Below are 72,089 nucleotides of genomic sequence, written 5' to 3'. Positions count from 1 at the left end.
GTGAGTGCAGGACACCTTCATCCCCTGGAAGAGCGAGAGCCGGGAGTCAGCAGGAGTGTGTGTGAGTGTGTGTGTGTCTGTGGACAGTCTTTCTTTCAGCGTTACCTCCTCAGACACCCTGTTGTCCATGGCTCCCAGCATGGAGTGCAGCGCTCCTGCAGGAAATCCGCAGGAGAGAGTTGGTTAGGAGCGCCGCGTACGGATGGGATTCTTCTCACCGTCTCTTTATCTGTGGCTTCAAATCATTTCTCTGTCTGTTTTTTTTTCTTCTTCTAAAATCTGAGCTGCATTTTATGTATGCTCCTTTTTTTCTTCTCCAAATTGCCTCACAGGAAGCGAGTGTTCAGTTTTCATCACGTAAAATCTCTGAACTTCCTTTAATTGTTTTATGGAGCACATTAAGGAGACGAGGAAAACTCCTACAGAAAGCTGTAACACAGACGCGTCTGACGAAAAACAACACAGGATGTGCGCTAAATCTTGGGTTTCTTAACAAAAAAAACAAAAAGTCAATAAATAATATAAACAAGTGACAAAAAAGAAATAATTTCCTCGTAAACATTTCAGGGGCTTCAAAAAGGGACGGAAGAGTTTCCTCCGTCAGTGATCTGAAATCTAATAACATTTGTTAAAACTTGTTTTCTTAAAAAAAAAAAAAAACTTAGTAGTTCTACCCTCCATTAGTTCCTTTTCACCTTGATTTTTTTTCTAAGGAAATGAAGAAAATAACGCCCACAGCACACTTTAAAAGGCTCTGATTTAGTTCTTAATTTACTGAGAACAGCTGGGATTGATCCATACTAAAAAGATTCATACAGTATTTATTTGTTCACAGTACAAATTCTATCAATTTCTACTAATTTAAAATAAACTCTCAAATAAATCTACTCACCCAGATTGTAGAGGATGCAGGCCTGCTCGTAGCTGATATCGTCATGTGTGACGGTTTTCCCCGAGAAGATTTCCGTCCTGAACGACAGTTTTAAACAGTAACAGTGAATCAGTGAGAACATCTTGAAGTTTATGGAGTAAAAGGAATCAGTTCTCATTCACAGAGACAGCGGGTGTTTTCAGAAAGTGGTGTTTTCAGTCGCTCTGAGCAGAGTCGTCATGCAGGCATCCAAAACACAACAAAGGTTTTACATGTTCACTTGTTGCTGTTATCTAATACCAAAGGAGTGAAAACATTTCATTTCAACTTCTGATTTTCTTGCACTAGTAGATTTACAGCATAACAAACGTTCTGTATTTTATTTTTAACATTGACTGTAATCCTGTCACAGATATAACTTGAACTAAACACGACCGTGACTCTGCTCAGAGGCGGCTCGTCTTCCTGCCTGCTTACCATGAGATGGGCACGGCGGCCTCCTGGCCGGCTCCCATGGGCACGCGGCTCTGGAGGTAGTGCAGCTGGCCGAAGTACTTCCTCAGAGTGCTGCAGCCCTCGAAGTCCCTGGTCACGTTCACGGCGCTCTGCCAAGCAAAAGAGTTGAATCACCCGTTAGTCCCTGACATCAGTTCAATCCCCACTGATCGTCCTGAAACAAGCCATTTCCACACCGATCGATTAGCAGTTAATCTGCATTTTCTTTGCTCTTTCCTGAAATACTGGTGATATCCATGACTGAAAGAAATACTACAAAACCATCATAAAATATTAACAAAAACATGTTCTGTTACAGACTGACTGCAGCAGATTGAACGATATAGCTGATGCCATTCAGAAAGATTCATGACAGAAAATTCAACATTTAAACATGAAAACACACACACACACATATATGACATATATCGACTTTAAATTCCATCTTCTTGTGCGTTCAGTCAGTTTAGATTTTGTAACTCTTCTCTGAAGCTGCTCAGTGTTGTAGATCGCAGTGCAAACGTCTGGAGTTCTTCCAAATTATCTTTCACCACCACACCATTTTATGTGCCCCTAATTCCTTGTATAGCTCTAAAGATCTATCAGGAGAATCAGAGTTTCTATGCAGCGGTGAATGCACCCGTGGAGCCGTCAAAATAAAGATGAACCACAGATCAGCAGGACAGTCTGAGCTGAAACTCGCTGCTCTTCAGCCCCACATCGTCTCCGGGTTCAAAGAACGGCCCGGATTCTATCATCATTCACACTTCAAGAGTGAGAAAACCGATTTAAAGTGAAATCACCTGTGAGTAACGAGCAGAATTCTGCTTCAACAAGCACACTGCCACTTTCTTACAGTTTGGCCTTCTATGACCACATCAGTGGCGACACACGGGAATTAACTAAGACCCTGTGTACGTGACAATGTTTCAAGTGAAAACGCATCGATCTTGTATTTTCGATTGAGAAACGAGTGTCTGAAATGCTGAAAATAACGTGGTTTTCCTGTTAGTTTGTGTTGTTGGTTGTTTTTGTAATGAAACCAAAAAAACTTGCACATAGAGAACGGTACGGTATCAACATTAACAATGGGAGAACGAGGACATCTGGATGGACACATGACCAAGCTGGACAGTTATTACAGTGACTGTCAACTCAAACGGCGCTCTTCCATCACTCTGATCCGGCTCGACTCAGTTTTGGTCAATGTCCATTACAGTGGAGTCCCGCCTCGGTGTGGGAGGACTCGTCATATCGAGGCGACACGAAACTCAAGTGATGTTATTTGTTCCGTCTGGCTCGAGCTGAATCGGCTCGTCAGCCACCAGGACAAACGTCTGCACATCGATGTTTCTGTGGACCTGATTGGGTTTTAAAAATGGCGGAGCTGACGCTGATGGGCGGGCCGCTCTCCTCGGCCAATCAGTGGCCGGCTGTCTGCCGACGCCACATTTCATGTCATGACACTCTGGAGGTAGACATTGTTGTTGCTGTCTGTCTACTTGCACATGAGCAGAAGAACTAATTACTACAGTTTCAAAAAGTTGCGTTTTAAGTAGCTCCGCCTGCCACAAAAATTTTGCGTTTTCACTTGAAAGCTTTGTTGCGTACACAATGCCAAAGCAACTAATCGTTCTTGAATGATTTGTCACTAATAAGACAATAACTTGGCCGCACGGTGGTGCAGTGGTTAGCGCTCTTGCCTCACAGCAAGAAGGTCCTGGGTTCAAATACCGGCCGGGGCTCGGGGCCTTTCTGTGTGGAGTTTGCATGTTCTCCCCGTGTGTGCGTGGGTACTCTCCGGGGACTCCGGCTTCCGCCCACGGTCCAAAAACATGCATGTCAGGTTAATTGATCACTCTAAATTGCCCCTAGGTATGAATGGTTGTTTGTCTATATATATGCCAGCCCTGTGACAGACTGGCGAACTGTCCAGGGTGGACCCCGCCTTCGCCCACAGCACCTGGGATCGGCTCCAGCCACCCGCGACCCCGAAAGGGATAAAGCGGCAGAAAATGAATGAAGGCAATAACTTTTAAATAACCAAACTCACTGAGATTAAAACAATCATAGCAGCATAAAAAAAGACAAGCCACCAACACAACATAAAGGTTTTCCCTGAGCATACAAAGGGGTCGTTACTGAGGTTTTCACAAACAAACAAACAAACACAGATTACATATCTAAAGCTATCAACATGCTCCTGTCAGCTATGGCTCAGTTGAAAGGATGGGCCATCTTCCAGTAGAGATAGTCATGGTTCAATCCCTCAGTGGCCTTGGACAAGACAGTAAACCCTGAATTCCCTGTGCTGTGTGATCACTTCCATTTAGCTTTTGACATCCTATTAGGTCAACGGTCATGGTGGTCAGTAAAAACGCCTCACAGTCAAAGAGGTAAATCACAGCCTCAGAGGAAAATAGTGGAAGGTGCTCACCTGCCGCAGAGTCTCCAGTTTCTTCATCTGTTCATTGTAGTTGTCTGGATTCTCCCCATAATTCTTCAAGATGAACTAGAAGAGAAGAAGATCAGAGCAGCAACAAGTAGGTGAAAAGGAAAATACATTCACAATAAAGCTTTTTCTTTGACAACAGCATCATGTTTAACATCATCTTCCACCTCCTGATGGCACCAGGATTTTTTACCATCCCTTAGTTCAACTGTATATGATTAATCTGTCCAAATCTTGAGCCACGGAAAATCTTCTATTGTATTTGGTCACAACCTTTCCTGTACAGCGATGGCTGTACTAAGCATCAATCGGCTGAACGCCAGGTCAGGAGGGAAACCAGCCTGGACACACGTGTTCACTCTTCTTTCTACATGCACTGCTGGTTCACTTTATCTTTTAATCATGGAAGCAGGACAGACACACACCTGCAGGGAAGATGCAAAGTGACACAGTAACAGGAGAGGCTCCGTCATGTTTTTTACTCTCCACAAACCACAGAGCTGCTTCACTTCCAGAAGTTACATGAGCGATCATCAACAGACTGCCTGATTCCACAATGTGGCCCGGACTGAAGTGACTCAGCAGGGCAAAGAGCTGCACAACTATCTGATTCAGGAAGAAGTCAGGAAATGGGTCATTAGATAAAGGTGACGAGGTGAAATCCAGCGGGCAGTGAAATTGATCTGATGGTCTGCTGTGTGAACACCAGCTTGTGAGCGTGCTTCCGCAGTACATGTCACCGTGTTGGGCGGAACGGGAGAGCAACTCCACAGTGGGGATTCATTTATCATAAGTGTGTCGAAAAGGTTCACAACTCTGTCTTCTGAATTTAATTCAGAACGTGTGGAAGCATAAACATATCTGTAATTATTAAACATACGTACATGAGCCGTAGGTTTTTCAGTAAGTTATCAGTGTTGATAAATAGCACTTGTTCTTAAACAGCATAATGAGCTTTCCTGCTCTGTCAATCCAAATGTTCCTTTTTCTTAATGATGAAACAGGAAACAAAAATACAGGGATATTTTCAACCCACTTACCAAAACATTAATCACCACTGACATTAAAATAATCTGTAGTTGCAGCCCTACTCAATAGTAGTAATGACATTTGGTTCATTATTATATCAAAACATAGAACAAACAAATGTCTGATGTAGCATAAGAGAATCAAAATCCATGTAACAAAGTGGTTTGTTGATCAGTTCTGTCTGGATCAGGTGGTATATATGCTTCATTTGACAAAAGGGTTACAGAGGATGTCTTTCCTGTCAATTCATCTTTGCTGTATTTTCATCTTTACTGTTTTTATGCTTGTCAATACTGTGCCCGGGATATTTTAATTACTTGATTTTTTCTCTGTTTTATTTATATTTCAACTTCTGTTCTTTTCTGTGTTAAGTAACGCTACAAAAGATTTCCCTGTGTTATTAACAACGTCTTTCTAACTACTAGAACTTTCTACTAACAAGAGATTAATCACATGGTTGTTACTCTACTTTTTCATAAAATCTATTAGAACGCTCAGGTTTGTCCTAACTCCTCATTAGAAAGCTATGGGATGATGATAATAATAATAATAAAATATACTTCAGTGGAGGATTATTGTTTCTTTTCTGCAAAATCCAGATGCCGCCTCCTACCCAGGGTTTAAAAAGCTCAGATATCATGACTTTCTAATTAGGTAAATCAAGCATCTTGCGTGTTAATCTCCATGTAGAGCTGTGCCAGCATTACTTCGTATTTTGCAGTTTCCCTGGGTCTGTGACCTGCTTCAGCTTCAAACCAGGTCATTTAACGAATAGATATTTATTACACCTTTTTATTTTCTGTTGTGGATGCCTCTATAAAAGGATAATCACCACAGTAAATCTGATCTGGATGTTTGCGCTGCCCTCACTCAGGTGCATGTGACAATGAGATCACTGTTGTTGTCATGTAGCCTGACTGGGCCAGGAGGAGCCACACTCAACATTTTTCATCTGACATCCTCACCGGTTTTCTCTTTCGAACATAATATTTTCATTTCAACAGAGTTAGCCACTTAGCTAACAGCTAATTACGAAATTAAAGTTAATCATTATCGGCTACGAGGCAGCAAGCTAACGTTAGCAAACAAAAGGCGGTGGTCTTAGCTAGCTTCCCAGCTACACCTTCTGGAAAATTCCCTTCACCCGGACATAGAGGGGCAGCTATCTTGCTCCGTGAGCGGCGGCTAACACCGACGCCTCGGATAAAGTTATCCCTCCGTCCATAATCCGTGTTGGGCTGACTTTCGACCTCAGCCCTGTTGCTCCACTCCCCGCCCCGCTCACCTGCCTCACGGACGGGTTGAACTGGAACTCCCCAGCCTCCTTCAGATCCAGCCAGATCATCGGCATGCGGGGGACCGCCTCCATCGCGGCCGTGTCCGCCAGTGAAGTGTTTTAATCCCGCTGTTAGTTTTGTAAACGACTCTCCTGAAGATATTCCTCTCCCAAACAACTGTGTCATGTATCCATACACACTGCAACCGGAAGCTGGAAGCGTGCGTGACGTAGCGCCAAATACGTGTCGTGAGGCATTCTGGGAAATGGAGTTTATGATGAACAGGCTTCGTTAAAGAGACAGAGTGGAAAAATAAGACCAAACAAAGGAAGACATGGTGGAATAGGCGTTATTTCTGAACATACAATAAATTTTCATTAACTTCATCACAGTCCATAAAAGGAGCGTTCAACCTGCGGCTCTGGACCTCAATGCGGCTCTTCAGCTGCTCTGGAGCGGATCCCTTAAGCTTCCGTAAAATTATATTTTCAGTCAATAGACACTTTTTTTCTATTTTATTTGTATTCCGTGATTGAAAAAGATAATGATTCCATATCCTGGAGGAAAAATTCAGCTAAATAAGATACAACCACTAAAAGCAGGCTATTATAAAATATAATAATTGTAATAATACATGAAAATGGTGAAAATAAATTGAAAGGAAAAGGTTTGAAAAAGAAGGTAAAATTTATTTAAAAATCTATCTATCTATCTATCTATCTATCTATCTATCTATCTATCTATCTATCTATCTATCAAGAGGGGGTCTTTTATTTATGTTCAATAACTTTTTTGGGATGCATTTCCTCTATAGAGACCGTGAATATCAGGATATCAATCTGCTATTGATTCAAGTCAAATTCTTGGTGATCTTCGACAAGCTTTACTTTTTCTTCTCCGTCACAGTGTTTCTTTTTGCCTCCTGCAGGTGTCACTGCTGTATTTGAACAGCTGCTGCTTGAGGGCATAATTCATTCTCCATCCATGACAGACTGAGAGAGAAAGAGAGAGAAAGATGGTCATGGGTTAATTATGGAATAATCTTCTGACTAATCCGTATTCAGATGAGTGCGAACACTCATCTGCTGCCACAAAACATTGATTGTCATCTCTTTGTATCATGTTGAGTTTTGTCAACACGCGGTGGCAGCGTGCCAGCAGGGCTGGATTATCATATTGACATGGAGAGATGATAATGAGAGAGAAAGAGACAGAAAGATGCAGTGACAATTCTCTTTTCAACTCGCACACTGCATGATGACACTGAATACAAACACAATCCAACACGACTGGAACTTTATTTTATGCATAAATGCCTCATCCCAGCATATTTTAAATGTATTTTCACTGTTATTTAAAACAGAATTTTAGAAATTAAGCACGGATTGTTATTCAAAACCACATTTAGTCAATGATTTGACACAAGGGAGAGGGAAAAAACAGGGGTGAAATATTCAAACTGAAACATGTCTGGACTAAAACCAGTTGTGCATCCAGAAATTTGTAGTTTAGCATTATTAACAACATTACTTTTTCAAAATCAGTACACATTTTAGGAAAGAAATCTTTTGTTACAACATATTGCACTGAGAGCTACAGGGAGAGGCGATGACGATGGAAACAACATGCATTGATCCTGTTTGACTGCGACGAGCTGGTTTCATCTATGACGGGTGTTTGTTTTAAATAAAGGCCTTTGCTAGCATGCCAGTGATTATTATATCATTATACTGTGTTTTGTCAAGTGTAGAACCTGAGGTTTGCCTGTCGAGGCCCGTCAGCAGCACTGGATCTGCTGCTTGAATATATGTGTTTACCTGAAAATACACCAAACAGCATTTTAACAAATATACATCAGAACCTTCTATTATTTCAAAATAGTGCCATAATAACCTTTCAATTCAAACTTTGTTTATTCTGTGTTGTGTCCCAGAGTATAGGTGATGAAAATGAAAACATCAAAGAAAAACCCAAACACTTAAAAAGTTTGTTGCATTTTATGAAGCTTTTTACTATGTTTCAAAATTAACACATACCATACTTTATAATGTCAACAAAAAACAGATAGATAGATAGATAGATAGATAGATAGATAGATAGATAGATAGATAGATAGATAGATAGATAGATAGATAGATAGATAGAAACCTTAAATACTGACGCTAATGATACTGACATTTCATTATCGGTCTACATTTGAGACAGTTTCTGTTGATTCTGTAGTCTCATCCATTTATCCACCTGAAACCACTTTACTGTCAAACTTCAGGCGGAAGAAAAAAAAGCTGACACCCTTCCTTGGACAGGTTGCCAGTCCATAATAAACAGAAATAAAGTTACTTTAACACCTACATTAAGTCATCATTTATTTAAAACACGTTTGAACTGTTCATAAATAGTAGTAAAAGAGAGAAAAATCCACTTTTTAGGACAAAGTGTCAAGTTTTTAGAATTAGGTTTTTCTCTCTGCATTTGAATTCACCTGAAACTGGTTCAAATTTAAGTCCCTACATATGTAGGCCACAGTTAACACTCTCCTTATATTAAAATGATAAGCAGGCTATTATTTTAAATAATTTATTTAAATTATGAGCATACATCGAAAATCCACAGGCACTTCCTCGGACTCTAATTTTCATATCTATATATAACATTCATTTATAATTTAACGCTCACAAGTCCACTCTACAACACTAATGCACTTTTATTTCATTTTCTCTTCTCTTTCATGCTCTCTATTGCAACCTGTTTCTCCTGGAACATGAGATAGTGTGTAAGGCTCCGTCAAATTGGAGTGAAGTCCCGTTTCCAAGCGGTGTCACATTAAAACGTTTGTTCAAGGGAGAAGCTGCTGCAGCGTCACTTCGGCATGATGTCCACTTTGGCAAGAAGTGGAAGACAAGATGATTTAACCTTTGTTTAACTTTGGAAACAGAGAGAAATGCAGCTATCCATCCACCCTCTGTACTGCTTCTTATCTGGAAAAGCTTCCATCATGCCTTCAGCCCTATGAAGCTAATTTGTCTTCATCTTTCTACGTGAAGCCGACTTGTGTGAATAGAATTGATAATAATTTAGATTTCCATTACCCGGGTGTCAACATTGGTCGATTAGCTGTCACGTCTGTGGCTGCGTGTGACACAGAGCTGGAAAGGCCCACGTCCGCCGCGGCGTCTTACATCATGTCGGGCTCGTAATTACCCAGGAAAGCAAATGTGGGAACTTTCTCTCGGGGTGCGGTTTAATCTGACGTGATGTGAGCTCGGAGTGCAGCGTGGCGGGCGTTCTGTCATAAGCTGACGGATTTTTACTACAGAGAGGGAGGAACTCCACAGCACATCGCTGACAGGACGAGCGCTGCCTGGAAATAAAATCCAAAGCTTCAACACCAACATCTGCTTCCCCGGTTTGACCCAGACCTGAAAAAAGAGACATGGGTGAATCTCTATTACGATGGTTTCAGAACCATGTAATTGGGGTTCATTGGTCTCTTAAGTGCCCATAAGTGAGTGTGTGTGTGTGTGTGTTTATGACAGAGATTTCTGCAGCTTCAAAATCTTGTGTTGAAGCATCTTTAATAATTGCTGTAAAGACACGAGAGGAAATTTGCTGGTTTGAGTTCAAACTGCGAGGGTTTCCAAGCAGAATGTTGTGAAGTTTGACAGACGTGGGAGTTTCAGGGCGAAGGAATCGCAGCATCACGAGTGAGAGTCGCCGTAGGCAAGGCCCGGCGATGCGCCAGCGGTCCGGCTGCTTGTTACACTCGTTTTAAAGCATTCTGCATTAATCCGCCTCTCAAGGGTGCGACTTCATTGAAGTGCAGCGTAGAGCTGCGCCGCTCTCGAGATGCTCCTGAGCTGCGATGAAGTCCTCCGCGGTTTCCACGACCTGCGAAGCACAAGCCTAAAATTCTGGGAAATTAGTGTGGAAGTGAGAGAATTGAGGTTCTGACCTGAAGATGACTGAGATTCACTTTAACGCACTCGGCCGGCCACTAGAGAGTTTCCCCTCGAGGAATCTGTAGCGGCTTTCCAGCACTGATGGTGTTAAGTCAAGTCGGTTTTATTTATAGTCACAATATCACAAAGCCACAAATTAGCCTCTGGGGGCCCGGCAATCTGCGGAGCACACAGCGCTCTCCATCTTTAGAGCCACAAATCAGACAAAGAAAAATGGTGAGGAAAATCCAGTTTTGTGGCCGAAGACGTGAAGCAGACGTCGTTCGCTCGGGGAAACAATGTATTAACGTAGAATCTGCTCCAGGGCGATCCTATAGGAGTTTCCAGTGAGGTGAGCTTGTTTTGAAAGAATAAAAATCATCCTGCATGAGAGAAGTTTCACACCAGTTAAACCACGCTGTCCTGTTCAAGGTTTTTGGAGCCGGAGCTGATAACTGCCCTGACTGAGGCAGGCTGGCAGTCCCCCCACAGGGCAAGTCAGAGGAAATCACACAGTGTCATACTCATTGGTAGGATCACCAGCTGGCTTATTTTTGGACGCTGAGAGGAAACCCACTCACACACACGGGGAACATGCAAACTCCCCACAGACAGGCCTGAGAGCCCAGACACAAACACCCCCGCTGAGTCAGTTTAAACACCCCACCGCTTGGTGTCGCCGTATTCAACAGGGCGGGGTGTCAAACATAAGGCCCACAGGTCCAAAACTGGATCATAATGTGCTTCCAATTTGGCCAAACCACCAAGAAAACTGTACAAATTCCACAGCAGTGAACACAACGCAACGTTGAGATATCAGTGATGCTGTCATGAAGGCTAGCTAGCTAGCATTAGCCTCAAAGCCATGCTGTCAGGGTGCGTTTGTAAAAACATCCATAATGTAACAGATAGAGGAGACGTTTTGTGGACATTTCACTGTATTTTTTACCAGACGTTTTCATTAAAATGGCTTTATGTTGAGATTTTAGTCATTTTTGGTACTCATTGTTTGGTTTTGTGAATTATCAGCACATACGTATACTCTGCAGCACAACAAAGAAAAACATGAATGTTTTAACTGAAATATAATTTCTCTGATTTGGACCACTCGAGATGAAACTGGACTGGACTAAAATGTGTTTGACACATCTGGACTCATCTCAAATCTACTTCTCTGACCTTCAGACCTCCACTGCTGAAATACATCATGGATTTGTTAAAGTTCCAAACATCCATATGTGTTTGTAGCTCTCAGAATATCATAGAAATCATCAAAATCAGCCAAAGACTATTTTTAACTACGCGCTCTCAGCAAAACAGCTTCTGATGTAAGACGATGTAAAACATTTTTCATCATGTTCTTAGGTTGCAAACTTTTAAGTTATGGCCTAAAGTGCTGTAAAATCATTTTCTTAGCTGTGAAATGTAGAAAAACAGCCTTTATCCAGATGACTGAATTGAGAGTAACTGAAGCCCTGCTGGACTCATTGTCACACTGTGCGGCTCCATTCTCGGCTCTCCATCTCTTCTGGCCGGGATATTATTATTATTATCATTTTGTTTTTGTTTTTTTCAGTCTCACCATAGGAGGGCGATGTGTCTCCGCTCTGAGCTCCAGAGACACGGCGAGGATGACGGCGCTGCGCCGGGCTGCTCAGCACGACCGGAGGGAGGTGGTCCTGCTCCCGCTGAGGAGGAGGAGGAGGAGGGAGGAAGAGGAGGAGGAGAGAGGAGGAGGAAGAGGAGGAAGAGGAGGAAGAGGAGGAGGAGAGAGGAGGAGGAAGAGGAGGAAGAGGAGGAGGGAGAAGTGGAGGACGAGGAGGCGCAGACGCTCCCTGCCTCAGCAAGTTCCACAAGACAGATGCCAGAGACACTGAGACGATGATGGTGCTGCTACAGGTGGGTGGATGGGGAGGGTGGATGGGGAGAGACAGACACACTGAGGGGGTAGAGAGAGAGAGAGATTCAGATGGAGTTGAGGGGAAGAAAACAAAGACGTGAAGACGATAAAATGAGATGTGGGGACTCAGAAAGACAGACAGAGGGTACAGAGACAAGGAAGGGTAACGACAGATATAAACAGGGATGAGAGGAGACAAAAAGGACGTGATGGGGGTGAGAAAGAAGTGTGAATTGGGAGGAGAGACTAATGAGAGCGACGGGGACAGATGTAAGGACATGAGAGTGAGGCGGACGGAAAGGCTGAGACAAATCAAGTTAAGTCATCTGTTCTCCGACACACAAAGAGGCAGAAAATGACCAAGCACATTTGAGCTGAGGCAGGTAGGAACAAACAGAGAGAGAGAGAGAGAGAGAGAGAGAGAGAGAGAGAGAGAGAGAGAGATGGACAGATACATGAGGGCCGGGAAGACGTGGAGACGGATAAATGAGGGGCGTCTGAGCGAGGGGGGAGGAGATGGACAGAGATTACGAGGACAGTAGGAACAGAAAGGAGAGGAGGAGGAGGAGAGAGATGAACAAAAAAAAAAGAAGAAGAAAAACAACAGAGGAAGCGGAAAAGTGAAGCGCGAAGCAGGAAACGAAGCTGCGAGCTTGCCGGCGTTGGCACGTCTGCACGACCCTCCTGTGATTTCCAAAACACGTCTGATGTTTTTTAAGTGCGGCTGGCGCGGCCTCCGCCTGGTGTTGCTATGGTTTCGGTGGCCGTGCTGCCTCTCTCCGACACAGAGCCACGCTACCGGCAGCCCCCGCCGTGACGCCCACGTTCAGACGCCATCTCACACAGAAACCCATCGCTCCGGCAAATTCAGATCGAAATAACTTACTGCTGGCGTGAAAACTGTGAACGCACGCGGATGAAAGCTTTACGTAGCGGAGGCGTGCGGGACCCTCAGGTGTTACGGAGCAGGATGGTTTGTGCTTTAGATCGTTTGTTTTCCCTCTAAGTAAGCAGATAGTAGGGCCTGGAGCCAAGGCTGCTGGTTGACCTATGAAAGATACATGAGGCGCGTCGCTGATGCATATTTATGAAACTGTGATCTGCAGTTATGTCTGATCACATTTTTCTCCAATTGTTGCTTATTCATAGTAACTAGTAAGGCCTGAACTCACTAAACAGACTTGCTGGGAATGGGAGGGATATACTCTCCATTTGGTCCAAAGTCCTAAATTCCTCTCTGTTTAAGTGCTTGGAGGGTGTTAAATTCCATTTCCCTCTATACTACGTGGGAAAAGTTGCAAAGGACAAGTCACCAGTTGTGTTATATTACCTTTTTGAAGAAAATACTAATGCACTAATACAGAATTTCATAAACAGTGTAAAGCCTTTAGGATTGCTGAAACATTGGAAAAGTTTTATATAAGTGAAATCCATTGACCTAATATATTTTTGAAAAACTAAACAGTCACAACATTTTGGGGAGATGAAGTGATTGTGTCAAAAGAATAATAACAGACCTAGCTGATCTGGATTTAAAAATAAATAAATGAACAAAATAAAACCCGAAACCTGCAGATCAAAGCAAAAAACAGAAATGGTCTGAGAACCACCTCATCCACAAACCTCTGAACCGAGGGCAGAGATCGGAGCTGAGCGGCAGCAGAAAACATCCGTCCTGCGGACTCCTGCTGAGCTCTTTTGTGTCAGGAACTGAAACATGATTGGTCGGCTCTGGTCTGTTTCAGCCAATGATGAGCGCCTGGCTACAGGTGGACGGACGGCGGCCAACCCTCAGACATCCAGCCTGCTCAGCAGAGAGAAACAGAGAGAAGCAGTCAGGCTGAGCACGTCAAATCACTGTTTCCAGTTAAAACACATTTCATCAAACATATATGACTGATCCATGGGCAGCAAGAAAATGGCTTTTTTTGACTGGCGTTCGTTAGTTTGAGGCGTTTCAACATATTTGAACACAACAGTCTGATTCCTAACCTCATTAGATTTCAGTTTGGACTAAAACATGAAGTTGTGAAACTGTATTTTTTGGAAGAAATACTATATATAAGAATATGAGACAAAAGAAGAAAAATTTTGATCATACGCAGAGAAGTGCATTTTCAAACATTTTACCGAAGATTGTTGTCATTATCATATTCACATTGTTTTTTCAGAAAAGATGATATATTGCAGGATTTTTGGATAGTATAATAAGTATATTAAGATGTTTATCATTTAAACATCTGTGATTTCAGTACATTTATGATATCTCACATGTGCTCGAAAGTGGTAAAAGAATATGTATACACAAAAAATGGATAAAAAGTGATACTGGCAGATCCCACTTTTTCACATTTACCTTTTATAAATGAAATTGGTCATTTACACATTTTCTTCCAGTACTTATTAAACAAACCAGAGGTAGTTTATCGAAAGAGAAAATCACATCAAAAAAATTCAGGTATTCGAATTAAAACGTTCAGACAGTTGTTGATATACTATCCCATTTCCCTAAGTTCTGTGCCTTCCAAATTATTTTAGAATATGCAGATAATATACCGTATTGGCCCGACTATAGTACAACTCTGATTATAAGATGACCCCTATTTTTCAAATATCATTTTGTGAAAATAAAAATATGTCGAAGACAATAAGATTACTCATAAAAGAACTTGGCGACAAAGTTACCATTAAATTCCATCAAAAAGGAAACTCTTATCTCTCTATGTTGTAGTTACTGGGAAATACTAAGAAGTTAGAAGTAGTAAAAACCACTTGACTACTAGGGAAATACATAGCGTACACACCTAGCAGTACCTAGTAATACCTAGGAAAAAGTCTACATTTCCCAGTGATTACATGGTAATTACTTAGCAATTACTTAGTAAGTCCTTGTCAATTAACAACATAGTTGCTATGTACATAATAATTACCCAGTAATTAATACTTACTACCAGGTAGTTACTTAGTATTTGCCTGGAACTGGTTTGGTAATTACTCTAAAAGTACTAGGTAATTAGCAACATAGTTACCCTGTAATTACAGGGTAACTTTACAGTAACGTCTTTACATGGTACTTACCTTGCAATAACCATGTTAATACATGGTAATTACAATACCGTAAAAGGAAGCGTTACCTCAAAAAATATTAGTGCAGTATTAAATAAAAAAAAATATTCTCATTCTCAAAATAAGCAACAATAAACAGCAATTAAGTACCCTCAAAGGTTCAATAACTGCATTAATGATGTAAATAACTTTATAACCATCAAATTCAAGTTCTATTCAACTTCATGAACATTAACAATTCAGCCTCTGTGAATGTTGGATTCAGTTTGGCATGTAGGAAACAGTTCTTCAGAAAGAAAGCAGGAGATTTCAGCTGGTCTGAGCTTTTATTACTTTCTCCTGAAGGCACTGTAAAACTGAAACAAAGAAGATAAATATATATATATATATATATATATATATATATATATATATATATATATATATATATATATATATATATATATATATATATATATATATATATATAAGTGAACATATACATATAATGTATGTATCACAGCATACATCACTGTCTACAAACAAAACAAGTCAGTATTTAAAATCAAAGCCACTAGCTCAATGCTAACTATTAATGGAAACGCCCTTAGCATGCTAACAGAATTAGCACCTGCGTTGAAATTTCGAAACAAACTGACAAACTCACAAGTATCAATTTTACCTCTATCCTGAACATCAATTAAGTATAACCTGCGTTCACACGAACGACAACGCGAGAAGTTAAACGCGCGTCAATTTTGTGGTCCGACGCTGAACAACGCGGCGCGTTTTGACACAGCACATTTTGACGCAACGAGTCTGTGGTGGGAAGGCGGGACTTCCGACCTTTTACTGTGTTAGCTTAGCATTATGGCTGACCCTGTTGAGCGAGTGGTATTTGCTCAATAAAGCCAGATAACGATGCCGTCGGCGGACAGTACGCCGTGCCTGGGTGCACGATATTATCCACAGACGGTCGGAGTTTGGTGAGTTTCACTGTTTGCTCCAGGAGCTGCGCCAGTGTCGCTTTCACCAGTCCCTGCTCCCTGAGCTGCGTCAGCATCTGCTAGGAAAGTCCGACGTCACCCCACAACGATACGGCCACTTCCGGGGCGAACGCGTCTGCGCTCCGTCGGCACAACGTGTAAAACAATTCAAAGCAACCATGTCAGAACCTGTAAATCTCTTCACAATTGCATCTTTTTTTCCGGGGAAACCCCAGAGAGGATTCAAAAGGGTCTGAATTCCTTCCTGAGACGCTCTCTGATTGGTTTGCCGCAAAATCGCGCCGCGTCAAAAGTTCAGATTTCCCAACTTCAGCGTTGGCCGCAAAATCGCGCCGCCAACGCCAGAATGCCCTGACGCGCTGCGACAAGGCAACGAGTCGGACGCGTTGCGCTTCATCGCCGGTGGAACGCGTGTTCTCATTTGTTTTCAATTATATTTGGACGCAAAAACGCGGAAAGCATTTGGCGGCGTGAACGCAGCTTTACAGGCAGATATTTTCGATGCGCTGTTTGAAAGGATCCTTAGAAAAACACACAGCAGCCACACTGCTCAGTCTTCTTCTCACACTGCTGTAGGCTTACACTCTGTCCAGCTCACCAGCTCCCCCTAACGGGGCGGCTGAGCCACTGCATACAAGCAGAGGCAGTACAGGTCACCGGGACTTTGGCTCTATCTCGTCCTCCATTATAGTATGACCCCATTTTTGAGAATACCATTCCTGGAAAAAAATATCGTCTTATATTCGGGCCAATACGGTATTTGAAACAGCTGAAAGCCAGGGGTCCGCGCCGCGCCGCTCTCTCTGCTGTATTTCAGGAGTTACATATCAGCTTATAGCACAGCCTGTATAACCTGTTACACAAACACCCACGGTAGCCGAGAGAGTGAACCAAGCGCTCAGCTGAGGTCAGAGCTGGAGAGGAGTGAATCATCAAGTGTAGCATCACATCTGCTGGACGCGCCTCGCTTGGAGTAAAGCGCTCCAGCTGAGCAACACCTCAAACACGTCCGAGGGCGGCGTGTTGTTGTCCAAGGTGATTGTTGGATAAAAGTGTGTGTGTGTGTGTGTGTGTGTGTGTGTGTGTGTGTGTGTGTGTGTGTGTGTGTGTGTGTGTGTGTGTGTGTCTGTCATTGCATTTCATCCGCCTCTTGCTTTGGTTTGAAAATGGGCCGTTTTAAGGAGGAAAGAACATCACACCATCGGGAAAACGATTTCATTCAATTACTAAGTGCCAGTGCCATTCAGCTTTTATCGGCAATGATATCAGTGGAAGATGAGAGTATTATTCAGTGGTTTTCTCTTGCATTAAGACCTTGATTCTCTTTTCAGGTGGATTTAAATAAATGTGGAAGGAAATAGAAAACTGCTGGCTCGTCCCTGGTTGACACAGTGATGAACGTCTGGCACTGTCACTTCTTAGATTTAGAATCTGGGTGGAGTTTCCATGTTCTCTCTGGGCCTGTGTGGGTTTCCTTAAAGGTCTTGCATGCAGATCTTGACTCACAGCAAGAAAACCCCAGGTTCGAGTCCAACTGCAGACTTTTCTGTGTGGAATTCAAAGTGTTTTTGCACATGAAGTTTTTCATCACAAAATTCACAAATAGGCAATTGAGTGGAAATTGGCAGTAGGTGTCAGAATTAAACCCCGTGGAAACAACAACACTTTTAAGTGAAAACAGAAACCTTGTGTTGCCTTCCCGGGTGTCGGTTTACATGGCAGCGGTGCTGGGAGCCACTGGAAAGGCAAGCGATTGGCTCATCGGTCCTCATGCTGCACAGCAAACACAGACAAGAACATCAATGAGTTCAGTGAGTCTGAATCAGTGAGTATGAACCAATCAGAGGCAGCGTCGAGCCGGTCGGGGCTTCTTCATCTTAGGGAAAAGACAGGGAATATCGCTGAGATACTGCTGAGTGCTGCATCATGGGGGATTTGGAAGAGGATGCAGGCCGGACACCAGCGTAAACCCCTGGACTTCACCACTGCTCTTCAGCACTTGTTCAAACATCTCCATTTCTTTTTCTGTGATTTGATCAATCTTGCCCATTATAATTCACATTTCCTGCACAAAGCCATGTGTTTTTCAGTTTGAATATGCTTCTTCATGGTCACACTTGATCCACTTCAGCAGAATGCATGCAGCATGTGTGATTCACACGTCCTGCAGCATGTGCACGATGCACATGCTTAGATTTACTGACGCAGGACTAAAAATACAGATACGAAGTGATGATGAACATCTTTAGGCACAGCAGATGGGTTTTGGGGGGGGGGGGGGGTGACGTTCTGATTTGAGCAGGTGAGTGAAAAAGAAACATCAGGAGAAAAGCTGTTTTCTCGGGGGAGATGTCATCATATCTCACAATAAACTGTCTGCACCGAACAGCACGATCCGCAACGGAAACAAACTAATTGGTGGTTGGAAAACAACACATCAATACTGTTATGAGAGAAATCTAAAATTAAGTAAATGGAAAGATCTGAAACAGCGAGAAAGTACAGGGAAGGACACACATCAATTGAAATACATTGATTTATGTTTGTCAAGCGCGCTATTCCCACTCCTGCTCCAGTAACAGAATAGAAAATGTTGAGCTGCAGTCTGACTTCTTCTCTCTCTAAAGATATATATTTTCTTCCTGCAGCCTCCATGGTTATGTAACGATCCGGTCTGTTTCTTGTTTGTCGGAGGACATCGTGTCTGTTCAGCTGGTGGAAACAATCCTTTACCATGAGGTGGGAGAAGCTTGGTCACCATGGCGATGGGGCGGCTTCGGCATCAGCCACGGCCGGCAGCTCATCGCCACCCTGCAGAGGCGGCCGGGCGGGAAACACGCAGCGCGGCCTCAGTACTTCTGAATACTGATCAGGACCTTTTAGCAGGAGGAAACACGGGTCGACATTCGAGAATACTTTTTTTTTTTTTGTCTAGAAATAACAATGCACACAGTAAACAATTAGGCCAACTGATAAGTTAAAGCCATTACAGACTCTGACCCACTGAGCCATTTTATTGGAGAGAGACAGGCAATTAAACCGCATTAAAATCTTCCACTAATGCTTCTTCAACCTTAACATGACTTGGTATTTTATTCAGAATTGAGGACGATTCGTGAGTTCTGGCACATCAGGTTCCAAAAGCAAGTCACTGTTATGCTGGGAGGCAGCTTTTGAGCTTTTTGTCAAGTTCCACTCAACTGTGTTTTTATCTGAAAATATACTTATGAGTCTCGTCATTCGCATGGGAAACTGGATTGAGATCCAGCTAGTGAACATCGCTGCATTATGACCAACCTTAAGATGTAGGTGCTTCTGGAGAAACCAAAAAGATTCCTGTGTCTGTTTTTGCTTGTCATATAAAGTTTTATGCAAATCGGGCTCTTCCAATCTAGTTGTGTTGTAATGAGAAGACCAAAGTCACACAACAATGGCACTAAAAGTGACCGTAAACTTGAACTGCTTTTGCTTCATTGCATTTTAATCTGGTCTATAGAGACAACACTTGATAGGAGAGAAGTCATCACGCCAGGTGGATTCAAAACGCCAGAAGTTCCTTTATTTGATCAAAGCGCACTGGCAATAAAAAGCAATCTGCTCACGGCAGCAGAGTTTTTTTTTTTAGGCTTGGTGAGCAAAACACCGGGAATAGTCATCCGATCAGATCTATTCAGCTCTGTAGACATTTTATCCAAAGTTTCTAAACCCAAATTTCGGACTTCTTGGATGTGCAGTCAGAGATCCAGGAGTTCAGTAGATATATCGTTTATGTTTGTAGGTTCATTTCCAGGCACTTTTCACAGCGTGCATGTGGTCGACTGTTTGGAAATCATCAGCTCACAGGTTGGAGTCTTAGTTATTATGATGATCTTGAGCTTATCTAATTGATTAGGACACATTTCCCAGGATAAAGGAAGTGTGCTGCATCTTGAGTGTTGCTGTGCATTTCAGACGCATAATAATCTTGATATCTTATATGACACTGGCCCAGTAGATACTACAGGTGGTTCCAGTTTTAAGACGCAGCTGCACAGGTTTTATTTCCAAGTTTCACTCAGTGAGTGAATCCTAAATAAACAGCTGGTCTGTCTAACACCTAATCAGCTCAAAACCCGGTTTTTCTTCAGTTAGCTGACGTAAGTCTGAAGGAATGTTTGTTTACGGAATATTTGGGACTTCCTGTGTGACGAGCGAGCCCAGACTGCGATATATGGGGCGGGGAGCGTGCCTCTGCAGCGCTGCACTGTACGGACAAAGATAATCACAAAGCAATTACTGTAAGAGCACTTCATCCCCTCTTATCCACAGATACCCGGAGTGTGCAGATAGCAGCTGGAGGGCACTTCACAGAACGCACAGCAGGAGCAGGCTGCTCATGCTCCCTATCTTTTCTGGGAATCAAGCCTCTGCCCGTTCGCGCAACAACATTTTCAGATGAAAACACAGAACTTTTGTTGCATCTTGAGCATCCGTTTACGTGATATCAGAGCTCGGAGTGACTGAAAATGCTTTCTGAAAAGGCTCCGACTCCGTCGTCTTAATCAAACCAACACTGACGCCGTTCTGCCCAGGAAAGGCTGTTTGTAATGTCCGCCCCATTTCTACCCAGAGAAATCCAGAGGACTGTTTGAGTTTGAGCCAGAAAACTATTTGTTAAGTTGCTGAGAGCTATTTTTCTCTGCTGAGGAAATGTGCTGTGGTGAGTAATAACAATTAGTGCTTTTCTTTCTATTCTTCGTTCTGCCGCTCTGCTCATTACTGAATCATTGAGAGGTGTTTAAACTCCAGGGAAAACTCAATTTTTTTTTGCATTAAATCTTCTTGATAGAGAGCGAGAGAACGCCTCAGAAGAGTTAGAGAGTCTTAGAAGTTTAATGCTCGTCATCAGGGCGCAGTTTGTAGAGGATGAAAGAAAAGAACATACAGGGGAAGTTTGGATTTAAAAAAACAGAAGGACGTTTGGATGGTAGAAAAAATATGCATAAAGTGAGAGAGAGAGAGAGAGAGAGAGAGCACTGCAGGAGCCTACAGAGAAAAACTGGAAGAAAACTGGAAGAAAAAGTTAGGGGGAAAAGTACAAAGTTCTGAATGGAGTGGACGCATACGAGCACCCCGACTGGATAAAGGACGTCAGCGTACTGCCGAACTTTCAACACACACACACACATCTAAACTCTTAATCTGAGTGACTCCTTTGATAAGATGGTTGACCAACTGTTTAGTTTTCCTTTGACCGCTCTGCACTGCAGAGGGATGCTAGAACATTTATCCAAGGCTTCCCGAGTGCAGCTTCCTCATCATACAGATGTAAATTAGTCCATGACTAACTCTGGCATGTTTACACTACTACTGAAAAAGAAGTGTTGATCGATATGTGTTATCATTGATAAATAAATAAATAAATAAATAAAGAACACACCAAGAGCTTCTCCACTTATGTATCTTTTCAGATGGTCGGTCTGTAACAACTCGGCTGTCTTTTCCAAAGCGAGTCACGGGTGGATAAACACCTCGCAGCAGGGTGATTAACAAACAGACCAGAAACATAAAATTGAGTCCAAACCAGCATTTATTCTACAAAGAAACCCCCAAACAGAAAACCAGCCACTCCTTGCTGGAGCGCTCCTCCTAATGACTTTAACAGAAAACGACGCACAACGCAGAAAGTCATGAAATAAACCTTAAATGCTCCTCAATGTCCAAAGTTTTCGCCCCCAAAGCTTCCCAAGGTCTGAGGCGCACATCCTCCCAGGACTGAAAGAAGACTGAACGGCCGGCGGCAGACTCACGGCCCGTAAACATCCCCAGTCCTCTGGTCCCCGCCGTGTCTCCTCCGTGTCTCCTCCCCAGTCCTCTGGTCCCCGCCGTGTCTCCTCCGTGTCTCCTCCCCAGTCCTCTGGTCCTCGCCGTGTCTCCTCTCCAGTCCTCTGGTCCCCGCCGTGTCTCCTCTCCAGCCCGGCAGCTCCGTGGAAATGTAATCCAGCGATTCCAAAAGGGCAACAAAGTTCTAATCCCTGAGGCACAGATCCCACCGACAAACACTCCACGGCTGTTAGCTGACAGTAGCATGCAAACAGCCCGCGCGACTGACTGCCAATCCCATGACTCTTTGCGGCTGTGACGTCACACTTCCCATCTCTATACACCAAAACAAACGAACCACAAACGCTTTTTCTGAATTTCATCCTTTTCCTGCAATATGGATATAAACTGAAAGTGTTTTTTTATTCTTCAGGCTCTCATACCCCGTTTACACGAGGTTTCAAGTGAAAACGTGTCGTTTTTGTCTTTTGTTTTCAGAAAAGTTCTGCGTTTACACAGCGACGTAGCAGCATTTCCACCGTCTACACCAGGGGTCGGCAACCCTTGGCATCAACACTAGGCACGTTTAGGGCAGAGCGGATTGTAAGTCCGTCATGTAAACGCCCGAGTGGATCCGCTTCACTCGGAGCGGATTGTATTTCGCAGCCGATTGTATGAGGTGGTCAACACCGATCGACAATCCGCTCCGTGTGTCATATAAACGCCGCCTGACAGCGGATCGAAAAAAAGGGGGATTATTTGTTCCGCGCATGTGTTCCCTCGTGCGCAGTAAACGGAAAGCAGGACAGTCATGAACAAGCAGAAGAACACGACGGTGGTTGAAAAACACTTTTTTAATAAAAACCCCGAGAGAAAAAAACACTGGAGGAGAGATGGAAGCGAATCGCGCCACAGCGAGTTGTTGAAAGAGCTCCGTAGCAGCTCCAAGCGATCGGCTGGCCGGTGTTATGGATTAGCTGGTTCCCGTGTTAACGAATGACGGCGGAGGTCTGTGTAAACACATGCTGATAACAGCAGTTGTTAAAGTAAGACTCACAAAAGACTTGAAACTTATACATTCACTGTAACTGTCGATAACCGACGTTCGCCAGAACGACTACAAGTTTCAGTCATCAAGTTAACACGGGCACCAGTTAATTCGAAACATCGGCACGCGGAGCGCAAAGCACAAAGTTTATGAAAGCACTTTTTGGAGTTCATAAAAGAAAAAATATCTTTAAAGATATGACTGTATGTGCTTGACCTGAATGGAATAAATTTCCAGGTATGTTGGAAATCTTTTTGTATTTTGTGTTAACTTGTGTTTTAGTTGATAATGGCACACACATTGATGAGAACATTTGAAACTGGCGCTCCATGACAAAAAGGTTGCCGACCCCTGGTCTACACGGAGACGGAGTATTCTCAAGAAGTCCCTCCAGTGGAGCCACTGTCCAAAAGGTGTATTTACATTGGCTTTGACCACCATTGTTGTGTAAACAGACATCCGACAGGGCCTGAGTAAACCAGTCCTTCATGGAGGTGGGACGCTGCCGGGTACATCCTGCACACACACACATATGCAGTCACACACTCGTGAGGAGGAAAAACAAAAGCTTAGAGTACAACTACTCTAGTATATTAAAAAAAAAAAAACCCTCTTTACAAATGGATGTGATTTCTAGAGTTTAACGAATTAAATCTATGAAATAAGGTGCAGAGCAAAACCACGAGTGTCTCAGGTAAGACAACAGAAAGCGCCGCTGTGAGAGCTCCCAAATCCGCATCGCAGCAACGATTTTTCTTGCCCGGGGATCCCAAATGCTGCTAACAGTAATGGCTTTTATTCTGACTTGTATTGGAAAGTAAATGGATTCCGCTCTCATAAACGGATTCCCCTGCTCCGGCTGTCTCATAACCGCTTCATCCGGTTAGTCAGCTTCACTGAAACACAAACCAGCGGCTGGGAGCCGATCGGACCCCAGGATCCATGGACACGGTGGATGGAGGATCAAACCCACAACCTGGGGAGTAATGGACGACTCGCTTCACACACACACACACACGCACACACACACACACACACACACCAGCCCCCAGTCCGCTGAACTCAGGATGGCTGTGAGATGAAAGCTCATGTAGCTGCTGCATCTGACGGCATTATGCTAATGTCCCTATCTGATATAAGAGGGGTGACAGTATAGAGCAGGGGGGTGTCAAACATAAGGCCCGTGGGCCAAAAACCGGCCCACCTCCAACTGGAGGGATCCACCAGTAACTTCTTATGTGTCCCCAGAGAAACTGTCTAACTTTACTAAACACACAGGTGAACTATCGATAAACGGGAAATGGTGGCGGAGTGGTTAGCAGTGGCGTCAGAAACACTGAAAGCAGCCCAGCTTTGACGGTCTCTGTGAGTTCGCCCTGTGATGGATGGAGGTCTGTCCTGAATGATCTATAAAGTGATCTCGAAGTTGGATGGATTGAGGGGAACAGGTCTGATTTATTGGGTGTTTTCATCCATTTACGAATGCAGTCGCTCAGCAATGGCGACGGTTGCTGTGCAGGTTGCTCCACCATCGGGAGGAGACTCGGACTCGTAGACAGGAAGAGATGGAGGATCAACACATCAACCCTGGGATTAGAGTACGACCTGTTCTGCCAATCAAGAGGCATGTATAATGTAAATCTTAACTCCACGAGCCCTTGAAGAGCTCATTTCTGCTGCTCTGATAATCCTCCCAGCATCTCCAGTGACTCCTTCATCAATATGAAAGTGTAGTCTGTTAACTGACATGTCAAGAAAACTCTATTTATCATCATCTCAGGCACAACATGAGAAGGAAGGCAGCTTCACTGCCGCAGCCTGATCAGGCGATAAGCAGATATTCTGGAGGCCGGTCTTTCCACCTTCACCTCCTGGTCATCATTTTTGTCTCACTATATGATTTTTAAATGTGTTAGAAAAAACTGACATTAGAGAATGATAGAATTTAATTAGATTAGGTTGTAAGTAATGCATTTTCATCCCCCCTTTCATTCTACGTCTATGCGCATAAAGGTTTCCACCTCATAAGTTATTTGCAAGTGAAATTTATGCAAATTGTTTTGCACTGCAGCCAGTTTGAAGCGTTTTTCCTCCCAGCTGCCGGAGCGAAGCTCTTCAGTGGTCACCAGTAATGACCGTCATTACACTGGGCGGCTCCCAGTGGCCAGCAGAATCAGCTGGAGATGAAATGGCTCGGTGAGAGCGAGCGCTGAGTGTTCCTGAACAGCTGTCTCCCCCCTCCCATGTTGTGTGAGGACTAAAGCAGATTGCGGCCGACACGGATCTGCAGACCGGCTCCAGACTTATAACAAGACGTGGGAGACGGGACCGCTTCTGCTCACACGGGCTGCCGCTGCTTTCTCTACCAATCCCCAAATTTTAGCCTTGAAAGCACTTTGTGACCGCGGTCCTTGCAGCATTAGAGCGCTCTGAAGGCTGTGTGAGCGCTCACGCTGCCTGAAATCACCTGGTAGGGGGCCCTCGGGCTTTCCCACAGAGGCGGGAGTGACAACACCTCATCTGTCAGGGCCCCGAGGCGCCAAACGACCTGCCTGAAGAGATCAGCTGCTCACTGTCATTTTTAGAATCGCCCACTGACACAGCTGCACCGTGGTTTCACCACGGACGCTTTTTTAAAGGAGAACTAACCTTTAGCTACTTGCTGATATTCTTATTAAATGCTATCACACCGCATTCTACTCCATATGTAAACTCAATGCGAAGGCTGTGCGTTGACTGATATCTCCTCCACCGCTCTCTGTCGATGCTCCATCAGCTCCATCGTCTACAGCAGGAATCCCGAAACCGCCGGACAGCGAACCGGAACCAGTCCGTAGGTCATTCGGCACCAGGCTGGGAAAAGAGAAAAGTACGTTTTACTTTGAAAGTGCCCGTCTAAATTTCCATTGGTCTGTATTGAGTTTTATTTTGAAAAACGCCTAACATCTGTCAGCACCTCTTTCCTTCTCTTAGCTAAACTTTTTCTTGTTTGTTTGTTTGTTTGTTTTTTAAGTTAAGCCTTTGTTAAGGTCTTTTCAGACACCGTTCTGCCGGTCCGTTGGAAAAAAAAAAAAAACTGTTCAAAACAAAAATGGTTGTGGAGCGCTGGTCGACAATAAGCAAAGTGTCCACACACTGCAAAAACTCAAAATCCAACCAAGTTTATTCATCTTGTTTTTAGTCAAATGTCTCATCTGGCTTGTTTTTAGACAACTGTAATGTTTCAGCAAGACAGAGAGACTTGTTTTAAGAGCTTACAAGACAATTTTCACTTGTTTGATTGGCAGATTCTTTTCAAATTTCAAGGTAAAAGTATCTGGAACTAAATGGAAAAAAAAAAAAAAATAGAAATCTTAGTATCTTCCTAAAACTACTACTTATGAGGTGAATTTGTTGCTGCACATGGCATCGCACAACACTGGTCGGGTTGGATCAGTGACCTGTTCTTTGTCTCGGTGCAGTATCGGACCGGATATCTGATACTGTACCGGCATTGGTGCATCCCTCGGTTTCACTCTTTCACTTCTTGGGTGTGCCTTTGTCGGATGTCTTTGAAAGGATGTTCTTTATGCAATCCATTAGAGTTGCAGTCCACCATGTCTTGCACTTTAATTGTGTCTGTTCCAGTCTGGAGTTATTTCTGCTCTTGGCCGTCCTCAGCAGCATCTGACTGTCCAGCACTGATATATCAAACTGGCGACTGGACGGGCTGTCATTATATTTTGTACCAATATTCCTGTTTCCTGGTCAATGAATCCTTCTGACTTTGGTGACTTTCCCTTCAGGGCCTCACGGACATTTATGGTTTTCAATTTGAGTATTACTTTGGTTCCTGACCAAACACAGTTAAAACTGATGATATACTGATCAGTGACACCTAATAGTGCCATGCCAGCAGGATCTTTTCTCAGGTATTCTCAATGAACAGACAGACGTAAGAATAAAAGCAGCTCTGCTGGCAGTTTGGGAAATCTGGCCAAGAGGCTGACCAGCAAATAACTGGACAAACCAATGAAACCAGCGGTGTGGATTAATGACTGATGCCTTGTGGACGAAACCATACTTGAAGACCAGCGTCAAAAAAGACATCATGGTGCTGGAGTGCACGGCGGATCGCTGCGCTGCTTGTTTGGCAACCTTAGGAATTCACATGATTGGCTCTGGAACCAGGAAGTGTGACGGTCTAGCTCCGCCCACCAAGGTTGTTCAGTCTGGGAACTCTTATTTTGAAAGATAAAAAACAAACCAAGACATTGTTAATGGAGACAAAAGGTTGTTTAAAGGGAATGTGTCTTCAGTGACAGGTGAAAATAGGAAGGATTTTTAATGTTTTATAGGACATTTCTGAGTTATTGTAGCTTTAAAGCAACACTAAGGAACTTTTAGTTTTTGTTGATTTTGGCGGCGCCAGTGGACAAAAGCGGTAGTGTTTTTCCTGAACGAATACTACAGTTCCCATGAGGACTAGTGCGTGGCGTCGTAAAATGCTGCTCCTGGTGGCATGCTGTCGGACTGAACTCGCCTTCATTTGTTTCCAGTGGCTGTGTGAAGGATGGATAACGATGAGGTCATGAATCTAATGGTGGCTAAACAATGTTATATCATGAAGTGACGCATGCCATAAAGCAGTCCACACATTTGAAGTTTTTTAGTGTGCAGGGTTCCTACCACCCTCCTCACAGCTGCTTAGTCCAAGTGAAAGCAATACTGACGCCCTCAGGCCATGACAGAGGGTCATTCAACTAGTTGTAAGTCAATGTATCATCACAAAAGATATTAAAAATGTTTTATTAAGGTTGAAAAGTTCCTTAGTGTCACTTTAAAGCAAACTAAAAATGCCAAAAATGAACAGCATTGAAGAAATGCATTACAAATCGAATCGGCACCAAAAAATGTTTTGAAAAAATTGAATCAGGAAAGAAGCATGTGATCCCAGCCCTATTAGCAATAATACCAGTGGCTATGGTAACGAACCAGTAGCTGTAATGACTAGAATGACTACGGCAGTGGATTAAAACATTGATGGTAATAATGATACCAGTGGACCAGGATCACTGAGGACCATGGCAGTGGAGCAGCAGTGTTACTCTTCATGCTAGCTGACCGTGCTACTGGACGAACATCATTACTGACTACAGCAGTGGACCAGCAGCACAAATGTGATTGATTATGGAAAAACAGTGTAAATGGCTTCATGCTAGAGGAACACCTGGATTGTCACCACTAATAACATCTTAACATTGATCCCATGTCCCTCACCCCTCATCAACACTGACCTTATTGGACCAGACCGCCACATCAGAGCGGACATGGAGAGGAGCTCATTGTTTTTCCCTCGTCTGTCTCCTGGCAGGGTTATGAAATTTCCAACGGCGGAGGATCGTCTCTGTGTTTGGTGGTGAACTGACAGACTGCTGATCAGCAGGTTGCTGGTTCTATGCCTGCTGTGGAGCCTTCTGGTGGAGGCAGGTTTTCAAGCCTTTTTAACCAATTCTGACTCGTAGAGGGAACGAGTCGTGTTGAGGATGCAGGGTAATTTCTTAATGCTACACAGCAATTGAGTCTTCAAGCTGGGGAAAGGGAAGTGTGATCCCTGATGGAGCTGGAGGAGATTGTGCACGCTCGGATGAGCGCCAGAGGCAACACATTTCTGGAGAGCACATTTCTTATTTCCTTCTAATAAAAAAACATCACAGCAGAAACAGAGCAGCCTGTTTGTGGGAGATGCTGAATGTTGCTGGCAAATCTTTTTTCCAGCTTATCTCTTGTAAGCTGGCTCCAAGTCATTATTCACACGGCCGACATGAGGACAAACACACAGGTAGAGCTCTTGTTTAGCTCCTCATTTTCCTCGCAGACAGTGTTTCAGCCTCACGGTGCAGCTGGAAACGCTTAAGACTCGCTCTGTTTTGGACGATTTTGCCCGTTTCTCCTGCACCAGTTGCCTGCAGTTGTCTTTGAAGAGCAAAGCGCCCGGGTGGGAGGGTAAACAGACAGGAGCTTCAGAGTCCCTCGCCGGCTTCACGCTGCAAACACCGGCTTTCAGAGCGAGTCGGAACAAGGCTGGCGGGCTCTGCAGCGATGGAAACACTAACCTCACCTCGGGTCACAAACACTGCTGGGTTTTTTTTTTTCCCAAACTGCAATCCTCCAGACTGTGACATGTTCCTTTCTCCACACAAGGGACAAATAATAGTAATTCAATGCTTTGGCCTTGAAAGGAAATTATCCTCACCTCTCAGCGCTGTATTGTTGCGACACTGCAGTCTAATATTTGCTTTATCTCCTTTTATTCGCTCGGTTGTGTTGGAGCTCTTTGCTGTCATTCCTTTCTGTGTACCTTTCTTTTTGAATGTATTTTTATGATGATTCTAAGGCTCGTATTGCATAAATTAGTGTCAACTTTTCTTTTTAATCGGACCAACAGTGATGAAGCGAGGGTGTATAAACAGAAAAATCCAGCAGAAAGCTTCACATGTGAGGTTCAAGGAGACGTCAGTCTAAATCCAGGCAACAAAAGAGGAGAGGACCAGAATAAATCTTGCAGACTCCAAACCGGCTCGGGTCTGAATAATGCAGGTGAGATCGTCTCTGCTGCCACCGTTCGCCGAACCCTCGGGAGGGACGGGAGACAGTCAGCCGCTCTCCAGAATAAGAGGAATCACAGCAAAAATCAATTATGCAATATGAGCGCGGCCTCCTTCTCCGTCCTCTCGCACAAGCAGTCACATTCACAGGGGAGCGCGACCCCCCCAACCTGTTCACCCACCATTAAATTAACTGGAGGCCCGACAGCGGAATGGGGCGTTGTGGAAGAGAATAAATTCGGCGTAAGGCAGAGAATGAAAATAATTCAATTATTAGCATCTTTTCTTTAATATGAGTCATGTTGCATAAAGCATGACAGCGATATCGATCCACGGCGGGCGCCGCTCCCCGCCGCCGCGCTCGCTTGCTTGTAAGGTTTTGTTTAGATTGGATTACGATCTTTGTTTGGCGCGAGCTAATGAGATTTCAAGAGACAGAAAATGATGGCTTTCATTCCGTAATGATTTGTTTCTATTTTGAGTTTCGCCCATAACGATCAAGATTTCACAGCTCTCAGGCGTCGCTGGAAACAGGAACTATTTTTGGAGGCAGAGGCTCCAAGAGGACTTAAAACTTCAACTACTGCACAGTGAAACAATGAAACTAAGACTGTTATTTTTTTTTTTTTCTTACTTTCAGCAAACCAGAATCTAGACTAGAATTTCAAACCCTTCTCCTGCAGGTTTCTTCCTTTCTATCGTGTCCTCTGGCGGCTCGAGTGGAATTGTTGGGTTTTCTCGGTAAAACTTCCCTGAGATGACTGCGCTGTATAAATAAAGGAGGAGGCTGGAGTCCTCCCGTTGACATCTTCTTAAAAACATTTTCTCACGGCTGCCGGACATCACCGGGGTGAGACGGGGTGAGACGGGGTGAGGCACACAGGCAGACAGACAGTCGGACGTTTTGGGGGATCGATGGTATAAATGTCCACCGGAGGAGCTGCAGCGACCTGAGCAGCCGTTATGTAACAGGAACAAACACGAGCTGTCTCTACAATTAAAAAAGACAAAGGAACTAACGGCTGCACACAGTGTCTTCAAAAACAGCCACACTGAGCAGAAGTGGGTTGGTGTGAAGTCAGGTGACACTTTTCCTCACATGCTCGCCACTTTTCTGACTCCCTGTGTGATAAACTGTCTTCCTGCTCCTGCCGGCGCGAACAATCGCTGCATTTTTAGATCTGACTCACACGGTAACAGACACAATAAACCCGGGATGGCTCCCACAACGTGACTGCTCTGACTTTTAGAGGCGACGGAGCCGCGAACGGCTCGTCTCGTCTCGCCTCCGACAGAACAGGCCAGAAAAGCAGCGGCTGCACATTCCTCCTCCGTGAGATCAGCCCTCATTTCCAATTCTGATCCGCTGCGGCTCCCCTGCCCTTCCTTGAGAGTAAATAAATAAATAATAACCTGTGGATGTGTGATATCAGCAGAATTATTAAGTAACACAACAGGCGCTGTACGTCGGTGAGAGAGAGAGAGAGAGAGAGAGAGAGAGACGCCGCTTCCTCGGCACATGATTGCATATCAACATATTCGGTGTCGCTGTCGGAGAGACGATTGTTATTCTGCAAGGCTTTCTGGAGGGTCTCGGCTCAAAGAGCAGGCTGGGCCTGGAGACGACTCAGCGTGTGTGTGTGTGTGTGTGTGTGTGTGTGTGTGTGTGTGTGGCAAGACAAAGTGTCTGGGTTCACAGAAAACCAATCGAGACACCTGCCGGCTACCACTGGCAGTCACTGATAAAACGGGAGAAAGGAATGTACGGCGCCTGCGGCGTTCAGGAGAGCAGGACGGATGGAGGAGGCCGGCTGCGAAGGGAAGCAACATATTACCGTCACATCAACACGAACGCCGGAGCAACAGAGCTCCATTACAGAAACAATCACCGCGACGCCGGTCGGCTCATTACTTCAGTCAGACGTGGAAACGGCCGAAGAGCCGCGGAGCTTCTTCCGCTCTTCATTTCCTGCTCGTTTGCCATCGTGAAGACACGTACTGACCCGCAGAGCTGCGATCAGCCTCGGCTAACGACACGTTTCAAGAGAAAACACCGGGTTTCAGAAAAGTTCCATGTTTTAAGAAAGATTTCCATTTATGTGAAAAATGAAGTGAGCTTTCAGAAGCATCAGAGCACCGTTACTGTAAAAACAGACGCCTAAATCAGAGCAACCGGGGCTTTAGATTACATTCACGTTATTACCATGATCCGTACGGCACATTCCGTCTTCAATCAACCTACTTTAGTAAATTAACTCCAGTAACTCCTCTAGTTTCACTTTTAATTGACTATTTATTGTATTATATTTGTATAACATTCTATTGTATTTTGCACCTGCTGTGACACTTTCATTTCCCTCCAGGGATCGATAAAGTCATCTGTTTTTCTGACTCCAGCCCTTTTTTGTTTCTTGAAAGGAAGCAATCATTAACTGTAAACACACTTCTTCAGTAACCTGCACGACACTCGGGGTCGGTTGTCGTTCCACTCTCACCACCAGGCAGAAGGGAATTAAAAACACATGAAAAAAAGGCAGTTCAGTTCACTTTTAATAGAAAAAGGAAAAACGGCGGCTCCGGAAAACAGTTTTGGAACAAAACCAAAGAAAGAAAAAAAAAACAAACAAAAAAAAACAGGGCTTCAGTACAGACAGGAAAATAGCTGCTTGAGCAACTGACCCACAGCTACAACATCAGGATTAAAGCACTTCACCATTTATCATCATGCACGAAGAACGAAGAGGAGACTCGGGAAGGCATGCAACGTCTTTTCTTTTTCCCGAGGAAAATAAAAAAAGGATTTTGGAGGAGAAAATAAGAAATAAGTCCAAAACACATCACCTCGGTACAACACCGCAACATCTGCGTCGGGTAGGAAAAGGCCACAGCAGATCACAACAACGCCACGTGTCGTCAAAAGGTCAAAAGGTCACAGTTCACTCGCTGTCCCGGCAGGAACAAGATCAGGAAACATGTTTATTATTTTTTATTTATTTTTTTTTATTTTTCTTCATGTTGTATGACATCTCTGTGAAGTGCAAAGACACCGTCACGTCCGGATCCCAGTGTCTCCACTTCCTACGATACTGTAAACAATCTACACTATAAGGCGCACAGTTGAAAGGAGTTGCCCAACGAAAGAGCCACGGAGTCCGTTTGTAAAGGGTTCGGCGCGAAGAGCCGCGGCGTCTTCAGCGCCGACTCTCTGCAGTCTGGCATACCAACTGTCAATACGCCGTCTGCAGGCAGTAAAATGCTGTTTCAGTTTCTTCAAATGGGCACGACACGAAAAACAACTGAAAAAAATTACATTTAAGACGAAAGGATGAACCCAGTTCCGTTCTTTTTCCTAAAACATTGATCTCAGATAGTTTTTTTTTTTTTTTCTTCTTCAAATGAGGCACACGGTACAGCACAGTAAACTTTTTTTTTTTTCTTCAACGACTCCTTTTTGGCCGTTGACAGCTAAAGACACCGAGCGCCCCTCCATGACTGAAAGGATTTATTTTTTATTTTTATTATTTTTAAACACACAAAAACCTTTCCTGGACTTTAAAGGGAGCTTTTCCACCTCTGTTTCCCTCCTGATGATTAATAATCCCGCTAATATCGCAGAATATCGTACAAAGACATAAGGCATTAATTCCTCTTGTGAGTCAGACGACCTCAAAAAAATAAAACTAAAGACTTCGATGATTCACACGGCAAATCTGCTTCTTTTTTTTTTTTTGAAAACTATTTTCAACACTGATTGTCTACATTATCAATAAGAATCTAAGGGATGTAAGTAAACATGGTAAGATGTAAACACTGTTAATATCGGACCCTGTGCGACAGGCCACGCCCACATGAGATGGAGGCGGAGCGAGGTAGTCCACAGGAGACAGGATGGCGGCGGCGGCGGCGGCGGCGGGGGGGCGGGGCGATGTGTGAACCTCGACCGGCGTCACTTCGACTCAGGGCCGCGTGAGTTTGTGGTGTAATCAATAATCTTTATCGTGTCTTCTTTTATATATATCTATATTTATATATCTTTTGTTATTTGGCAGGGAGAAGCTGTTAAACTCTGATTTGCGCTCATGGCGACGACAGGAAGCCGTCAGATTTCCTTTCAGACTCTCTGAAAGCTGCTTTTTTTTTTCTTCTTCTTCTTCTTCTTCTTTCCGGGCGATTCGGCAGTCATTTCCTCCTCGGATCAGTCTTTGTTCCTTCTTCTTCTTCCCTCTCTCTCTCGCTCTGTGCCGCCGCTCAGACGATGCGGTAGTCGAACGTGTCCTTCTCGGTGTGGTCAGTCCAGTTGGACGACGGCATGCTGCGGTACGGGTCCAGCAGGATGCGGAAGCAGCGCACGATGAGCAGCGCCAGGAAGATGAAGAGCAGCAGCACGAAGACGAAGGCGGCCTTCTGCTCCAGCGTCAGGTACGACGGCACGTGGTGGCCGCCGCCCGACGAGGACAGCGTGCTGCTGAACAGGCCCTCGGCCATCCTGGGCACGTCCATGCTTGATCGTCGCGGCTCCAGCTCTTTGTCCGGTGCTCAAAGATCTCCGGAGGGAAGACGGGCTCGGCGCTCCACACCTGAAAGACGCAGACGCAGAGACGTGATTACAGGCTGCAGGTGAACAAAGCCGCTGCAAGCCGACAGAGACACCGGGCTCTGCGGCGTGATGGAGTCTGATCATCCTTGATCATGACAACGGTGCCACTGAAAACACTATTTTTTTTGGAAAATGCTCCATGTCAGTGTGCGTGGAAATGAAGCAAAGTGAAACCTTTTGAAAAGACCATGACCCTGTCTCTATGTGGACGGCGAATAATGCAACTTCTCTGAAACGCAACTGCTGCTGTAAGCAAAACAAAGACGAGCTCTTCTGCACATGCTCAGTAGAACAGCAATGTTCTCCTCCAGACTGTCATGACTCCCGGTCCAGATTCTCCTGGTCCTGGTCCTGGTCCAGATCCTCCTGGACTTTGTAGTTTTTCGAGTTGACAGTCACCATAATAACAGTCCGACTTGTTCGTCTGTTCATACGAAAGTCCGTCTTCTGCCATTGTTCACGTTTACAGCGTATTGTTCTCTGCAACCGTGAGTCTGGTTTCATTCCTAAAACAACCAAAAGCACCGACTTGTGGCCCGACATGCTAACTATCTTGTTTTCAATACGTTTTCACTCTTTCCTTTCACATAAACAGGGCCTTACACTAATATTCTAATTTTAAATCACACATAACTGTCAGCATTCTCTCACCTCGGGAACATTTCACGAGTTCGACCTTCTCTGTTGAGAAACTGATTCAGGGTTTTTTTGTTTTTTCTTGACAGGAGTGTCGTAACGTTTTACTCACTGGATTATATAATCGACAACTGGTTCAGAATCTGCAGCTCGAGTACAAACACATCCAAAACAACACAAAGCCAGCAGCAGGTTTCAGAGCGTCAGCACACCGGCTGCCCGCCTCCTCAGAAACCGGCGTCTTCATACGTTCCTGATCACCTGAGAGAAAATGTAAAGTTCAGCTAATTCAACTTCATGAGAAACAGAAAAACGATGCTTTGTGTTTTAAAGCACATGTGGATTCCTTCTCTTTATATTCAACAGGTTTAAAAAGAAGCTTAAAACCTTTTTTATTTAGGCGAACGTTCCCTTGGAATATGTTTTTTATATTCTCAATGAATTCAATTTTACTGTTTATATTCAATTTAAATTGTGTTTTTTTATGTTAGTCTATGTGTTTGGACTGTTTTTAAAGTTTTTTTTTTTTTTAACATTGAATAGATTTTATTACTTGTCAATAGAAGTTTTCCCACAACAATAAATAACGGCTTGACGGCCTTTTGAGAGAAGAATCAGTCTGAACACAAAGAGCCTGAACACAGCAAGTCAATCTGAAATTATGCTGCAGTGACATTCGATCCATTTATTGACCTATTTTATGCTTCAAAGTTGAGACGTGAGAAATATTTCCAGTTGGAGGGAAATGTGCTGAATGTTTGAGTTTAAGTATCTGAAGCTGCAGCAAAAGAGACGTCTTCACATCCACATACGCTTTTCCCTTTAATGCAGATTAAATCCAGAATAATTTGGTAAAAGGCCAAGCCCAAGCAGACTGCAGCCAATAGATACAAAATACTGGAGGATTAGATTTTTCATTTTAAGGTTGTTGTGGAGGAAACAGATGAGCTGAAGAGAAGAACAGTTTGTTAAAGGAGCCGTCACCGAACTCAGAATCCGGCAAGATGGTCCATTCCAATGTTCTTGTGTGTGTGGTTTCATTTCAAAAACAAACATCAGCACCTACTAGTGGCCCAACAGGAAACCTACATCTTTGTCAGTGTTTCTGTCATTTCTGTGTAAACGGACGTCGACTTGGAAACACTGGCGTGTAACTGTGAAACTTTTCTGAAATGAAAACACAAAATCAAAGCGGTTTCTCTGATTCAGGAGACACTGATGACAATGCCTCTTTAAATCCACAGAACTCAAAACAAGACGTGCCAGTCCTGAAGAAAGCGAGTGTATTTTTGGCAGTCCAGGAGAGAAGCCAGCTTCGTGAGCGGCCCGGACTCAGGGGAGTTCTGCTCGGCCTTGAGTCGGGAGCTGAGGGGGATTCAGTTGGCTTGTCGGAGTCGCAGTTACACAACATTTATTGGAGCCGGTCTGCAGATAGATAAGCTTCATTAAAACCACATCCTATTATTCAGAGATCCCTCCCCGCCGCCTCCACTCAATTACATTCATCTGCGATTCAAATTCGGCGGGAAATATTTATTTGAGACATTGTCATGCTTGAGGAAAATGAATTTCTCCTCAGACAAGGTTACAGGAGTGGAGCGTGAATGTAAATGGGTTTACTGCAGCCTGATGGAGGACGGATTAGCAACCAGCTGCCGCGGGGTCCCAAAGCTGCCGGGGCCAAAAAAACACAGCCGTTTGTCAGGTCATTTAACGTTAATTCGATTTAGAAATACAAATCAGGAGCGTCTGACTTTCACTGTTCATCTGAGGGTGAATCCTCCTCCTCCTGCTTCAGGACGGAGAACTGGAGACACTTCGAGGAAACGCTGCTGATTTCTAAACTACATCACTTCAAGGACAAAGTCAGTCATTTAAACTGAAAAAACAACTCATTTCTCTGATAATTACCCCAGCACCACTGCTGTGGTTTCCTGTGATGACAGTCATTACGGACTGATTTCATTTCCCTCCTGTTGGAGTAAAGTTTTTTTTTGTTTTTTTTTTTAAACTTGCAGCATCTGGAACTTACATGAAATTGCTGAGCTGCTTCTCCCCACTCACAGACGAAGCTATATAAATATATATATTCAGGAGCCGTTTTCAGGGATTAAAGATTTTCAGGGGGAGCAGAGTGAGTCAGGACGTATGGAGGGCTGGACGGACGTCTGGTTTTCATCTTTTCATGTGATAAGATGGTGTGAATGAACACTTTCCCTGATCCTTTCATCTGCTTACAACACTTGAGCATGAATCTGATTTATATGGAAATTTTGTGCCGCTTACCCGAAATACATAGCACGTCTATTAGAATCCCAATTTGGAGGCTCAGCTCGAGCTGTATTCTGTGCCGGTTGGCATTTTGGTCCCTAAACCACATCGAGATATACATTTCAAGTATCGAGTTAAGTCTTTCCGTGAAGTCCTACAATTGTGCTAAATTTTGATTTTGCACTGAACAATAAACTCAGTTAAAAAAAATGTTTGTACGACAATGTTTCTTGTGAAAATGCATCATTTTGGAGCTTTCACAATTAAACAGCTTCTGTTTTTACAGGAGAAGAGCTGAAAACAGTGTCATTCCCATGCCAGGCCACTAGGGGGGGCTGCTGGTTGTCGCACAGAGAACAAAACACTGTAAACATTAACAAAGGGAGGAGACTAACATCCGTACCAGGGAAGGGTAACGAGTTCCGATACTGAACGAGCCCCGGGGTGACATTTTATTTAAATATGGGGGATCGATAAGCTCTGACGGTAACGGATCTTTTAACAGTAGCTCCCAAACTTTTGTCACACCAAAAACTGGTTTTAGACGTCTTATTATTTCTGTGGAGCAGCAGGACGAAGTACAGAAACACCTCAACCACAGCCTAACGATGCATGAGAAAAAGAAGAAGAAAAACTTTCAAAGTACAAGAAAACAGAAGTGAAGCTTTTTCCAAAATAAAGCTCCATTCAGACTATTGGATATTTGAGGTGCACTTTCAAAATAAAAGTTTTGATTCTCTCTTTGCAGCCCGGGACCTCATGATCCAGTGTTCAATCTCACAAACATTCGTTGTTCAGTTCAATCATAACCACATCAGTGTTGAAAGAGGTCAATTGTTTAAAAGACTGGTTGATTGATCTTTTTTTTTATTTCTATATTTAAAAAAAATGCTTTTTATGGACGTTTCTGCTCAATGTCTTTGCAGGATAGACAGTCTTTATCACGCCTTTCTAAGATTTATTACGAACTGTAAAGCCGAGACCCTCCCTGTGATTTGTGCTCTGGCGTGGGACGGCCTTCTTGTCCACTGGACTTGGACATTGGTACACTTTCATCTACAGGGCCATGCTCGGTCTGTTTCCCTCCCACATCTGCGACTTAATCACCCAGAGAGATGTTGACTCTCATTGCTCAGATGATTATTTGTTGCTTTTTGTTCCATTTTGCCCGCACAGAACTCGGAAAAAGAGCCTTTGCCTATTGAGCGCCATATACGTGGAACAAGCTGCAAAAGGACTGAACTCGTTCCCTTGAGCTCTTTTAAAACACGGCTGACAGATCTTCAGACAGCATCTTTTACGTGCAACAGTTTTTCTTAATTTCATTTTTAATTTATAACACTGCGTATTTGAAATTGTAACTTTGCAACCCCATTTTTAATCTCAATGGGATTGCCATGGTTAAATAAAGGTTAAATAAATGAATTTTTAAAAAAGTAATTTAAAAAACACTTCAAAAGACGTACCGATAAGAATACGGTTAAAGCAACGGATCGATTAACAGTACTGGTTTAAGTAGTAGTTAAAATAAATTCGATGTCTGATATGGTGACGTCAACTCTACAACTACCAACTACGAAGACCGGGACCGGGACCGGGACCTGGAGAATCTGGACCGGGACCAAGAGATGCAGGAAAAGAACTCCATCGTTGTCTTGTAAACACACACACACTAGACACAAGGAAACTTAAGATTTTTTTGTGGTTTGAGCGGGGCCTAATAGTTTTACTTTGCCCCCCCAGGAGGCTCCTGCACCTCGTTTTAAAAACCACTGGTGTAAAACGAATTAATTATGTAAATCAAGTGTGTAACTCTCGAGTGTAAAAGCCTGTGAATCTATGTAACGCTGAAAAAAGTCAGTGTTCAGTGGAGCTTTTCATCGGAACCACTTCCTGTTCCATAATGTGTGTTTTTTTCCAGTATCAGAATGTTTCAACAAACCTTTTCTTTTTTACATGTTCTCAGAATTGATCAAGGAGACGGTGCAAGGCGAAGCAAGTCCAAAACACACATCTATTGATTCACACACACACTCTGCACATCGCACACAGCTCAAACACCCACTGCTGGGTTCATCTGACCTGAGAGGAGCAGCTCTCCAGTCTCACCATATGATCTATTAATGACAGTAAAGACTTTCTGTTCCATTGTGTCCAGAGTGAAGGGATTCAGTGAACACGTGCCTTCAGCCAATGGCTCCACTCTTATTTAAATATACATTGATATCTGCCACCATTTTCCACAGTGCAATCATCAAAAGTGACTTAGTGATCGTATTTTATGATAATAAGTTTCTAACTAAATTTTGAAAACTAATTTAATGACACAGTGTTTCAGGAATAAATAATATAATCAATGTATTTTGCATCAGAATGTTTCAATAAATTGGATTGATGTTGAAATTTTAGTCATTTTTTAGAGGAATTTCATTTGATTTTGTGAAAATATCGACATTTTCATCTCCTCTGCTCTGCGCCACAACAAATTAAAACTTTACATTTTAAATTTAATGGTTATTATGGTTTTACTTAACTAGTCGAGATGAAACTGTGGCAGTTAAACTAAAATGTGTTTGATTCTTCAGTGATCCGAGAGCAAAAATCAGAAGAAAACATTTCAAAAACTTGAAAATGTAACATCAAACATGATCAGTTTCTTTCATTAACATTGACTGTGTCAAAAAATGGTAATGATTTACAGACTTGGGGATTACTTGAGTCAAGGTGTGTTGAAGTAGTTCAGCGGCATTCATCGAGATTAGATCACCGACAAAGGTGAAAGGTCACAAAGCCCAACATAGAGTAGAATAGAACAGGACATTCAAAGGAGCGCAGCGTATATTCAAGTATCGGTGCTTTGCCCGAGTTTTAGACTTCAGACGCTGTGTTCAGGAGCCGTTTATTTAGATCCTAGAAGGAGAATGACGTGTTCCTGTAGAGGGACGGAGGCCTGAAGCCTCCTCAGCAACCTCCAGGCATTCCCTCCTCTGACTGAATTCCCTGGAAACAGACTGGAACCTGAACTCTCTCTCACACACACACACACACACACACACACACACACACACACACACACACACACACACACACACACACACACACACACACACACACACACACACACACACACACACACACACACACACACACACCACACACACACACACACACACACACACACACACACGCCCAGTCTTGTATTTCTATCCTTGTGGGGACCGTCCATTGACTCCCATTCATGTCTAGCCCCTAACCCTGACCCTTACCCTAACCCTAACCCACACCACAACAAAGCCTAACCCTAAAGAAATGTTTTTGCACTTTTACTTTTTTCAGTAACAACAACATGGTCAAGAAAACACTGTTTCTCCTACTTAGGACTGGAAAAAGGTCCCCACAAGGCACGTCGTTCCATGTTTTGCTATCCTTGTGGGGACATTTGGCCCCAACAAGGATAGAAATACGAGAACACACACACACACACACACACACACACACACACACACACACACACACACACACACACACACACACACACACACACACTCTGTGCATCCATCAGATGTGAAAAGACAAAAGCTGTACCTCGACAGAAAGGACAACGGAGGAAGACGGCGGCGGCTCACTGAATGTGACATTGGTGACGAGGAGAAGTGGAATCAGGCCCAACACTCCCTCTGAGCACACTTCACAGCTCAGACCTTAAAGAAGACGCTCAGCCCTGTTTCTACTTCTACCTTGTCTTTTTTTTTCCTAATTCAGGAGTGTGTTCTTCTCTTGAAGCGAAGAATATATGCCTGTTTTTTTGGCTCGTTCCATCTCCGTAGGCCTCGACGGTGGAATTGCTTATTATGTAACACAGAAGGCAGTTTGTAAGATGATTTTCGTGTCTAGACTCTAACCTTGTTGCTTCCATAAATTATACAGTGAGCTGAGAGCAACAAAGACGGGCCAGTGAATACAAATGATCAAGGTTTGGGTTAAAGCTTTGTTTCATATTCAGTTACCGAATCTGAACGATGATAATCGGCTTCTTGCTGAAACGTGCAGGAAGCAGCTCGAGGGAGACGGCCGCTTCGTCTGCTGAAGAAACAAAGCCGGAGAAAAACTCATCAATTCATGAGGAGCCAGAAGGACTGCGCTCCGTTTGAGGCCGTTTCTCCTGCCGAGCAAACTCTTGCTGAATTATTGCTGAGAAGTTGCCTCGGAATACGTCTTTTTCTTCTCGCCGCAGGAGCTTCAGGTCCGATATCGCTCAGACATCCACCGTTGTTTGTTTTTCCTATGCGGTTGTTGGAGTCTCACCGTCGAGGGAAACTGGTGTTAAATTTGACATAAAGATCAGGAGATGTCTGGACGTCCCTGCAGGATCTGACGGTGGAGACGGAAGTTCACGGTCTGAGCCTCCGTCACGTCTGCAGAGACTGGATTTACATCCGAGTGTCGCTCCGTCTCTGTCCTGTAACCTCAACAGGAACTAAATAACCCCTTTGAGTCTGGTTCTGCAGGATTCTTCATGTCAAAAGGAAGTTTTTCTCTCCATCTCTGAAATGGAATTGTTTTTTTCCCTAACAGTGCTATGAAATGGCTGTTTCATTTTCCAATAAAGAGCTAATGAGCTGCTGTGATCTGCACCAAAAGCAATGATCGACTCAGCTGCTACATTATTCTTCACTCAGTGGGATGTTAGAAACGATCAAATCAAACCAAACCAAAGGGTCAATCAATATCCCTGTCAATACAAATGATCCCTAAGAGCCACAATCCGTGCGTTTACATGGGACTTTTTTTTCCCTCTGTAAATCTGAAAAAAGCCTAGTTCCGCTCTAAAATGACCATGGAAACGCCTGAAAACTTTATTCAGAATTAAGTTTGAATCCGAATAGGCCGACGGGTTGATTCTCCCTAGGAAGCGGAATTATATGCTAATTAGGCACGACTTCATTCTGGCCGTTCTGCTCTGTCGTGATGAAGGCACATTTTTCCAAGATGGCGGCCCGCAGTCCACATTTCGAGTTGTACGGAGACGATTTATTTCGCGGCAGTTTTAGAATGATTGGATGTAATGAAACTAGCGGCTCGACGGGCACTTGATTTAGCCTTTTTGGGATATTTTACAGTATTATTTTTCTATTTTATGTTAAATCATCTTAATTTTGTACCAACAGCTGAACGAGTCGAAGCTCAAAGAGTCATTTAGGAGGAAGAACCTTTACAGTGGTGAAGAAGAAGACCGAGGGTCGCCGTGTCCTCAGACAGCGGCGTCGTGTCCTCCAGCCGGGCTGAGGAAGAGGACGGAGCGGATCACTCCAGGACAGAACCGACCTCCTCCTCGCTACATGAGATGGAAACAGGCTGGTTTCCTTCAGGGATCGATGGACGGGGCTGGATGCTGTTATTGAGGAGCGACTTTAGAAAGAACTTCTACAAGAGAAGACCAGAGCGCTCTGAGCTCTGGGAATAACCTCGACACATGCAGTGGCGAAGGCAGAGTGGCGGCCATGACAGTGTGGAGTTTAAATCTCTCTTTACTTTCAGCAGGATGAGTTAGAGTTCTCTCTGGACTCAGCCGGCCGTCGGTTCGACGCCCTGCCCTCTCTCCCGGTTGGACCTCAGCTCAGGGAGCCTGTCCTCGTTCAGGGACAAAGCAGTTTGATAGATTTCAGACATGACACCTCTGGGAGTTGAGGACGCTTTGAGAAGACTGTCCCAAAATGTTGATTTTATACATGTCTGAATTCCTTAGCGTCGTGTCGAAATGGTGTTATATGAATAATATTGTCTCGCTGCTTTAAATCGACACCCTTTTCTGTTTTTGTCGGTGATTCCAGTTAATACGATGTAAATTATATGTGTGGTAGTTGAGGCTGCCAGTAGTTATTTAATGAGGGGAATCTTTCAGGGTGCATTTTTGTTAAGGACCGTTCATCAGGATGGATTTTTCTCTATAATTGTTCCAAAACAAAACCAAAAACTATTAACTGAATCACACATTTTTAGAGCCGACGCCACGGACTTCAGCACCGGAATACAAATAGATTCACGATCACCGTTATTCAGAAGCACAAATCTGGAAGCACAAAAACAACATCACCTACATGCCTGTTCGCGTTCAACCAGGTTTTGAACCTTGAACACACTGATTTGTTCTCGATGAAACAAGCATACGACTCCACTCGAGACTTCAATCAATAACCCTGAAGCTGGGTTTAAAACCTTGAAAATTCTTTAAAGATGAGCCCAAAACTGGAAAAAAAAAGTGAGAGCAAAGCAGCTGAATTGGACGCTTTAGGTTTAGTTTTTCTTTAACTTCTTATTTGAACATAATCACTGAACCAGTGTCTTCTTTCGCAGGAGGGGGTCGGGACCTTCCTCCGCCAGCTGTGATCTCTGTTTATGCAATCAGGCAAATGAAACCGATTCAGCTTTTTTCTCCAGTTTATCATGAAGTAATTAACCTACGGCTGCACCGAACCGCCAGCTGCAGCTCCGCCGCTTGAGCGTCATTTAAAAACGCATAAAGAAAACTTCAGATAACATTCGGTTGGAGAAAACTGGACATGTCGTCTCTCAGATTTAACCTCGGTTCGGACCGACGTTCCCGAGACGCACTCGGTTCAGCTGAGGACTCTGCAACCTTTACGCTCCCAACACCAAATGTGATTGTTTGTCAAAGCGTGTTTAATCTTCAAAATGAAGATAACGCAGCAAACGAGCCTGTCTGCATGAGATTAAACTGTTTTCCTTCCAGACTCCTTTTTCTGGCCTCGTCTGTGGTTTTTCTCACTGACGGCTGAGTTTAGAGACTAAACTTCATCAACCTATTAATGAAATGTGGCGATAGCAACCGGAGGTCAAAGGTCAGGGATGGTTTTGGTATTTGCTCTTTGAGTTTTAACTTTTACCCCTTACATTGTAAAACAAATGCACGTTTCCCTTTACATTTGATCCTTTTGTGTACACTGCGCTGACACAAAAAGGTTTCATGTTGCAGGAAATGTCATAACTAGAGCAGATTTCAGCAACAATGCGCTTCAGAGTACTTTACATGACCAAACATCTGGCAGACGGCGGCGACAGAAGCAATGAAAAGGCGAATGAGGATGAAAACACAGGAGCATTAAAATGAGACAGCTGAGGAGGAGGAGAGTGGCGTTTTCATGCGGGGTCACTAATGGATGCCGCTGTTTGTTTTTGCAGTGCAGCCAGTGTTGTGTGAAGAGGAGCTGTTTACTGTGGCCGTGGCGAGCATGAGCAGCAGCAGCGTTTCCAAAAAGTTGCGCTTTCAGTGGCCTCAAGTTTCGTTGTCATGGAAACGGGCGACTGCACTGCAACGGGATTTTCACTTGAAAATGTTTCGTGTAAACGGTTCTTTGATATTAAATGTAAAAAATACACTGCAATTTCACCAGATTATCAAAGATGAGCAGTCATTCTGGCTGACCCTGTGGTGAGTTTAAGTCATGTTGATCGTTTTGAACTTTTGCAGATTCTGGTAAACTTTGGCCTCGCAGCATGTAACTACAGATCAGATCTAATTATTTCCTAACGAGACCAAATTAGATTCTAATTCTTTATCTATAAATCCATTCTTGGCGCGCTACCTCGGTATTTATCCACCAGCATGCGGGTGTGTGACCAGGCAGGAAGTCGGCCTTCCCGCACTTCAGACGGATTCAGGAAAAACAGCCTCGTCTCGTTCTGCGCCGTCAACCTGACAGCAGCTCCGACGCGTCCGCGGGATTTTAATGCGGCATTAAAACATCTCCAGAGAGCGTCTCAAAGCTTTGATATTGTTTTTAATCATTGCAAACATCACACTGCTGCTCTCTTTTGATATACGCCCTTCTGCTGTTAGATTATTCCGTTTGTCACTTTCTGTAATGTGAGTTTGTGTTTCAACTCTGGGAAAATGAGAACATGTGCCTCAAAGAGACTATCTGTATCCATTACGGTAAAATAAAATGGTTGTGGTGACTCATGTTGCTCTATCTGATCAATGCTGTGTTTTATTTAAAATAATCATGAAACTAATCTTTCCAACATTAAAGCATCGTATTGATGAAAACAGGTTTTCAGAACATCAGCAGCGAGCACGAAGCTCAGCTCCAAAGATATCATTAGAAGTCAACATGATGCATGAAACACTGCTAAATGCTTAAAAACAAAGTATAAACAGCCAAAACAGAGCCGAGGCGTCTTAGCTATAACCAGGACTAATAAAGGACGTTGTAATTGCACTACTTTTGTTTTTAACCTGTTAAACGCTAGCGTTTTGGAGGCAAGGTTCGCCTAAAAACACCTATCCATATTAAATCAACAATATCGCCACAATTATTAGGACAATATGCATAACCTTGGTTTCAATTTATAGCTAAGATTTTACAGAATATAATTCCAGTGTCAGAAATACTGAATTTGAACATTTTAACATTCCTGAGCAATTTTTTTTATAAAGCAAAGGAAAAAAAAAAAAGACATTTTTACTCTCGCCTAATTTTTTTTTGCAGAATGCACATTGAAAAACACCATGATAACAATGAAGCCAACCATAAACGTTCCACTGCCTGCATTCAGCAACTCCTTGGCTACAACTACACCAAACTACATGAGAATAGCAAAAAGCACATAGATTTTATAAAGTGTTTAGTTTGGACAGTATCAGGCAAACCTTCCATTTGGCCACTTGGAGACCCAGTGTGTGCCAAATGGGTTTTTACTTCTTTGAAATAAATCTGCCAATAAAATACATTTTATTTCCACAATGGGAGTCTGTATGTATACAATGCACCCTTTGGCCCTGACATTTAGCCACTACATTATTAGTTTCTACCACTGTGCACAGAATAAAATACATTTTGATCAATGACTGAGCCATAACATTTAGTTTCCAGTTGAAATATAATTATAAATTATAATAGTATAATCAGTACAAAAATTGCCAGATATATCACAGCCACTTTTTACACATGCTGAAGTGGTGCAAACAGCTGCTAGACCTGGTGCCGGGTCCGTCTGGCTTAAGGGGTTAAAAATTTAACTTTTTCCGGTTTCGTGTTGAGATATGCTCGTTTTGACAGAAACAAACGGAAACAGCAGGAGTTTCTATTATTAAAAGCTTATTATGATCTAATTTTAACTCTCCAGCCCACTCAAGCTCAATCTGCTGTGTATATATAGCTTCTGAGATAACGACAACGAGACCGACACTCCTGCTCCAACCAGACATTAGAAGCTTTGTTTCTTCATTTTTTGACATTATTACCAAATCATTCATTTTCTGCGAGGAGTGTATGCATGAGCCGAGCCGGGCTCTCATTTGGGCCGTGTCCTTTAGTTCCGCTCCTGCGAGCGTGACGAGCCGTCACACTGACTGACAATCACTTGGGAGGGGTGTCGAATGCACTACGAGGAGACCTGAAGTGACAGGACGGCGAGAGGGGCCGTCTCTTTCTGCCGAAAACGCACAAAAATAGGAGGAAAAAAACGTGTGGAGGCAACTCTCTGGAGAAAGAGAGAGAGAGAGAGAGAGAGCGCAGCCTTCGGCCCCGCCTCGCCGATCCGCCGCCTGCAATCCATCACACTTAAAAGTCAAAAAATGATATTTCACAGGCGTGATTCATTGCCCTCGCTGTGAAGGATGATAAGGAAAGGGGCTGTTTTTCTTTGTCTGCTGGTTTTCTGTCAGCGTTTAATGTCAAATCATAATCTTATCACGCTGTCCTCCAATAACACGGCGAGGTTACGGAGCATTAGCACTCTTCAGGCCGCGGACCCCGCCGCCGTTTGTTACCAGCTTACGTAACGCACTTCAAAGACTCCATCAGCGCCGCGACGTTCGGCGCCGCGGCGGCTAAGCGCTCGCAGCTCCCAGACTTTCTCCTGACAGTTCCTCCACGGAGACGCGCTAAACGTTTAAGCTTCTGATGACAGCTTTTTAAAAAACACAACTGTCAGAAGGAAGTTGGACTATCTGGAAACACGCTGAACCAGAAATGAGGAGGGGGACAGGTGGGTGTGGCCTCCCCCCACACGGATTTATCCCTCACAGTGTAGCGTCTGAGAAAATACAGGATTTAAATGGAAGCACTGAATGATGCAGCTGAAGAAAGTATTTAAATCGAGCTATAACGCCATGCAGATCGACTCTCTCGCAGCCTTTCATCACATTTCAATAGAAAACGCAGCATTTTTGTTTCAGGAAAGTTTTCGCATTCACTTGGAAACGTTTTGAAAATGCTGTCTGTTCAGACGAAAACACTGAAATCCTCTCCGGGCTGCCGTCACGTGCTTTAAACTTTTAACAACGGGAGGATATTCGTATGGGCAGACGACCAAGTTGGACTGTTACTCTGGGTGACCAAGTTTTAAATCTAGCATTTGAAGGACTAGCTGGCTGCCATTAGTTGTCATTTATTCTAATAAATAACTGGCAAACAAAGTTCAAATCAAAGCAGCAAAGTTCCGAAACCGACTTTGTTTAAGGAACAAAACTGAAAGAAGCTGCGTAACGCAGTCAGAGATCATGGCTTTAACACCGTGGAGCAACGATGTGGAGATGTTTGTGGCGCTACTAGAAATCATGCAGAATATTTATTCAAATGACTTAAAATTCTAGATAAATCATGCTAATGAAATCACCCGACGAGTCTACTAGTAGAAAATCCAGTCGACTAGTTGGGTACTAGTTAGTCTTCCCAACCCTTTATAAAACCAGCAAGTCCAGGAGAACGGAGGCTGGGAGTCAAGACCCTCTGGAGGAAAACCTCACGGAGCACGAGCAGAAGAACCACAGTGTGCCTGCGCTGCCGCAGCGTTTCCACCGTCGCCATGGAGACGGGACATTTTCAAAAGGTTCTACCTTGGGAGAAGTTTCTGTTTCCAGTGGTTCTGAACACTGCCGTTACGTAAACCGACTCCCGAAATGCTACAAAGGTTTTCACTTGTTGAAAGAAACATTTGGCCAATTTCCAAGTGAACGTTGCTTTAATGGGATGAGCGACCTGCGGTCACATTTACAGGCGGAATCGCTCAAGCCGTCGATGTAAAACCAGAAGTAAAGCGTTGATTCTCAGTGAGGAAAATGAGAGTTTTAAACAGCAGGCTATCTGAACTCAGGAGGAGCATCACTCTTAATCCAGCGGCATCACACTCCAGGGATCTGGCTGCATCTCTTTAATGCTGCGATAGGTCAAACCTCCAAGAAGACGGATGACTCGAAACGCTACGACTGAGAGGAGCAAGTTTCAGCATCTGCACCACATCGACGGCGCCGATTCATAAATATGACAAGAAGCTTTTAGTTCACTCTGATGCAGAGAATCTTTTAATGAAGAGACTTTCAACTGACACAGTTTACAGCGTAAAAAAGAACTTTTCAGTCCTGTTTTAATGAGAGATGGCTGTGTTTTCCCTTATCTTCACCCATCTTCCTTTCTGGATTGAAAGTTACTATTGCCCAGAGCGTATAAATCAATACCGCCTGTTGCACGCAGATATCGGACAGGGAGAACATGCAAACTCCACAGACACACCCTGAACCTATGCTGTGCACGATGAAGGGTCGTGACACTGAAATAGGACACATCAATCGATCAAACTGATCAGTGAGTCAAATCACTCATCCTTTGGAAAATGTTAACAGAGAACCGATTAGAACCGGTTCTGGTGTGGTGGTAGGAAGGTGTTCCTGCATTGATCCATGCACGTGTAGGATTTTAAACATTAAAGCGGGGCGCATTACATCCCTGAAGGCATATTTGTCAGTTCTCCTCAGTATTTCTGGTGATTCCACATGAAACAGACGTGATTTTTTACGTCGCTGATGAACAAACTTTCACCCAATTAAGCTTCAACCCACATAAAAATCTCGCTGGACGGGAGTTAATGACTTTCCAAAACATCTGCAGTCCACAGGAAGTCGCGAATGTGCAGCTTGAATTTTGAACTAAACCTTTGCAGGTCTTTTCCTTGTTTCAGTCTCGGAGTCACGGCGGATGTGTCAAACCCATCTTGTGCCCTTTTTCGGTTTCGTGTTAGAGAACTGCAAGAAAAGAGAAATGAGCCTCTGGCGCGTCTGTGTTGTCTCCATCCTCACCCAGCAGGAAGGAACTCATCTTTATGCGGTCCAGAATGCTGGATCGCCTGTTCCAGAGGTCTGCAACCTGCGGCTCCGGAGCCACATGTGGCTCTTTAACCTCTCTGTAATGGCTCCCTGAAGCCAGCACAACATGCAGAGTATTAAGAGCTTTTTATTATTAGTTTTGCACTACTGGATTATCATATGTCTTTTTTTTTTTTTTTGTTGTTTTTTTAAGGACTCTCATCTTGTGACTAAAAAACAACAACTGCGAAAACACCAAAAAAAGAGGACTTTTATAGAGATGCTATGAAGGTCCTCATTTTTAAATTCAATGTAATTTGCAGCTCCGGGTGAAAAGCCCTGGTCTGGATATTTGTACATCTTCTGCATGCAAATCTCAACCATCGGGCAAGATTCTTCCACCATTTGTGTTCCATATTCAGTGTGATTCCAAGTGATAACTGTTGCTCATTTCCTGATTTCTCAGTCTGCAGGTATTGTCCCTTCTTCACCATCCACACCTGGATTTTCCTCCCTTTAACCAACCAGAACTGAGGGAAACGAAGACCTGAGCGGGACCGGAAGCAGATCAAACGTGAAGTACGCCAAGTTATTTTGGTTGGACTGTAAGACATGAGAGGCAGCAGAAGAACAGATGAAACTGTGTCACACTCCGAGAATAAAACTGACAAGGAAAGTGAGGGCGACAAGGAAAAAGAGCCAAATTTAGAAATGAAACGGCTACACTGAAATGTTGATGTGAGCTGCAGGCTCTGTGTACGTGTGTGTGTGTGTGTGTGCATGTGTGTGTGGTGATTATGACTAATGGAGATTTCAACAGGCATCAGAGGATATATAATTAAATGGTTAAGGAGACTCGTTGGACTCTATTTTTCAACACCTCCACCGTTAAAGTGTAATATTAAATCACTGCACAAAATGAGTGTCTGGGGAGACACTGGCCGGTTTACACAGACGCTGGCAGCACATATATTAGCATTAGAATGCAATTAATCATGCATGTTTTATAATGACTCTCAAAATCTGTATTTTTATTGCAACTTTCCCAGTATAATTTCATTAGAAATAGCATTGCTGCATAAAAATAAACAGCAAAAATAACAATACAACTTAAAAAATATATATATATTTTCCCTTTAGTAAACAAACTCAAAATACAGCAAGGATGAACACATAACCTAGTGTTTACTTCTGTTAGAAGTTACACAATTAGAATGAAAAGAACAGCAAGTTAAAACAATAGATGTTATTAAATTGCTTGCTGTGGATCTACATATGACTCTCTTCCTGGATATTATTCAAAAATATGCATGCAGTCCGTCCATAACTGCAACAGGCTTGCTCATGTTAATTAATATGTGAGCAGATTTTTTTTTCAATTGAATTCATCCACTAATAAAAAAAAAAAAAAAAAAAAAAAAAAAACCTGATCAAAAGGTGGACACACCCGCAGACTCAACGTGCGGTGATGAGCCGCCATTTACATCAAACTGTGATGAAATTTTATATAATATCGATCCTGAGAGGAAGGAAAGCAGCATAATTCCCGGCCGGACTCCTTCCTCTCTGCACACGTGGATGAAATTAAAATCGCTTTAGTTATTGAGATTTTTTTTTTTTTTTTTTTTTTTTAATGCGCCTCCGGTGCGTCTGCGGGCACCTTTCGCACCTCGACACGCGCCCGGGCGCGTGTGCGCGGCGGGTTAGGAGAAGGTGAATGCGGTCCTCTGCGACCCAGGTGGGAGCGCCACTAACCTGTTGTTATCGGGAGAAGGGGGGGAAGCTCCGGGACCTCCGTCAGCGGCGTCTCTCCATCCCGCTGGATGCGACGACGCGCGGCTGATTTCCACAGTCTCGGATGATAAACAGGAGAGAAAAAAAAACACGGCGCGTCCTTCTTCTTGGCGGACTGCGGGGCTCCTCACCTCCTGACAGGGAGCAGAAGCCTGGCCGTGGCCGTGGCGGAGGCGGACTGGAGGCTGGTTTCGCCCCTGTCTTGGCTGACTGAGCCGGCAGACCTCACCCTCTGCTGCGCGCTTGTTTTTTCTCGCTGCTCATCCCCGCAGACTCACAGCCGCGGATGTAGTGGTACCCCGTCGCTCCTGGCAACCTGTTGCCATAGCAATCCTCCAGGTAGATGATGGCTTGCAAGCGGATGAGGAAAAGGTGTCCCCCCCCCCCCCCCCCCCCCCCCCCCTTCACATAGCATCGCCAAACACAGCCAACAAGAATTTTACAGAATTCATTCCAAAGTTTAATTAAATCAAAGTAACTTTTTGTATTATTGATTTTTGTTGGCAAACACTGATGTGAATTTTGAATCTTGTTTAATTGCATCCTTAAAAGGTAGTTTGATTTGAGCCATTTAAAATCAGTTTAATGCCACTACATTCACTGTTAAATGGTCTCATCTTCACCATGAGGGACCATCTCTTGTATGAAACGTGCAACATGTTTGTTTAATTGGCTAAGTTGAGCCAGCCGTGGTAAAGCGCTCTTTTCTCAACTGGAAGGTTGCAGGTTTGATTTCCTGTCCACATGTCAAAATGTCATTTAGCAAGGCACTGATCCCCAGACTGTTCCCATTGGGTGGACTGAGCTCTTTGCATGGCAGCTGCCTCCGTTGGTGGGTGAATGTGTGTGTGAATGGGTGAATGTGACTGTGTATAGTTAAAACCTTTAATTATGAAGCCCTTTAAAACAAATACAAGTCCAAATAAATATCACAACATATTGTTTCAGATAAAAATGAAGAAAAAAACAATTAAAACACTTTTGATCAGACCACCAGCATCAGACAAGTGTCAGAGCAGCAGAGACCAGCAGAGACCAGCAGAGACCAGCAGAAACCAGCAGAGACCAGCAGAGACCAGCAGAGACCAGCAGAGACCAGCAGAAACCAGCAGAAACCAGCAGAAACCAGCAGAAACCAGCAGAGACCAGCAGAGACCAGCAGAGACCAGCAGAGACCAGCAGAAACCAGCAGAAACCAGCAGAGACCAGCAGAGACCAGCAGAGACCAGCATCAGAGCAGCATGGAAAGCACTGAAATGACAGAGATAACATTCAGGAACAAGCATCAGCATCGCACAAACCAGAATAGAAACGCATCAGAGCATCACTAGACCAGCAGAGACTGACATTAGAACAGCATCAAACCAGAACCGGCAGGGACCAGAACTAGACCAACGTGAAAAGCATCAGACCAACGACAGAGACCATGACCTGAGCAGCATAAACCAGATCAGTGAAATTCAGCATCAGATCCACATCGATCAGCCTGAGAGCAGCACAGAAAACATTTAAATGACAAAGACATCAGAAAGAAGCATCGGAACAGCACAGACCAGCATGAGATCAGCATCAGACCAGAATCAGACCAGCATCAGGCCAATACTGGACCAGATACAGATCAGCATTAGACCAGCAGAGGTCAGAATGAAACAGACAGAGACCAGAATCAGACCAGCAGAGACCAGTATCAGAAAAACAACAAGACCAGGATCCAGACCAGGAACAAAAACCTCACTCGGAGGTTTTGGGGGATTTCAGTGTGATGGATATGAAAGACGTCTGCTTTGTTGTCGTTGTTGTCGTTGTTGACAGGCCTTTGAGTGTCGACCCTGACAGAACCAGCCCCCCTCAGAGATCAGGGAGCACGTGTCAGTCCACGGAGAGGTCAGGGAGTGACTGTGCAGAGCACTTTGAAGAAATCTGGAGGTTACATAATGCTCTCGTTCCCCTCACTGGACCACCGTCCAACCGCTGAGCAACAGCTCCACCTGGTGGAGGTCTGAGGGGACTGCAGGAGGAAACGCTCAGGAACCTCAGCTCACCTAAAACTCTTATCAGTAATGAGATTTTCTTTCTTTGGCCCTTCGGGATTTGCCAGAAGTTTGTCACAGCGGAACAATGGATCTCAGTGAATCAGTCTGCAGCGGCAGCAGATGAAGAGAATGTCAACTGGAGGATTTAGGACCTTCTTAAACAAAGCTTTAAATTCCTCCCTAATCTCTCCTCTAATGTGAAACTTTTATGTAAACTCAGATTGCTTTAATGCATGTCCACGAGGTCATTTGGGAGTTAAACCCTCCAAACTCTAAAGCAGAAGTAACAGTGAGTGCTTAAAAGAGCACAAATGAGCACATATCCAATTAGAAACACAGCGTTCTTCACTCCGTTCAGCCGTTAATTCCTTCTTTCACACATTTCCCGTTTCTACAAGCGACCGTTGCAGGGATCTTAAGCTAGTTAAAGGAAGAGGAAGTGAATAACTCAGACTAAATGACGGCCCATCACAGAATTTAGATTCACCAATTAACCTAACAAGCCCGTCTCTGGATGATGTGAGGAAGGCCGAGTACCTGGAGGAAACCGATAAATGCTCATTGAAACAGAACGGAATCGAACCCAGTGGCGACGCAAACTATCAAATTACAAGATGAGCCATCTCAGAGCATCTTCCACAGTCACACAAGCTCTTTTAATAAAATCAGAGGTGAAGTCCCGCCTGCCTCCATCAGTGGCAACGAGACGAGAACATTGAGAGAAAACAAGATCAGAAGTGAGCTCTGCAGGAGGCAGAAACCTCAAGGCAGGTACAGGAGGAGAAACACAAACCACATGAGTTACAGGGAACTAAGACATGTCGATAAAACAACAAAAAAGATTTCTAATATACATTTCACACAACAGATGCTTCGAGGAAGGAAATCAAAGTGTTTGAAGGGGTGTGAAGCATAAGGCCTGCAGTCCAAACCCGGCCCACAAGAGGCTTCAATCCGGCCCAGGAAATGACAAATTACTGTAGAGTAGCAGACACAACAACAGTGAGACTCAAGCTGAGACGTCAGTGACGCTGCGATGAAAGACAGCAAGCTACAATTGTCATGCCGGCTCCTCTGCCACTGGGGAGTGGGTCTGCCTTGTTGCTCTTTCCCTCCCTCTTCTTCCTGTAGGTGAGCAGGCTGTGTGGGCGGCTCATCAGCGAATTGGAGTAACCTGTCCGGAGAGTGGCCTCGTCTGTTACACCTGTGCTGCTGCCTACTTAAGCTGGCTGCAGTCCACTCTCCGATGCTGGATCGTCGCCCTCCCTCAGTTAGTTCTACCCGAGAGTCTTCGTGTATGCCCCCTCTCCATGCTGCGACTTATCCTGTTATTTCTTTGCTTCAGCCTGGACCACCCCTGTCCTTCCCTCGCCTGGCTGCAACAGAAGCAGTCCCTCGCCTCAGACCCGTCCACGGTCACTGGTGTGCAGCGCCTTGTCTCCTCGGACTCGGCCCTCGGACTAATTCGATAACCCAGTTGTTAAATAAACCTGTTTCCACTCCACTTCCTGTGTCTGGCTGCCTTCTGCACCTGAGCCTCCGTTTGACATTCCGTAACAACAATTCTACAATTTCATTTAGCAGACGCTTTTGTCCAAAGCGACGTACAACACAAGCAAGAATTCAGACATAAGAAAGAAACCGTTAGTAAGTGCTTCAAGTGCGACTGGTCAAGGGAGTTGAAGAGGGCATAACGACAAGACCGAGAAACTGAGGTCACGTGCAACTTTAAGGTCAGCTGGTCATCAATCATGACACCCAGGTTTCTGGTTGAGTTTGTGGCACAAGTAGGCTGGAGTGAAGTGATCCGAGGCTGGACAGATGGACAAGCTGGAAAGACCATGAGTTCAGTTTTAGACAGATTTAGATGAAGGTGGAGAGATCAGCCAGACATGCTGATCAGCTGAGACTGTCGTGCCGTCAGGTGGAAAAGAGAGGAAGAGCTGAGTGTCGTCAGCATACAGTGGGAGGAGAAGCCATGGGAGCGAATCACTGCACCAAGAGAGGTGGTGCACAGAGAGAAGAGTACAGGACCAAGCACAGACCCCTGAGGGACCCCTGTTGATAGGCCATGTGACCTTGACACCTCCCCTCGCCATGACACTCTGAAGGATCTGCCGGTGAGGTAGGACTTAGCTAACTAGCATTAGCCTCAAAATACCCAGAATGCAAGAGCTTTAAACGAAGTTTAAACATTTCGCTGCATTTTGCACTCGAAGGTATCATGAAAAGTAATTAAAATCTCAACATAAAGCCAATTGCTTTTTTTTTAAGCATTTTTTCACATTTGTTGGTTAACTGTTTCATTTGAAGTGGTTGTAGTAAATTATAAAACATCTTTGGATTTTATATTGAACAGTATTTGCACTGAATATACCAGCCTAAAATAAAGCTGGTTATTTATTAAACATTTTTTTAATCTTAAATCACAATTCAGCAGTGTTTGACTGTTTGATGATGCAAAAGATTGAGTTGGGAAAACTTACATCATTTAAAATTGGATTTATGCTGCACATGCTTTGATTCTAAATGACTCCAGTTACTGTCCTAAACTGACTGAAAGCAGTTTTGTTTATCAAACAGTGAAAACCTAATTAAATTTTGTTAGTGCAATCACTAACAGTTCAACACGTTTGTTACTCGGCTCCAGACTTTGCGACACCCCGTTAACCTGACGCGACTCGAGCTCTGTAGAGCCGCTGCTGCCTTCCTGGAAAAAGCTGAAATCACCTTCCGTTCGTTTCCAGTTCTGCTAAGATTAGCTCACATCCGCCGGCTCCAGCGTCAGCAAACTTCTTATTCATGTCTTGACATCTTGGCATTTTCCAAAATGTCAACTGTTGAATCCATAATTATTCAGATGAGAGCCGACTGAGCTGAAAATCAAATACATTTCATGTTAACCCGTAAATATCTGACTCCTGCTAGAATCCCGCATGGCTGCGAAAGGTTTGTGGATGGTTTTTGAATGTAAAAGGATTGTTTTGCATTGATGCTGCTGAAACAAACAGCTGCTGTTCCGTCTGCTGAGACTCTGAAAATTCATCAAACAACAAAAACATCATCAAAACTGAGATGATGGGGAGTTTATGTCCGAGTTACATCTGCACAACCTCAACACTTAGTTCTGCTGCTCATCCCACAAATGCATGCTCCTTACAGATGTGCAAAGGACATGAACTTTCCAGTGGTAAAAGATTTACTGCAACCATGTACTGATTCAACAGACATAACTTCAATTATAATGGAAAAAAAACAACAACTTGATAATTCATTAAGTAACAATTCATGATTTTTCCATCCACTTTTAAATGTCACCTGAAAACATTAATTCAAATGCAATTTTCTGTTATCAGCTGCATTCTGCTTTATCTAACGACCTTCTGCATAGTTTTAAATTGTCTTTTTAATTTGTTACTGCCTTTTGGAGACGATACTTATCACCCTGATCATGAATGGGACTAACTTTCATCCGCAGCCCTGCTTTCACTCAGGAAGGCGGTGAAACAGAAAACGGCATGTTGTGTCAACAGGAAGCTGGATGAGCACGAGCAGAACAGCTACTCACTGCCGCCATGGTGTGCAAGTTCTGTTTTTTCCTCATCGACATGGAAACAGAGTCGGGATGTTTTAAAAAAGAATTGCATTTTCATTGACTCCGAGTTCCACTGTCGTGTAAAGACACCCGAACGCAACGCAGACTCTGCAGTTTCACCTGAAAACATAATAAACTCGTCAATAAAACACAGTCTTCATGCCTCAGCTCCTCTGGATGATCATATAGTGGAACATCAGCTGACAGGCTCTCGTCTAATGTTGCTGGACAGTGACTTCCAGCTGCAGCTGTGTGGATGATCACAGGAGACTGAGAGCAGTTAACTGGGGAGCAGATTGATCTGAGAGAGAAAACACAGCGAAGTGAATAAAAGCAGAGAAGAACAGAAGACCGAGCTGAAAACAGACACATTTGACTGTGGTGTGACAAGTGGATGGAAAATCCATCAAAGTGGAGGAGACTGAAAAGTGGTTCATGTGGTCTCTGCAGGAGGGAGACCGTGCACGCGTGCACACACACACACACGCATGCACACGCACACACACACACATCTGGAGCAGGGGGATAAAGACAGAAACATCCTTAAAGGCTGCTCTTCTTCATGACAGGACCTAATTTAGGGAGAGCGGAGGGTGACCCAGGTGATTTCTAGCAGGAAGTGAAGATAGACACCAATTAAAGCCCAGGTCTGATGGAAGAGGAGCTAAAGACCAACAGCGGAAACAGAAGGAGACTTTTTCCCACCAAGACGAAAATGCAGTGCGGAGACTTTGTCTGTTTTCTGTTGTTTTTTCAGTCCTGTCTAAAAAAAAGAAAAAACATCAGTACACTGAATCCAATGTGGACTAATTTTAGTATTCTGTTTCTGTAAGTTGATGGGAATTTCTGTTGTTTCAACTGAATGTTTATTGATTTCCTAATATTGCACCACATCAAAATGGTGGGGGTGGGTGGGGGGGTGGGTGGGGGGGGGTTAGTGGTTGTTCCTCTTGATGACGTAGACAAAGTAAGATTTCAGAATCGCGTGTTTGAGTGTATATTTCCTTAAAAGTGAAGTGTGCAATTGAGGGAGATGACTGAATTTTTCACTTCTGGGGGCTCATACAGAGGCTCTGGGAGGTAATATGACTATAAAGACACCTTTTTAAAGTCAATTTTGCATAATATGACTCCTTTAAATAAGAAATATTTAAATTGAAACTGCCACCTTTCAATATATGTTAGATTTATCACGCACACAACTGAGATACTTCTGGTAGTCTTTGTGGAATATTTTGTCATTTGAGTTTATAAAAAAAAAAAAAAAAAAAAAAAAATCACATACCGTAATTGCAGCATTTCAAAAATATGAAAATACTTCAATGGATCCAACTGAATTCTCCTGGATCTGCTGGGTTTTCTCTGTAAAAGCCTCCCTGAAATGACCGTGTTGTAATTGGCGCTGTATAAATAAAGCTGAATTGAATTGAATTCTATTCAGCGGAATAATGCAGCACAAAATGCGCTTTCAAAATCCCTGAAATGTTTTATTTGATGCTGTGAATACAGAGAAACTGACAAAAATCACCCACTGCTCCTCAAAGCCAAAAAGTCAAAGTCTCCCTATGCACGAGTGCGTACGGCGGCGCCTATCTCCGTTTGGTAACCCCAGGCCACACAGCTACTGTGACTAGTGAAAGCTACAGTGGGGGGGTTAGACCTCTGGTAGCTCTGTGTGTTCGACCCCCTCCCCCATTCTTTACACGCCGAGCACCTGGCTAGAAGGCAGTAGGTACCATTTTTAAGGTCTTTGGTAGGATCCAGCCGGGATGCGAACCCACGACCTCCCGGTTGTGAGGCTCCTCAGTGATCCATATTCCTGGACACAACTCTAATCTGAGATTATCTCCCCAACCAGCAAAGTCACATCTGCAACTCGCTCTCCAGAAGTCTGAACGAACTGAAGCTAAAATGTAAAGTCCTGGAAGAGTAAAACGTTTAATAATGTTAATGAGGGAGAATTGAACCTTTGCAGACATCAAGTTTTTGCAAAAATAACTTTTTATGTGAAGTTTTCTCCAAAAGAAAAAAGTCGTTTGACCAAATGTCTTCAGTTCAAACAACAAGCTTGTATAACCTAGATTTGCATTTAAAAAGGCGTGTGAGACCCTTGCAGCCAGTCCAGGCTGGACTCTGGGGAGCCCTGCTGTCTCTTCTCTGGACTGATGAAATGATTCCCGGGAGCCGGTGGTCCGGTTCGATCCCCGCCGCCGCCTTTCATGGCGACCGCTCGGCTCGCGGGTCTCAGATTAAATTTAAAATGAAGCCTCGGCGTGCGAGAAAACATGTCAGACGTGCACTTTGCAAACTTTCCTAATGCTGAAGTTTCCGGCCGGAGTCCTCGGCAGCCATCAGCGGCTCTAAAAGCACAGCTCAGGGTGTTATTGATTTCCTCGCTCCGCTCAAGGCTTTTTCCCTCTGATGGGCTACTTCTGCTTGACACCTCTCCTCCCTCGGCGGCTCGTCTTCATTGCTACAGTATGAACTCAGCGGCACGCCGCCGCCGCCCCCCCACACCCCCCACACCCCCTGCAGCATTAATTAATAGCTTTGTGCTTCCTTCAGCTCGTCTCTTTCCTCAGACTAATTGCTGGCAGAAGCATCTTTACTAATCCAATTTGGAGCCTTGAATAATCTTCAGGAGTGTCTCCGGCATTATTGGGCGTTTGTGGGAACCTGGAGGCATAATGGCTACTGTGTGTGTGTGTGTGTGTGTGTGTGTGTGTGTGTGTGTGTGTGCATTTCATTTACCCGATCTCACAGGAGAATGTGTGTGTAGTTATCTGCTCAGTATGTGAGGGCTCCTCTCTCTCAGCATATTTGCCATCGATACGACGGGATTTCTGCTCGGCATGCATTCCTCTTCTCACTGGAAACTTCAAGATGAAGCATTCCTGCAACACCTGGCTCCACTCAAGCTTCCACAGTCATTAAAGCAAGCGTGTCAAACACTTTCTATCATCATTTTTGGACTTTTTTCTCTTTTTTGCTCTGGTCTCTGTTGCACATTTCGTGTTAACCTTCCAAAAACCCTGGGATAGTATTGAAAAAAAAAAAAAAAAAGACAGAAATGACAACATATTGAAAACATTAGCTGTGTGCAGCAGTTTGTGCCTTCACTTCACAGTGTGCTCGTCTGCAGCCTCCATCCAGAAATGAGGGACTTCTGCACAGTTTCCATATTCTCTCCTTGGAATCCCAAATCTGTCCAAACTAAGACAAGAATTTGGCGTTACTGTAGATTCATAGGGGGTCGTGAAGCCCTCTTATTTTAAGAGGTTCATCTAAGGAGGCACGGTGTATCGGTACTGATATCAGTATCAGCCAATATCAGTCATTTTTCAACATATCAGCATCAGTCTGACAAGTAAAACTGGTCTAATATTAACGCCCCATATTTATTTTGCGGGTTAGAGTTAGTTGAAGAAGCCCCCCCGCCACCCCGACAAAAAAAAGTTCAGTTATATTTCTGATATTCTTCACAGTTTCACCGATGTGAGTTGACCTGACCTGTATTGATTTGTACTTTCTAAAAAAAAATAAAAAGAAAAGAAAAGTATAAAAGTGTGTTTTCAGATTATTTCCTGAAAACACAGTTTCAGTGTTTGGATGTTTACTTTGACTTTACAATTTAACGTTTTAGAGTGAGCCTAATAATGCTATTACATTGCATTTGCTGTGTGTGATATTTAAAGTTTTGGAACACAAATAAATAACTTTCATATTAAGTGTTTACTTGGTTTTTAGTTTAAACAAATCATAGAAACTGGTTTTTATATTAATATCAATATCAGTGAATATCAATATTGGTCATAAATGCAATATTTAATATCTGTATTGGTGAAAATGTTGACATTGGTGCATTCCTAGGTATAACAATATGTCAGTTTTTAATTCAGTCAACATTGAAGTCCATCTCTCACACTGAAGAGAAGAGATTATTCAAGCTATCCAGTAAATCTGAGCCACTTCTAACAGTTTCTCTCCAGTTAGCATCATCACTTTTCAGTGAAACAAATCTTTTTAGGAATAAACAAGGTGTAGCTGCAAATGGCGCACAACAAATTAAAGTTTCACCGTAAGTCACTATAAATCTGAATGTTTGTACTGGAGGTGGTGAAAACTTCACTGCAACACAAACAACAGAGTTAAAATGTGAAAATGTTGAAAAGAGTTGTTTTTATTCAATAAAGGTTCTGAAATGTTTTGAAACAGATCAGCTTCAGTGATGAGACTCTTTAACTTCAATACTAAAGAGTAAAAAGGCAGTTTGAAGCTCTCTGAGGGTGAAGATACTCTCTTTGGTCTTTGCATAAGATCAGATTCATGGAGGCTTCCTGCACCGGCGCTCGGTGGCCACATGGTGGCAGTCTGTAGCCACCAATCAGCAGAAGCAGACCGCCTCACCTTTTAACTGCAAGTGAGGAATTAAGAATTTGAACAGGGGCTGATGGGAGTCTGGAGGCGGACGCTGCACGGTTGCTGGTGCTGCAGGGTGACGAGTCGCCGCCCGGCCGAACGACCGCTTCATTTACTGAAGTGACGTCGGGAAGAGCTGTGGCCACGACAGAAAATCAGACGGACACCGAGTCCAAGGTCCTTCGGGTTCAGCTCAGCGTGCGAATGGACGAGAGCGACACTTTACTGACACCTTTAATTCCATGATCATTCACCTTCACCCAACCGTGACCTGAGAAAACTCTGACCTAAAAACCCAAAAACAAAGACTACTGCCTGAAAAACAATGGAGAAAAAAAAAAAAAAGAAGAAGAGGAGAACCTATCCTCACATTGATATCTAGACACACACACTCACACACACAGCTATTGTATTTTTGGGACATTACATCATTTGTGACTTCTGCCCTTGTGAGAACGAATCCCAGCAGCGGCTCTCCAGCTCCTGCAGTTCAGCTCATGAAACGGATCCATGCGTTTTGTCTCCATTTGTTGTTTACTGTGCTAAAGAAAGGCATCAGAAGCCTTTTTCTCAAAGACGGCGACGGGTCCACGGCCACTTGGAGGCTAATTAGCTGGATTAACTAACCCTCTGATTGCCACAACAAGGCTTTGTTGTGTCGTATCATTTGAATTAATGAGGCAAGTTGATTAGAAACCTGAACTGGTGAAATTGGTGTGAAAAGGGGTTGATTCTCTCGCCGCCGCCACCGCCGCCGCCGCCGCCCAGTGATGAATCAGCCTCATTTCCTGTCAGTGTTTAACTGTCTGCTGGGCGGCTCACCTTCATTTGGTTTGAGTGGTTTCCTCTCTGTTGTTTCATTAAAAAAATTACAGATTTTTTTGGCCATGCTGTTGGAGAAATGAAACTCTTTTACCACTGTGACATTAAGATTTACATCATTGATTTCATGTCAGTCTGATCAGGAAGTCCGGTGTAAAGAATTGAAGAGTGGCACTCAAATATTCTCCCAAAAAAAAAAAACATAAGTGAAAGGTTACTTTGAGCAAAAAGTCAATAAAAACGAGAGCAACTGTAGCATACTGAGCAACACGAATCCTGAAACTTGAATTCATTTTCTATCCATCCATCTTTCATGAGGTTTGATCTGACTGAAACAGGGTGCTAAACCTCAGGCCCATGGGCAAAAATCCTCCAATCCGGCCGGGCAAAACAACAAATCAAAAAAGATTCAAACAAAACACTGATTTTATTTTATTTTTTAAATTTCTTAAGAGTACATAACTAAACACCAGCTGAGAGGTCGGCGATGCCGTCATGAAAGCTCGCTGCCTCGCTGCTGTCAAACCAGCCTCAGAGCCCTGCAGCCAGGATGAGTTCATAAAAACAGGCAGAATGCGACAGCCAGAGAACTTTCTTGACATTTCACTGTATTTTGCACCAGGAAGTTTCATTCAAACCGGTTTAATATAGAAGTCGTAGACATTTTTTAGTGGTCAGTGTTTGATTTTGGAGAGAAAAATAATTTTTCATCAAGTACCGTATTGGCCCGAATATAAGACGATATTTTTTTCCAGGAATGGTATTCTCAAAAATGGGGTCGTGTTATAATCGAGGACTAGATGGAGCCAAAGTCCCGGTGACCTGCACTGCCTCTGATTGCATGCAGTGACTCAGCCGCCCCGTCAGGGGGAGCTAGTGAGCTGGACAGAGTGTCAGCCTGCAGCAGTGTGAGAAGAAGACTGAGCAGTGTGGCTGCTGTGTGTTTTTCTAAGGTTCATTTCAAACAGCGCATCGAAAATGTCTGCCTGTAAGTACTCGAGTATACTTAGTTGATGTTCAGGATAGAAGTGAAACTTGTGAATTTGTCAGTTTGTTTTGAAGTTTCAACGGAGATGCTAATTCCGTTAGCATGTTAATGGGGTTTCCATTATTAGTTAGCATTGAGCTAGCGGCTTTGATTTTAAATACTGACTTGTTCTGTCTTTAGACAGTGATGTATGTTGTGATGCATCTTGTGTATTTGTTCACTTCTGTGTATATCTGGTGTGTTTCAGTTTTACAGTGTCTTCAGGAGAAAGTAATAAAAGCTCAGACCAGCTGAAATCTCCTGCTTTCTTTCTGAAGAACTGTTCTCTACAGGCCAAACTGAACCCCACATTCACGGAGGCTGAATTATTAATGTTCATGAAGTTGAACAGAACTTGAATTTGATGGTTATAAAGTTATTTACATCATTATCTTTGAGGTTCTTAATTGGAGCTTATTGTTGCTTTTTTTGAGAAAGAGAATATATTTTTATTTAATACTGCAATAATATTTCTTTTAATCTTAAATCACGTGAAATATTATCTCTGTTGTGAGTTTTTGAGTTTAAATAATTGTACAATAATAAGTTCTCTCATGAGTAACCTTATTGTCTTCAACATATTTTTATTTTCACAAAATGATATTTGAAAAATAGGGGTCGTGTTATATTCAGAGTCGTCTTATATTCGGGCCAGTACGGTATACTCTGCACCACAACGACAACAACAACAAAAACCCTACAAAGATCAAATCTAAGGTAGGGATGCAACAACATGAACATTTTGACTGATACCAATGGTGTGGTTACCACCGATAGTCAGTATTTTGTGATATCCATACAAAAACAATTTTCCATGATGATTTGTATACTAAAAGGCAGTGCTGGCGAGTAATCCTTTACTAAGTAAGCCACCACTGTAATTAAATTACTTTCTCAGTAATGGACTAATGTAATGCAATTACCTTTACAAAATAGTAATTATATCATAATTACTTTATCCAGTAACGATTCCTTTGCTTCTCTTAATATTTAGGTGAAAAGGTATAATTATCCACTATATACCAGACAGTTTATAGAAAAAAACAAAAACAACGATGGCACAGTTTTATGACGCGTGAGACATCATTAAACTGAGACGAGCACCAAAACAAACCCGGCATGGCGACATCCAGCGATAGCATTTTACGGCTGGAAACAGAAACATTATTGTGAGTTTATACTGTAACGGATGTGGCGGACATGTCCCCCGCACTATTAATACCTGTACCTTCTGTCCCCTGCACTTCCATCAGCTGGTACGACCATATAATCTTTTTTTAACATGCAGTAACCTGTTTTTCTGAGCCGTCTTTAGACGCACAGTGAGCGAACGCATGCTAGCAAGACATGCTAATATCTGGTGCTACGTAGGTGTTGATCGCTGACTAAATAAAAGCTGCTAATAATACTTACTAAACCAGCCAAAAGGCAAAAAAGTTTGCGATTTTTTCCAAACAAACCATGTAAGTTGAGTAATGCTGTTACATTCATACAATGTTAGTTAAATGATGACTAGTTAATGCACGTACATTACTAGTCAACGTGACTACTGCACTGTATCAGTCAAGCCATTTTTCTTTATGTTGATTAATTTTACACATCTGTGCCGTCACATTTCAATAAAAAGTTGACGTATTCACTGTTGCGTCACTCTCTGTGTTCATGCCAATAAATGAACATATAAAATTCAATGGTCTCAATTCAACATTCATTCACATCAAGAGGTCAGAGGTCAATGTTTAGTGTCAAGAATTTGAACCTGATTATTCCAAATTTAATTTTTTATTTATATTTTTTTTCAACGGGAGTACTTAGTAATCAATTAGTTATGAAACAAAGCAATTAAAGAAGTAATTGAATTACTTTGAGGAGTAATCAGTCACTGGATTACATTTATGGAGTAATCCCAACAACCCTGCTGAAAACCATTTAAACATTTAATCTGAAAAAAGTTATTTAATTTCCAAAACTTTAAAATACAAAACAAATTGGGCAACTTGAAGCAAGAGCCTACAACTTAAAGAACATTTTGATTGAGCAAACATAAAAAACACCCACGTACTAGTTTTTCTTTTTGCAAAGTGTAACAATAACAATTCCAGGTCACATCGACTCACATCGTTGACAGAGTTAAATCAGAAACATCAGAACCACGACTGAACCAGAACTTGATTTTGCACATTGCCCAACCTAAAGCAACCCCAACCCACACATACCAGTAACTGGAGGGAAATAAATGTCGTTTGGTAATATTGGACCAATTTTACTTTACGATACGATAAAAAAAATGACTGATATTGGCCGCCACCGATATCGACGCGGACATATTGATCATCGCTAATTTAAAGATCACTGGTCCAGACCAGATGAGAAGAAATCGGTCTGTATGTGGCCTCCTGAACTAAAAGCTGTTCATCGCCCCTGGACTGAAGGTTGTTGGTTCCAGAACGGATACCGATCACCAGTCCCTCACAGGACAAAGAGATAAACACACACACCTTCAGAACCAGAACATGTGTGACTCAGACTACAACACTTCACATATGTGGGTAGAAGGTTGGATTTCAGTGGTGCTAAATAATGCTGTGGCGCTGCACACATTAGTGGAGTTTATAGAAAATAATCTTTCAGGTTGCAGAGCAGATTTCAGATCCGCGTGCATTTCCTCTGTTTCCTCAGCGACGGAGACGAATGCAGTAATGTGAAAGTCCGCTCCTCCACCACGGCTCCTCAGATAATGGCTCACATCCAGCTCTTTCTGATCTATTTTATTTTAATGTACAGCCATTTATACTTAATGTATTACGCTTTCACAAAAGTTCTGCTGCCGCATTATAAGTTTTAATCTGGATGACCTTTATCGTAAAGCAGCTCCTGACTTTTTATCTGCTTAATGTTATTTAGCAACTGTGGCGTGTAACGAAGGCGAGGTTCACGAGACCTTTTTAACTGAAAGGGGTCGACAAAAGTTATGAGAGAGAAGAGTAACGGAGGGTGTGAGAAAACAAGCATTTGATGATGATTTACAGTGAAGCAGCGGTTCAGCCTGGCAGTGAGAAAGTCCTCAGGACGGATGGATTCTTATAATCCTCCTCACACACATGTACAGTACAACACAGAGAAAACAACCTGCTTCTGCCTCTGAGCACATACATCAACACCCCCGTATGATAGATACATGATTCACATATGGAGCGCCGCCGTTGATTCATCAAACTCAGAAACAAATGGGTGGCGAGGACAGAAATCAATGAGGTGAATCTTTGACATCAATCCCGCCGAAGCGCTCGCGGCTTCTATTTCCCCCTCGCACATATGCGCACACTCTGCATGACCTCCGGCTCGCTCGGCGTGACAAAGACTAAACATGTTACCGCCCGCACGGAGAAGCCCGCATCCCTCAAAACTGTCATGCCTTCAATCTCACGCCGGCGATAACGACCCCGAGACGAGGCGCCGCCATTTTGAGACGTGCAATTTACAGAAGGAATGAGCTTGGCGAGGAGGAGGAGGAAGAGCGGGGGGGAGAAGAGGGAGAGGGAGTGGGGGTTCGTGTTGAATCATTAGGACTAATTGAGGATCAGCATGAGGCCCGGCCCGCTCGGCCACGGAGCTGCTGCCGTCAGCACCGGCAGGTGGGCGGCGTCCAGAGGTGAAGGTAGACCGCGCTCCCTGAAGTTCACAGAGATGCAGCTTTGAAGGCTTCAGTCGGCAAACGAAGGAGAGCAAAGACCGCCGAGACCGCGATAAGAAGGGACTCAGCAGTTTTACCTGCTGAAGAAAATCATCCACTCATCTCTTATTCTGTTTCATCCGGCTGGCCGACGCCTGCTGACGGGTAGATTCAGCCGTTCATCGCAGGACAAACAGAAACATCCACTGACCTTTAAGACTTCGACTGGATGGATGGATGGATGGATGGATGATTGAAGCAATGGGTTAAACAGGGAAAGCCAGCTGTTTTCTTTCTTGAAACCACTGTAAAAACTGTCATTCAAAAGAACCTATAGCCAGTCCACCATGGAGCCTTCTGAATTATTGATCAATTTATTGAACTTTTTTATTCTTCTTAGACTGTAAAACTGGAAATATTCCACCTAACAAGAAATAATAGTGCAAAGACTTCACCTATAACCTACAAACATTCACAATGGCGAATACACGGACGTTTGCATGGATGTTGGATGATTAATACGGATGACTTTCAATTATAAAACTACTGATTACAACTCTCAACTCCAGGCCGCCATTGCTGTTATTGTCCATCTACTGAGCATGTCTGAGAAGAACTATTTACTTCAGCCGTGGCGCTCATAGCGGCGTGCCCGCCGCCTCTCGGGACGGAGTCGGAGCGTCAGAATCTCAAAGTAGCACGGGAAATGAAATGTGCACAGACTGTCAGGTGGCTGAAGTTTGTGAAAGGTCGCTGCTTTAATTAAATGTTAATAAGTAAACATTTTGACTGGCTGAACCGTCGTCTGTGCTGCTGCACATTCATCATGCTGCAGCTGCTTCAGGTGAATATCAAATTGGAGGTATTGACTTCCTTTCTGGGGAGAGAAATTAAATTTTGGTACAGTTTAGTGGTTTTGTTCAGGATTACTGTGAAAACACTCAAAATGTTTCTCTTCACAAATTGATTCAAAGGTTTCCCCAGTCACCTTTAAATCTGATGAAAGTAACCTGGAAACATCCCAGAGTTTCCCTTTTTTCTCTTAAAACTGACATTGCGACGAAATAAAAGCATTTCCAGTACTGATTTTCATGCATATGACAAAACATTTAGCTTCACTCAGACACACGTTCACGCCTACAGGAAGTTTTGTGATGCCAAGTAACTTCAAAATCATGTTTTATGAACTGCCTGTGGGACGAAACAACCATCAAAAACCAGCTTGTATGTGTTGAGTACAAGAAACATCACTTCACGTGCAGGTTAATGAATTTTATATTATTTTTGTTCCAACCTCTGTACAGGTGCAACACAGCTGTGGTAAATTAGTCTTCTAAACATGGCGGTGTCCAGAGCGGCACGACTCCCAAGCAGTTCGCCATCAGTCTATACGAATGTCAGGGACTCTCAATTAGCAATGCTGATAGCGTACTGATCTCGCATGCACGCGTGTGGCTTCATCACCAAAAACCGCCATCCCGCTTTCAGTTGTTTCCTGCTGTACTGAGCAAATGTGAACATTTTCTGAAATGAAAACGCAAAATCGATCCATTCTCACTAGAATCGCCGTATAAATGAGGCCTAAATCGCAACGCTCATACAGCGAGGAGCCATTTCAACAGACAGGTGCAGGTTTCTGCCTAAATTGTGTGGTTATGAGCAGTACTGTAGGTTGATGCAGTGGTTAGCAACAACAGCACCCTCTGGTGGCCCGACATGAGAACTGCATCGCTCTCAGCCTTTGTAGCTCGCAGTCCCACCTCGGTTCTCTGGTACGGTGGTTATCCGGTTCTGCATTGTGCATGATAACTTTTTGTCGGTGGGTGCAAGCCGGCATGGTCCCATTTTAGCCTGGAGGTGTTACGGAGCAGTGGTCTTCAAACGTTTCTGCACCACAGACCGGTTTCAAGTAACTGAAGTCAATTTTCCATGGACTGGCGGGACGGGGAACGAAAAGGCCTTAATGTCATATGAAAAAAACTGTGACAGAGTGAAACAGAGGAAAGAAGCACTGACGGAAGTGAAGCGTTTTTCAAAGTAAAACTCAATGCAGTCCAATGTGTCACTGGAAAAAAAACATCACAACACATGAGTTTTGATTTACAGCACACTGTGTTGCCATCAGAGTATGAGGCCGAAATGGCAGATCAGGGTGTCCCAAAAAAATTCCAGGATTTTTTGGGTGGCTGACACTTGGGGTCCGTTGCCTCGCCGGGAGGGACATGTGGAGGTCCTTCCAGTCTCCAGTCCCCCAAATGAGGACTGGAGGCTTGATTTCGTCGATTTTTACACATTTTTTCCCATTATGTAATTTAAATCTCCGGCTGGCTCAAACTGCAAAGAAAATGAGGGAATCAGAGGCCATTTCAAAAGGGCAGGGATCACGTGGTATCTCTCGACCAATCATATCAATACAAAGCGACACTCGAAAAGCAGAAGTGTCAACGACTCGGTCATTGAATGTCACACCACTAACGGTCTTTAGGCCGTCGTTTGCGAATATGGACCATCCAAAAGGCGGGTGGACGGCTCGCTGCCTAATACCCTAGTTGCCATCACTTTCACGATCTAGACCCTGAACAAAGTTCATCTGCCCAACACCGTCTGGACAATCGAGGCCAGACGGGGAGACACTTATCGTGGAGCAACAGCACGATCCACTACACCACTGTAACACATTCACAACTTAAAAAAGTGATTTTTCTCATCCGTGGCCTCATCTCTGACAGCGAAAACTGTTTTTGCTACGAAGAGCCAATAACCTGCTCTGTTTTCTCTTTGCTGTCGTCACGATCCGAAGTTAATTCAGAGTCGGGGATTTTTTTCTGTCGCTCTCTCTGGGATCCAGACGACATATTTCTGCCTGACATGCGAGTCACATAAACAATTAGCTTATGACCTGCGGAGTAATCAGCTCCGCCACCAAACGCTCAGGAGAGGCTGAATACTGAAAGGGGAAATTTTCTTCCTGCCGGAGGGAAGGCAACAAAAACTGCCCTCTAATCTTCGCTCACTGATTAGAGAAGGAATTGAGAGTAAATTGATGAGTTTACAGAAGCAGCATGCAGTCGAGAATAAGAGTGTGATTGCAAAGGAAGAAGTTTCAGATGTAATTTAAGGTTGTGACTTTAATATTTCATAAGAGGAACTGAGACGACTTCACAGTCTGGCGATTTATTATAAAACAACCAATAACACATCAGCAGTTTTTGTTTTCTTGTTAAAATATGTAGTGTTAATACGTTTCTCCCGGGCAGAAACTTGTCAGCTTAGTATTACTTTCTTCTGACGGCCTCGGCCGTGAATTTAGACTCGGGACGCCGCCGCCAACAAATGAAAATCCAATGCCACACAATCAGCGGCTCATTGATTGCGAGTTAAGATCCGTCGAAGGTCACTTTGAAAGGATTCGCAGCTCAAAGTCAAATTCTGTTACCCTCCAAATCTCACCCAGATGAGGCCAAACTTTGTTTGGTGCAGACTCGGTTCAGTCCCGCCTGCTTGACCATCCCGGGCTCACTTTCACCCTCCTGCCTTGACGGATAGAAACTGAGGATCTAAAGAAGGAACCTCTGTGAAACTTGGCACCACGTTTACCTTCACTTCATTTCAGTTACGCTCAGGAAACAGCTCAGTGTCAGACATTAACTGCTTGTGCCCATAAATCCTTTTCATTTTCTGAATTTATTCAGGATTATCTTCTTAATCTCTCGCTCTGGTATTAAGCCACACTTGAGTCATCCTGTTAGCATGCAGGGAGTCGATCTGCAGGCGGCGTGAAGCTTTTATGACCAGAAGAGCCGCTTCAGCGTCTTTCCGCCACATTAAGCTTCTCTGGAGACACAAAACATGTTCGACCTTTAAAATGAAGACGATGCAGCTCATAAAGCTCTACATACAGTTTTCTACAAATACTGGATTCAGTTTATGACATTTATTAACTGGTATTCAATTTATTAACCGTTTCTGGTTCTTGGAGTCCTTTTTTAGAAGATTTCTCTTTTTGAACCCCTGTTACAGGATTAACCATTTTATTTCTTTATTTATTTAATTTTTTTTTTGTGGTTTAAGTTTAATTCTTTTAAAGCAGTGTCAGTTGTGTAACTATTTTGAAAATTTTAGACATTTTCTTTATCCCTTCTTAGCTTTCCTAGTGGTTTAAGCTTTTAATAAAAGAAATCTTCCTTTATTTTAAATCAATTTTAACAAGTTAAACTTCGACCTTTGAGTAAATTTTAGAAGCTATGGACTTTATTTGTTTGTTCTTCAGCTTCTTTTAACCTTTTGAAAAAAGGTTAGTGTGCATATGCATTTTTCTTTTTTTTTTTAAAGGGCATTTATGCTAAAGCTTCGAAGAAAAACATGAATTAGCAGAAGAAGAGGAAGGAGAAGCGACGATTGGATGGATTTGTGTGTGGCTTCCTGGAATCAAACCAGTCCTGAAGTGAAACGAATAAACACTACAAAATAGAAATGAGATGATTCTGAGCTGTTCCAAAGGTTTGTATGACGTCCTATAAAAATAGTCCAACGCACCTCCTCGCTCCAAAAACAGAACATCTATAAAATGTTCGTTTGGCTGAAGAACAGCAACCCGATCTGCTCCGCAGCTGAAATAATACCAGAGTTCCACTTAAAGCTCTGTTAATCAAAAGTTTTAGCTGTACAATCAATCAAAGAACCTTGTTTAATGAACTATAAACACGAGTTTTCTGAGTAAGAACCCCACAGAGAGTTCCTCTCCTCGTCTGCAGCTCTTTTTTTAGCCCGTTTCGTTCGTTGTGTTGTTTTTTTTTTTTTTTACGGCACATTTACGGTTTGGTTGTGTATCAACACGCTCATCCGTCCTGGTATGTATTTTTATCAGCAGATAACGGTCTGTGCCTGGGAAGAGAAAAAAAAAGACCTCTGATTAAAAATAATCATTGCAATTAGTCTGAATTTGTGTGGCCTGCTTTTACAGTGAATTGAATTTTGATGGGTACACAAATTTGTATTTTTATTTGACTGTAAAAGGCTTCGTCGTTAGAGTGCGATTTGCTGGAGGAAGGAGGATGCACTTTATTTACTGTGCACTCCCCTCCTGTGAAATGATTATTAATGCAGAGGAGATTAAATATAGTGATTAGATCTCACGTGAAAATGCATCATTTTGGTGTTTCAGTTTCAGAAGTTTCGCTTTTACAAAATGATGCATTGGGAGAATAAGGGCAATCGTACGGACGGATGAACAAGCGGGATTGTTATTAGGGCTGAACGATTAATTGCATTTGCAGTAATGTTGCGATATGATAAAACGCGATTTGCCAATCGCAACGTGTGCGATTAAAATGTGGTCACGTGACACAAACGGAAGCGGTAACCTGAAATGCAGTCACCAAGAGATACAGTAGGTGGCGGTATGCACCTAAGCTGTTGGTCGCCACCCGCCATTGCTCCAAAGTAGAAGAGGAAGAAACAGAAGCGAGAGAAGCGCCGTGACGGATTCACCAAATCCACGCAATTAGATTATTTTCCCAAATCGTTCAGCCCTAATTGTCATTACCGTGACTCTCAAATCAAACTACCAGGGCCAGGAGAATCCAGACTGGGAGTCAAGACACTCTGGATCCTGCTAGTGTTGTTCCTGCATGTCTGGTAGCAACCCTTCATAAAAGCCGAGTTTATT

At 43.4% G+C, this 72,089-nt stretch overlaps 2 protein-coding genes across 3 annotated transcripts in view; both read right to left on the bottom strand.

Annotated features, from left to right (window-relative positions):
* Positions 1 to 6,319, bottom strand: part of ptpn23a (protein tyrosine phosphatase, non-receptor type 23, a) — a 21,154-nt gene extending 14,835 nt beyond the window's left edge. For both annotated transcript variants that reach the window (XM_030103832.1, XM_030103833.1), the window contains exons 1-6: positions 6,133 to 6,319; positions 3,804 to 3,878; positions 1,349 to 1,476; positions 893 to 969; positions 106 to 155; positions 1 to 24 (exon numbers count right to left, since the gene is read on the bottom strand). The exon at positions 1 to 24 is cut by the window's left edge and continues 108 nt beyond it. In XM_030103832.1, the coding sequence (XP_029959692.1) occupies positions 1 to 24; positions 106 to 155; positions 893 to 969; positions 1,349 to 1,476; positions 3,804 to 3,878; positions 6,133 to 6,216 (438 nt within the window). In that variant the 5' untranslated portion in view covers positions 6,217 to 6,319. The remainder of the gene's footprint in view (positions 25 to 105; positions 156 to 892; positions 970 to 1,348; positions 1,477 to 3,803; positions 3,879 to 6,132) is intronic.
* Positions 6,320 to 33,682: 27,363 nt separating this feature from the next.
* LOC115397498 (cortexin-3-like) lies at positions 33,683 to 50,908 on the bottom strand. The gene is made up of 2 exons (XM_030103861.1): positions 50,814 to 50,908; positions 33,683 to 34,028 (listed from the first exon to the last, which is right to left on the bottom strand). The coding sequence occupies exon 2, from the start codon at positions 33,949 to 33,951 to the stop codon at positions 33,700 to 33,702; it is 252 nt and encodes an 83-aa protein (XP_029959721.1). The 5' UTR covers positions 33,952 to 34,028; positions 50,814 to 50,908; the 3' UTR covers positions 33,683 to 33,699.
* Positions 50,909 to 72,089: the final 21,181 nt, after the last annotated feature.

This window comes from Salarias fasciatus, chromosome 11 (assembly GCF_902148845.1).
Source record: "Salarias fasciatus chromosome 11, fSalaFa1.1, whole genome shotgun sequence".
In the NCBI taxonomy this organism is placed as follows: Eukaryota; Metazoa; Chordata; class Actinopteri; order Blenniiformes; family Blenniidae; genus Salarias; species Salarias fasciatus.
This window is presented reverse-complemented; position numbering and strand designations above follow the sequence as displayed.

What these genes read in the sequence shown, in the direction of transcription:
- LOC115397498 (XM_030103861.1), bottom strand. Translation starts at nt 33,951, where the DNA reads ATGGACGTGCCCAGGATGGCCGAGGGCCTGTTCAGCAGCACGCTGTCC.